At 33.9% G+C, this 72,089-nt stretch overlaps 1 protein-coding gene across 1 annotated transcript; it reads left to right on the forward strand.

Moving 5' to 3' along the window:
- Positions 1–21,382: 21,382 nt before the first annotated feature.
- On the forward strand, positions 21,383–46,379 carry LOC111045825 (protein hunchback). The gene is made up of 6 exons (XM_039439922.1): positions 21,383–21,574; positions 34,031–34,173; positions 37,469–37,917; positions 39,783–39,993; positions 41,600–42,424; positions 43,272–46,379. Exons 2-6 carry the CDS (start codon positions 34,036–34,038, stop codon positions 43,884–43,886), a joined length of 2,238 nt encoding a protein of 745 aa, XP_039295856.1. The 5' UTR covers positions 21,383–21,574; positions 34,031–34,035; the 3' UTR covers positions 43,887–46,379.
- Positions 46,380–72,089: the final 25,710 nt, after the last annotated feature.

The raw sequence follows: 72,089 nt of genomic DNA on the forward strand, positions 1-72,089 counted from the left end.
TCATTTTCTCTATACAATCAACCTACTCTCCATCCTCCTTCTCACTCTTATTCTCTATCCTCTACAATATTAATCTCTTCTTCATTCTCTCTCCCACTCTTTCCGTTTCTACCACACGACTCTCCTCTGTCCATGATGTGTGAAGGGAAAGTTTCCTTCTCTCTTCTCTCTTTTTTATCCCTCACACTGCTTTTTCTCCCTCGAAACGTGAAAGAAGGAAGCCCGTTGCTGCCGTCTTACGATGATTTCTTTCCACCCCTACGAATTTTATTCGTCTCCGCTTATAACCGGCCGTTTCCATGGCAACCGAATTTCCACCCCCAACTTTTGGTCCCCTCGTTCAAAGGGGGCAAAATACATATATTTCCCCCTCTCTTCCACTATCCTCTTTTTTCTCCTCTTTCAATCTCTCCCTGTACCTATCAGAACCCTCCACTTGATGTGGGGACAGAAGTACTGGTGATTTTTTTCATCGAGGGTCTTGTCTGTACAGAATCTGCTTTTGTTCTACTCTACAACTGTAAGAATTGTTAGAACTGTTCCGGTAGAATATTCTTCCAAAAAAAGATCATTGATTTATCCTAATATCCTGATTCACTCTTAAGATTTATTCCTTTTCCTTTATTTTTCTCAAAACATACTATTTATTGATCCTTCGTGATCAATAAATCCCCCAAAAAATACTTTTATTAAAAATAAAATATTCCCAAACCATAACGTGACAAAGGTTTGAAACAGGTGGAGAACATCAAAAAGTGGATTTAAAAAAAAAACAAAAAAATGTTTTAAATCATACTATAACGGAGGTTATAGATACAGGTGATAAAAATCACTGATTAATAGTTATGCTCGGATTAGTTCGATCAAAAACTGAGATTTTTGAACTATTTTAAACTCAACACGCTCAGCTTTCTGTCACTTTCTCCTATCAAAGTCCATTCCATTGTATAAATTACAGAACTCGTTATAAATTAAATCTAAAATCAGTCCAATACACACTCCATACATTTTCCCATCAGATCGACATTCTTCCATTTCTATTTAATTCTATATAATTCCTATAATCTTTGCTCACATTCATTATCATATACTTTGCATAGTTTTCTTCAAAAGAAGTGAGTGTGCGATTGTCTTAGTTGCACAGAGAATGAACGTGAGAGAGAGTTCGAGAAAAAGAGTTGGTGAAAGAGAGAGAGAGAGAGAGAGAGAGAGAGAGAGAGAGAGAGAGCGAGTGAGTGATTGGTATTCTTTTATTAAGGGCGGAGTTAGGACACCAGATCCTCTCTGCCACACAGCCTTGCCAACAGAGAGGGAGTGAGAGAGAGACAGTGAGAGAGAGATAGAGTGATACAGAGGGAGAGATAGAAAGATACAGAGAGAGTGATGAAGTGAGAGGGTGCGAGAATACATCACTGTGCAAGAAAGATAGTAGGAGGAAAAAACCAGCATCTAACGGGAAAAGGTTATCGAACATCATTAGCTATTGACTATTTTAGTGTCTATTTTTTGTCGTGATTGTTTCGCCCAAGGACTAAAACCATCTCCATTTCAATTTCACCATTTCTCAGAAGTCGACCTTGTGTTTAATCGATTATTGGAGATGACTGTACAGGAAAATGAATATTGTTTATGTATTTTATCTACGCATCATTCCAAAATTATTTAAACTGATTTCAAGAAACCGACCTGTCATATTGAAAGATTTGTTTGTGGATTTTGTGGATAAATCAAGGATGAATCATGGGGATGTGCAGAATGTATTGAAAATAATCCTCTAATCACTCGAATGAATTTCTTGTTTTTCAGGTTGGTTTTTACAGATTTTGCAGACTTTCCAACCGGTGAAATCAAAAGCTCCAAATCTGCAACCAAGGACTGCTTCTTGAAAGTTCCAAGGACTGTATCACTATGCAAAAGATACTACCTATTCAAGCATCACAAATTGAATTAATTATACCAATTCTCAAAAAGTTCCTCAATGCTGATATTTTTCATCTAATTTTCTTCTCCCACACCTACATTCCTTCCTTCTCTTCTGAATTACATTCCTCCCGCTTCTCCCCACTTCTACACTTTCTTTTTTCTACAGTAACCTTGGAAAGTGGCCATTGCTGCACTGATTACAGAACCCAAAGAATCACTTTTCCGCTCTAGTGCGGGAATAGTTATTTGTGCAACTAGTGCGCAAAGTGACAGTTTGCTGCACCGAAAGAAACGTTTACGCCCGAGCCGTAGGCGAGGGCTGAATGGCTTCTTGAGTGCAGCAGAGGAACTTTGTGCACGTATTCCACATTAAATTTTTCCTATAGTTACCATTGAATATGAAAAGTGGTTGATTATGGGTAAAATGATGGCTGAAATCCATCAAATGTTTGTCTGTATAATTTTGTTATTAATAACAACTTTAATTTATTTCAAACTTGAAAATGAATAATCAATAATTTATTCAAATTAAAAATTTTATTAATCAAATTAAATTGAGAATTTGAATAATTTGAGTAAATCTTAATTTATATATAAGTTTCAACCAATCAATATTTATGAATGAAAAAAATATTATTTTAAATAATGAATAATCAATAATATTCAAAATGTATAATTTAATGAGTTCTCATTTTTATTTATTTGAAAATCAGAAGAAATATAGATAGAACAAATTCGCATTCAAAATACACGCCAACAATTTCAACAGCTGGTTGGAATGGCTGCAAGATAATACACAAAGTATTAAGAGTACGCAAAGTAATACTTTGCGCACTAGAGCGGAAAAGTGATTCTTTGCGTTCTGTAATCAGTGCAGCAATGGTCACTTTTCAAGGTATCTGTAGGAAAAAATTTTTTCCGCACTCCAGATTTGCAACATGGCAACGCTAAATAGTTAGTAGGTTATATGAAGCACCAGTGCAGCAAAATCAAAATGAAGTTGGTAACAGTGACTGTGGTATAGTGAGGTCCATGTTATAATAATATCAAGGACACCGAGTTCGAGGACAGCCACCACCCACACAGCACACAGCCGCCCCGCCATTCAAACACTACTACATTATTCTATTTTTTTATTAATAATCAAATTACACAAAAAAACATTTGATGCATTTATATCGTACCGAATTTTAAATGTTCTGTCCCAAAAATTCAAACTTCAGTCATACCTCATACCTTAAAAAGTAATGATCGGAAAAAAATGTTTTCCTCAAAATACTTTTCCATTTTGATAGCTTGATGATATACAAATCAGAAAACTTAGAAAAATATCACGAGTAGAAAGTTTATTTTTAGCCTTTGCACAGCCTTAAGGGTGGAGTTAGGACTCCAGATCCTCTCCGCCACACAGCCTTGCCAACAGAGAGGGAGTGAGAGAGATGAAAGGAGAGAGAGAGACAGTATGAGAGAGAGAGAGACAGTTAGAGAGATACAGAGAGAGAGAGACAGAAATAAGGAGAGAGGGTGGGAGAATACACTACTGTGCAAGAAAGATAGTAGGAGGAAAAAACCAGCATCTAACGGGAAAAGGTTATCGAACATCATTAGCTATTGACTATTTTAGTGTCTATTTTTTGTCGTCATTGTTTCGCCCAAGGACTAAGACCATCTACATTTCAATTTCACCATTTCTCAGAAGTCGACCTTGTGTTTAATCGATTACTGGAGATGACTGTACAGGAAAATGAATATTGTTTATGTATTTTATCTACGCATCATTCCAAAATTATTTAAACGGATTTCAAGAAACCGACCTGTCATATTGAAAGATTTGTTTGTGGATAAATCAAGGATGAATCATGGGGATGTGCAGAATCTATTGAAAACAATCCTCTAATCACTCGAATGAATTTCTTGTTTTTCAGGTTGGTTTTTACGGATTTTGCAGACCTTTCAAACGGTGAAATCAAAAGCTCCAAAACTGCAACCAAGGACTGCTTCTTGAAAGCGCCAAGGACTGTATCACTATGCAAAAGATACTACCTATTCAAGCATCACAAAAATTGTATTAATTATACCAATTCTCAAAAAGTTCCTCAATGCTGATATTTTTCCTCTAATTTTCTTCTCCCACACCTACATTCCTTCCTTCTCTTCTGAATTACATTCCTCCCGCTTCTCCCCACTTCTACAATTTCTTTTCCTGTTCCACTTCTACTCCCTCTCCTCCTACTCCTCCTACTCCTCCTTCTCCTCTTACTCATTCTCCTCCTCCTCCTCCTCCTCCTCTCCTCCTCCTCCTCTTCCGTGTCCTCCTTCTCCTTCTACTCATCCTATTCTCCCAGCCGTTTATTTTTTTTTGAGAACTATCAAATTATAAATAGATCTAGTCATTATATTCTATTCCATTATCAATTAAGATAACATTCACCAATGATGTAAGCGAATCATCGAATCAATTTCAAAGTTTATCAATGCTCCTTCAGAATTATCAAATATTATCTCAAACTTAACGAATCTATCTTAAACTCACGAAATACTAAACTAAAGGCCATATGCATCATCTACTTGCTTATAACTAAACTAGGTTTACTAGAACCTAGAACCTAAACTAGGGCTATCGACGCATTTATTATAATGTATTACATTCCGGGTTTGAACGAAAATTTAATACCCGATTGAATAAATGAGTAAATAGAATAAAATAAACAAATAAACGTGGATGGTTTAGATTGCCATAAGTCCTAAATTTTTCAATGCTGTTCCTAAACGTCACGACATGTATTTGCATATACTTTTCTGTTAACTAACATGTATTTCTAAGGGCTTTTCCAATTTTTGCAATCGACCTTTTCCAAACTCGAATTTCTATCATAATCCTCGAATTTTCTGTGCTGTTCCCAAACGTCACAGCCTATATTTGCACACACTGTTTTGTAAGCTACTCGAAATTTATGACCTTTTACCCTAAAATTTAACGATAGGGGTCAATTTTCCGTGGCCGTGGGAGGGGGGTGGGTTGCACTACCCCCTACTTACCCTCCCACCGTGAAAAAAGGAAGTGATTCTCACACACAGGAAGGAAGACTCTGGCCTCTGGCCACAATTGAAACTTCGAAATGTGATTTATGGTGACCACTATATAAGGTCAGATCACAGAGTTCAGGGGGCACCAATTACAATAGGAAGGACATCTGCCCTTTGGCCCTTATGGCTATGGTGGCCCTAATATTGATAGCTGTGTTGACTCGGAAATTTTCGGGGCGGGGTGATTTTTGAGCACCAGATTGAAGAGTTGTATAGGCCAGAGGTCAAGAATTATTGAGGTTTTTGAAGTATCTGAAAATAAACGCCATGGAATAATTAATTAATTGATTAATTTTTGTTTTATTTGAGAGATTTGAAACTTTTGTAACTTTGTTACAAATAATATTCCAGATTAAAGTTGATGGTTTCTTGATCCATTCCGAGCTGCAATGTAGTAACACACTTTTTCTATGTATTTCACACGACATGCAGTTAAATAATTGTCAATTATTATTGCAGTCAAAATTATTTGACTGCATGTCGTGTGAAATACATAGAAAAAAGTGTGTTTTTCCAGATTGTTATGATTGTTCTCCATCAAATTTATATTGGAGAATACTTAATAGCGTTAATTGAATTAAATGATTAAATATCGGGGACCGAGCTTCGCTCTGGAGTACAAAAGCATAACAAATGTATTATGAAAGAAGAAATTATAATAACATTCATACAGAAATTTTCTATCTAATCACAGTAAATTGAGATTAATTCCCAGAGGAGTGCAAAAATTTCCCTCACAAAGGCCCAGTTGCACAAAAACCGGTTAAATTTTAATCCTGATTAACTAACTACACGTGAACCAAATCAGAGAAGACCATTTCAAAAAGATGGATCTACAGGAATTAATCAGGATTGAAAATAACCCGGCTTTTTTGCAACCGGCACTAAGTACCTGATTGAATGATTACAAAAGTTCAACAGCTGAGTCATATTTTGACACAGTCAGTCACACACTCTTGAACTCGCTACTCACTCCCATCACCAACAGACGACGAAATAATTATTATCAGCTGTTTTTCCAAGGATGAATAATAATTATCCTTTTAATGTCCTTCAGCGAGTTTCCCCAGGGATGAGACCTAGTGCAATCGAATCTTTATATTATGAACCTACTAAATTCTGAATTTCGTGAGAATCGTTAGAGCCGTTTTTAAGATCCGGTGAAATACAAACATATAAACATCTAAACATCTGTACATCTAAACATCCAAACATCTAAACATATAAACAGAAGTTGCTCGTTTAATAGTATAGGATTATATAGATTACTTCGAACGTTTGACATTTATTTATATATTGTCAACTACTTTTTAAAATGTGGTTTTGAAAAGTGGTTCTAATAAAAAGTGGTTGACAATATTTAAATTTGTGTTTTCATTATGGAAAAGTACCACAACACAGCTGTAAAGTTTGGCATTTGTTTATGATGTCTCAATAGAAAAGATTGCTTCTCAGATGAAAAATTTTGCGTCAAATCTCGATACGACACGCTACGTGTTTGGTCGATTATTGGCCTGATGAAATTTTACAAAATGTAGCAGTTAGAGGATATTAAGCTCAATATCATTGTCAAACCAGAGGAAATCAAGACCAATATTATTGACAAGCCAGATATCAGAAGTGGTGGAAAACCACTTTTCCAATGACAAAACACTTACCACTTTTCCTGTCAAATACACTCTCAGATTTTCTTCTCATCACGGGTTTGTCTTTGTGGAGGCTGTTGGATTTTCTTTCAAGTACCTATCACGAAATTGGAAAATGGAGGCCTTATATCACATGAGCTTCGCTAATTCTTCAATGGTTTTGCGGTATGAAAGAGGCTTCCAGTTTTGTTAATGGAAGAGTAAGAAGTGCACTTAAAGAGGTGGGACGAGTTTCATTGGATGTCAAAGAAATGCGACCATTCTGACAGCAGGAAAGCTGTGAGAAATTTGTATTGTTTCCTAAAAATACGCATTGCCAAGAGTTAGTTTCCCGATGTATTTTCTGAAGTTAGTTTCAAAACTTCATGCTTATAAATTGAGGGGATCCTTGACAAAATGTTACTCTTTTTTAAATTAATCAAATCTCAATCACGGTTCTAGATGAAGATTCATTTATAACTAGCAGCGTTATTCGAATAAGAAACATTAATGTTATTCATGAGAAACCCTGACAGTTCCTTCACTGTAACTATTTCACAACACACAAACGTACAATAAAAAAGAAACAATATACAATAAAAAAATCACTATATTAGCAAACACAGGGAAAAAATAAACTTGCTAAAATGGTGTGGTGTGCTGGGAAAAAAGGGGTAAATACCTTGTCAACTATGGTTTCCCTACATTTAGTTTAACTACACAGAGAATGAACATTCGGAACAGCGACTTACTTCTAAATATAGGTATGTTTTGATCGATAATTTTGTAACTCTAATGAGATTATAAATGCATTGAGCAAGGTGATATCCATTTTTTCTTGATATTCATTTTAATTTTTGACAATTTTAAAGAACTGTGAAAATATCAATAATCCAAAAATTATCAAACAAGTTGATATTGTGGTAATTATTCATATTGAATGAAAAAGACTAAGAAATTGTCAATAACCACAGATTTATTGATACTTAGAAAGACCGGTTTCGGTTATTTGACACCATTGTCAATCTCTGATAAACTCCAGAGATTATCAGAGAGTTTATCAGAGATTGAAAATGGTGTAATAACCGAAACCGGTCTTTCTAAGTATCCATAAATCTGTGGTTTTTGACAATTTCTTAGTCTTTTTCATTGAATAGGTATTTCTTATACCCAAGTTTCATATGAGATGATCCACAGCAGAATTTTCAGTAAATTTCTTTCAAAAGCACAAAATACACTGAGGTCCCCTTTCTGTTTATATGGGACTGATGACTCCTCTGTTTTAGATATTATCGGAATGTTCTAAAAATGGTTGATTCTTGTCTGAGAACATCCAAAGCTCCCCGACGCAGACAAAAATACAAGGAGTCTGCCTCCCAAATATAGATGAATACTTTTGTTTCTTTGAGGGTACGTTTTTGTGGGAGGAAGTATGGAGAAATACTATCATAGAATAACACTAGAGTTCTGTAAAAATATCTATTCCAGAGAAAGCGGATAAAGTTGTTTGATCTATGGCTATTCGTACACAATTAACTAAGTTAGATCCAAATTGATTGGATTCAAAAACCTGTAGCCGTATAATAGTTACTCAACTTATTAGGTGTCTTATTATGTATTTTATTAATTTGTGATTTATATAATTGAATATATGTTCAAATGTGTATGCTGACAATAGAGAAATTCTTTACATGTTGTAATTAATATTGTAAACGAATGAAAATGCAAATGAATAATTTGAATTATAGCATGTATTGTTTTCTAGTTTCCATAAAATGTTTCTCATATATCATTAATGAGTAATATTCCTGATTAATTGAATGAACAAATAAATGATTAGAATATTAATAAAGTTGAAGTGATATGAGATCGAATGAATACATCAACACCGATTTAACAACAGCCAACAGTGAACATATTTGTATTACCCAGTAAATATATGAGTAATGATAATTTATTTTGTATAAATGGGCAAATAAATGAATAAATAAATATTGGCATTCCCATGAGCGAAATAGTAATAAGTTGGTTGGAGCTACATAACCCTGTTGCTACTGCTATCTATCGACAGAATACGGAACCGACCGATTGTTGACCGACCAATCAGATGAGAGAGTGGGCGGGGCTTAGAGGTGTGACTGTGACGTGGTTTTCATTTGAACCTTGCTTGTGAATGGTCCGTCATTCTCATTCTCTTATCTCGTAATATGCCACTTCCTTCTATATTACATAGTCTTGATAATCAGAAAAGAATCGACAAGTCCTATTATTAACTTATAACCAAACTTTGTAATGACTATGAAGGAATAAATTATAGAGAGATTGACAATAATAGAAAATTCATTAATAATAAGAATACTATCATGATTTCGAATGTTTGATAAGTTGTGAATGAGTAAGAGGAATGTTCTTCCATTTTTCTGATTCTCCAATATAAAATCTATACAAACATATTATATTATATATGTATTCTATATTATACAATATAATATCTACTTGATTATCTATTGTAATTTATCCTTTCATAATAATATTATATTATAGTTTCACTCTGTTTCAATTCTATTATTATCGACGTTTCTAGCATTACTTCAGAGTAATGTGATAGTAATAATTTATCTAGCATTACATGTATAGATCAATATTTTGTTAATTCCTATCTTAATAATATATCTCTAAGAGAACACTTGCACATAGTTATCTTGAAATACTAAAAATCTACAATTCGACCAAGAGCTTGGATTTTTGTCAATGTCGTCACCTCAACACCAGAAAAAAGATCCAGTTTAAATATACAACAAATAATGAAAAAATGTAAAAGCGGGATACTGTAAATAAGTAAGAAAGTGAGAAATAGGAATACAGAGACTATTATAATATTATGCATTTCCAATAGAGTAGGATACAGAAAAACAATACAAATTTGTTTCTATTTAAGATCTATATAGAGGATTTTATGCCAAACCATTTCGGGCTCTGCTTTAAAGATGACATATAACCCGTGCTCCGCAAGGGACCAATAAAAAACTTGACAAACTGAACAACTAGACGTACTGAAGAATTCAAAATAGGCCTAAAATCATCCTCGGTAAATTAAGAATCTATATGCAAAGTTTCAAGTTAATCAGTCCAGTAGTTCAGACGTGATGATGCGTCATTCGTAAATTTCTTATCCCGTACATGTATAAGCCAGCTCTTTCCTTTAATATAATTATAGAGAAAACAATGAAAAAATATAATCTACATGCAAAGTTTCAAGTTAATCAGTCCAGTAGTTGAGACGCGATGATGCGTCATTCGTAAATTTCTTATCCCGTACATGTATAAGCCAGCTCTTTCCTCTATTATACTATAGATATAGATAAAACAATGACAAAAAACGTAATCTAGTAGTGAGTGAGTGAGTGAGTGGCGAAAAGGGATACAGAAGCTGTCTGAAGTATCGATCAGTTCTACATCACGCACTCTTTCTCTCTTTTCCTCTCTTTCTTCTTCTCCTCCTCCTCCTCCTACTATTTTTGGGGTGTCCGAACAGTTATTTCATCTCCACATACATCTCCTCTCACCCCTCCTACCACTCACACACCCTCCTTCGCACTCACACCCCCACACACAAAACAATGTCATGTGTTCTTTCTCTGTTATTCCCGATTTTTCTCTCTCTTTATCCAGAGTTACCTTTGTTGATCACGCAATGATAAGGGAGGAAGAAGGAGAAAGATGGAGTACTATAGAAGAATTGAAGAAAGGATAGGGAATAGGATAGGATAGGGAATAGGATATGATAGGAAAAGGAAAGATATAGGATAAGTGATAATATTTGAAGTGGTAGGGGAGGAAAAGGTAAGAGACTATCAAGAAGAAGAAGAAGAAGAAGAAGAAGAAGAAGAAAAAAAAAATGAGAAGAAAACGATGATGATGATGATGATGATGATGATGATGATGATGATGATGATGATGATGGAAAAGAAGAAGAAAAAAAAAAGATGAGGAAGAAGAAGAAAAAGGAGAAGAAAAAGATGATGATGATGATGGAAAAGAAGAAGAAAAAAATAAAAAGAAAAGATGAGGAAGAAGAAGAGAAGAAGAAGAAGAAGAAAAAAAAGGAGAAGAAAAAGATGATGATGATGATGATGATGATGATGATGATGATGATAATGATGATGATGATGATGATGATGATGATGATGATGATGATGATGATGAGATGATGATGATGATGATGATGGAAAAGAAGAAGAAAAAATAAAAATAAAAGATGGGGAAGAAGAAGAAGAAGAAGAAGAAGAAAAGAAGAAGGAAAAGAAAATGATAGAAGATATGACAGTAAAGAAAATAATGCATAACGATAGGAGTCGTCAGTTAGACTGTTTAGTATTTAAATTGAAGTTGGATCTTTAACCAACAATAATAAGAATAATTAGATAACTTTATTTATATGGATAACAGAACTTTCTTGTTTGATTGAAAATTAGAATAATTGAAATAGTCAGCCATTATTTTATGAAGCAATTATAAATAGGAAACTGATGAATTTCATCAGGCAATATGAATGCATGGCTATATGTATGAGATTCAATTTGATAAAGAAAGGATAACTGCACCTACTTGAATCGTTTAATTTTTAACATGATACTGTATTATGAATGTCCATCTTTGTACAGGGATGACAGAGGATATAATTTACATCAAGACACCTTCTAATAGTTTACAGCGATTTATACATAATTGAGATACATAAAAGAGATAGAGAGATAGATAAAGAGGAAAAGAACAAGAACAAGGAAAATAATTCAGCTGATTAGAAGAGGGGTGATAAGGGGGTTGAAATTCAAGGGCTAAAAATTCAATATGTGACAGCTTAAAGATGCTATCTATTTTAGACATACTGAAATGATTAAACAGTATTGAAAAAATGAGAGGAATTGGCTTGGTTGCAGAAAAGTCTGTTAAATTTTAGCCGTGAATGCCACGAGAACCAGATCAGTAAAACATTTTCTCAAAAAAGCCTTCTCCGATTGGTTCTCATAGCATTTAATCGTAATTAAAATTTGACAGGCTTTTGTGCAACCGGGTCTTGGTCTTCTCTACGAAAGATAATGATGTATCCAGCCTCTCAATAAGAAATATTTTCACAATCTCGTAAGATCTATTTCAATATTACTTGATTGCTTTTTTCTTGTCAATGTTCTTTCTATTCTTATATTATTGTTATTCTATTTCTGTTAATTTTGTTTAATAGCAACTTAACTTTTTTAACTTGTACTCTTTTGATCTTGTAATAACATAATAATACTATATAATATGTAATTACATAATAATATTATATAATTACTTTAATTGAACTCACTACTGACGCTCAAGTGTTACTTTTGCCAGTAGAGCCAAAATTTTATTATTATTAAAGTTCCCTAATTTTTATGTATGTATTTTAGTTAAATGCAGTAGCATATGTTCATTTTTTTAAAGCATTTTTGTATTTTGTTTTTGGCAAATGAATTCATTCATTCTTTCAGATTTTAATAAATTAGAATTTAAAAGTGTGCTTTTCTACTGTAATACTGTTATGCAGCTGTATGGATCTAATCAATTTGTTTCGAAAAAGAAAAGTCGAGGAAATCTCAAAAATAAATCCTAGAATTCTAAGAAAGCAGTCCACTAGTCTTTGGGGAGGCTACAAATAGTAGATTGTATAGGTGAACCCAGGGAAAGAAGGGAAAAACGTATTCCCTTACGTATCGAGTGGCAAATTCTCCCTTTTTCCTCCCTCCTCTGTAGCTCAAATCGAACGAATTTTTGTCACGGTTATACTTCGCCCTTCCCCCCTGCCTCCTTCTGTTACCAGTCGTCGTAATCCCCCTAAAAACACTTCGCTTCCCCCCGCACTTCTCCATCACAGCCAGTGTTTTACAGTTCGATCGATGTGCGGTGTTCCCCCTCTACCCGTCTCCCCATCTTTGCGCGGCGACGAAAAAGACTAAAAGAGAATCTCTCGGGAAAAAATGAGCCACGATAATAATAAAAAAGCGAACGGCCCCCTAAAATAGGGCGTGGCTAGGGCGTGAAGCTCCCTGATTGGTGGATGGTGCCTGCGATCGTTTTTTCTCTCTTTTTTCCTCTCTGGTAATCTTTTTTCGGGCCCCCCTTTGCCGCGCGGGAGATCCGCTCTTTTGATACTTACTTCCGATTTCCTTCTTCTACTTCACCTCCTCCTCCTCATACTTCCTCCTTTACTCCCTTCACCAACAACTTCGTAACGAAATTTAAGCGCGCAACCATTTTATGCTTGTCGATAAAAAAGAGAGGCATGAGATGGAGTGAAAGAGAATGAGTCAGTGTGTGTGAGGGAGTGAGAAAGCGAGTAAAAGGAGAAGGAAGCACCCATGTATGAGGAGTCTCTTCTCGAGATTTGTTCTGAGTTGTTTTTTCTACAGTGTTTCTCTCCTTTTTTATCAGCTAGTGTTCTCAAACCTTCTCTCGCTTGTGTCTGCTTGGTGTTTTACGGGCTTTATCAGGCTTTGATATCATCTATACTAAAATAAAGGAAAGAACTGGCTTATAAAAGTACGGGATATGAAAATTATGTTTGACGCATCATCACGTCTAACTTCTGGACAAATTAACTTGAAATTTTGCATATATAGATTCTTAATCAACTGAGGATGGTTCCAGGCCTGTTTCTAACTCTTCAAGATTTCATTACGTCAAGTTTTATGTTTGTCAAGTTTTAAAATAAATCCTTGCGGAGCATGGGTTACCTGCTAGTTCTCAATACATGTTGTGTTTCGGGAGTGTATGGAGAGTAGAATCTCAAATAATATATTGAGAATTCTTCAATCTCATTCTGTTCTGTTATCTATGACTTAGGAAGTATATTATCTCTGTATCTCCTATGTTGTTGATTTCAAGGATTGATTGGTGATAGCAAACTTGCATGTGAATCATTGTTCAAATATCGAAAGACTGGGCATTTGCTTGAAAGATAGAGTAGATAAAAGAATATTCTAGAATTCTAGTGCACGTTATTCTTGAATTCCCGAAACAATAAAGTCCTCTGATTTTCGATCAAGGGTTTGTTTGAATTGTAACCTCATATCTTCAAAACCATACTCAAAAATTTATTTATTTATTTCATTGACAATTATTACAAATCATAATTATAATAAATATAATATGATTGGGCGAAGACAACAGGCATAGCCCAAAACTGTCTTCTCCCAAATTTTTACAAATAAAAGTTTCAAAAAAGAGTAAGGTTAAGATTTCACTTTCACTTCAAAAAGTACAATTTCCACTTCGAAACTAATGACTAAATTAAAAATTTTGAATTTTGAAAATGAAACAGAAATCACAGTTATCTTAAAAAACCAAACTCTAAAATAAAACAAAAATCACAGTTATCTTCCAAAATGAAACAGAAAATTTATAACAATCAAATTGATCAAGAAAGGAATTGATTTCATAATATTACATCGCTTTCAACTCTCAATTTTACTTTGAAAACTCTTGACCTCTAACAAAAAGTTCCCATTTCTATACATTATATATATTCCGTTTAATTATATATTATCATTTTCATGCTTTCCGGAATGGCATGATAATCCGTCTAATAAAGAATTTTTTCATTTTTTTTAAATGAGTTATATATGAAATTAGCATTAATCTAAAATTAGGTAGAGATATTTCTCAACATGAATCATTATCAAGAATAATAGAATAAACAAATCCAATCAATGATAATTAAATTCAACACATTTATTTGCAGAGTCCAAAGTGCATGTTTGGAGATTTTTGTAAATTTCAATCTGATCGAAACAATTGTTTCACTCTATCATGTCCATGATTAGATATCTAAAGCTGCGTTCGCACCAAAGTTATTAACAAAATGTTAATAACTAAATCCTTATAGATTCTATTACATTGAACGGAACTTGACCAACACATGATTTTGTTCATCATGTGTATGATAAGTTATGTTCAATCTAATAGAATCTATAAGGATTGAGTTATTAACATTTTGTTAATAACTTTAGTGTAAACGCAGCTTAATTCAATCAAATCAATTCAATCACAGTTTGTACATGAGTTGATAAGTTACTGAAAATTTTTCAGTTTAACAAGGCTTTAGAAACATTTCTTTGGTAGTTTGGAAGCCATTTTAGAATCCAAAAACAATTTATTTCAACGAATGTTTTGAGCGTCCCTCTGTCTAACATCTAACTCCAACAGAACCCAGGGGCAGCTGATGATGGGTGTTGGCGCGGGTGGTGTGAGCGCTCTGTAGAGTGGAAACTAGATTTTTTCGACCAAAATATTCTACTTTTGACACCCCAAGTTGGGCCGACATTGTTTCTAGATTGGGGTAGGTTAATTGGCAGTGGAGGGGTGAGCGAGATGCATGCGGGATCTCATCTGGGGGATGAAACTGTTTCGAGGGAGAAGAGGAGAGAGAAGTTGAGAGAAAATCTTAATGAGTAGCAGGAGACGCGTGCCAAGACCGGAAACTGGTCCCCTCATTCCCCCGCCCCCAAAAACATCCACTCTTTCCGAGATGTTAAAAAGATCCCTTTTCACCAAATACTAGACTACTTCAAAGGTTCAGTGGAAAAGGCACGGCATGGAAATAAATATATGAAATACTTTAGCAAATACAAGAAATATTTTACAAAAAAAAATAATCATTAAAATACAATATTTTTTGGCGTGACTGGAAAAAGAATCCTTGAGCTCCAGCCACGAGTTCTAAAAAATAAGAAATACATTTTTTAATCTAATAACAGCAGTACAAATGGAACAATATTCTGTTGATGGATGATAATCTATGGATGTTGAATTTTATAAATAGTTCAAGTACTTGATGAACAAAAAATATAAATGCACAGAAAAATAATATAATAATTGTCGAGTTTTTTTTTTAATTTTTACACGAATAATAAATAATTAATGTTGCCAAAATTGATTGTAATGTATGGTGGGTTGCACTGGAAGATATATATTATATAGTATCCAATATACCATCCTTGTATTGCATCTATATGAATGCTATATTTGTAGTTATTTTAAAATTATTCTATGATTGCAAGACCCGGAGGGAGGAACCGTGATGCATTATATTTGTATATTTGGAGATATTAGAATATGATTTGAAGTTATGAGGAAATTTCACCTTTTTTCAAACTTAACAGACCAAATTAGATAAGATTAATTTTTTGTTGAAGATGGAATATGATAATACTGTTCACTTTGATATTGTATAGATATGATTGCTTGAGATTCAGTGAGAAATTCGACTTGATTAGATTTGAAGTGAAGTGATTGTGAGACTAAGGCCCGGTCGCACAACAGCCGGTTGAATTTTAACCGTGATTAATTTCACGAGAAACAATCAGAGAAGACGTTTTTGAAAAGACGGCTTTCTCTGATTGGTTTTCGTGGAATTAATCATGGTTAAGATTTAACCGGCTGTTGTGCAACCGGCACTAATGAAAAATACTATCATTGGAGGAGTTTATTTTGCTGTTGTGTTTCATTGTATGAATAAATAAATATGTAATAATAACCAGTAGTTTCACTAAACTTTGTATTTTCAGCTTTGCATCACGTAGACCTACGTAGTACCATCATAGAGAAACTATAGTTCTCTATGATGCAAAGAAACAGTTAATTATGAAATAGTCATGAAATATAGTGAGGTCCACGTTATAATGCAAGTAGCGAAAGGTGGGAAACCCCGTTGCCGATTCTCTGCCTTGCCACTGCCTTCCATAGAGGTAAATCAGTGAAGTGATTGTGAAACTAGAAGTTATGAAGAATACTATCACTAGATAATAATAATAATAATATCGAGTGACCTGGCTGGCTCAGGTCTGGTGTCAGAGTTTTCAGGTCGCAACTGATCAATTTCAGGGCCTCTGACATGACCTAACAACTGCTTTTTAGGCAGCCGGGACCGACGGCTTAACGTGTCCATCCTAGATACAAGTAGCTGATACCGGTAAATACTAAGAAATAATAGCTGTTAATTCTTGTTGAAAATGATCAATTAATTTATATTTTATTCGTCTGGAAAATATATTTTTTATCACTTTAATAATACGTTTTAAAAATTGAGAATGAATATTTTGCTAATTAATTATATTTATACATTGTTGAGAAACGATCTGGCAACATTGCAGTGGTAGAAAAGGATAGCGCTATCTGCTTTTTCGAATGAAACACAAGGTTAGCAGCACCAATGTTAATTATACTGCCATTATGATTGATATCGGGGCACCTACCTTCGCTCGTTATTTTTATTCATTGATAAATAATAGAACACAATTCTCTAAAATGATCCTGTTTATATTTCACAGCTGGCTATATGTCATCTTATGAATTTCGGGGATGCGATATTTTGATTTTTCACATACTCACTCGCTCACTCACTTTTTTACTATCCACAGCTGTTTCAGCCAAGGATGAATTATCCTTTTAATGTTGTTCAGCGAGTTTTTCCAAGGATGAGACCTACTGCACTCGATTTTTTATGTCATAAACCTACTATGTTCCAAATTTCGTGAAAATCGGTAGAGCCGTTTTCGAGATCCGTTGAACATAAATATCCAGATATGAATAAAAATATAAATAACCAGATATAAACATACAGAAATTGCTCGCTCAATATAATAGGATAACGTGGACTTCACTACACTTCTACTATAGCATCATGGTAGTACCAATAATAACGTTTTATAATAGATGTGATGTACCGTTAGAAAGAAACACAAATTCAATGAACCGTAAGTAATATGCAGGAAGAAGACTATTTAGCTTGGAAACCCCAATCGGAGATACCAAATTAGTCAATAGAAAATGTTATAATGCAAAAGAAGTTTCAGGTAAAACTGTGGGAGAGTCTATTCCATCGATATACTACGATTTATATACATATTGTAGTCTATTCAGAGAAAAAGTTTGGAACAGTTGTGGAATACTTTTCAGTTCCATTGTTCCACTTCCATAGAGACTAACCATTAGCGTGCGACTAGCTTCACTAGTGTTATAACATGTTTAACTCAACTTGGTTTGGTTCACTGTAAACTGGCAACACTAATTGTATAGGTAGCAATGATGTTATTCATGGGAGATACTGACAGAGACAGTTAAAAGTGAATAGAAAGGATTGTGGGGTTTCACACGGGAACTAAAATGGTCATGTCACAACCACAAAAACTGAATATAGTTTGGGTTTTTCCTATTGAATGAATAAATGAACTGAATGATTTTAATGAATGAACGTTAACAGCAAAACTGTGGAAGGGCTGACTATAACTGTAACTAGTAGCTACTATAACTTATAACTATAGCTAGTGAGCTGTAGCGTTGAAATTCCATTATACTATAGATAATCTGTCGTGGGTTTGACTCCCGTTACATGCGACATTTATTTGAATTATAATTACTTTCCGTAATCGTTCACGCACCGGAAATCTGTGAAGATGATAAAAACTCAGCCCCTAGAGCCTTTTTTTGCTAGAAAAATTCCCAAATACATCCTCAATTTACATTTTACTGATTGATGAATAATTATTATTAAACGAAAATCCCAATTGAATGCTGTAAATCAACCCGAAGGCTGTTGCTACTGCAAATATTGACAACAGGGTAAACAGCTATATGGAAATTCGATGAGGGCTGGGCTACTATAGGAAAATTATTTTTCAGCCACGGAATGACAAATCAAATCAGTAATTTTTGTATAGTACGCTCATCGAATTTCCATCTAGCTGTTTACCATGTTGTCAATATTTACAGTAGCAGAAGTCTTCGGGGTTATTTACAGCATTTAATTGGGATTTTTGTTTAGTAATACTGTATTTACAATCAGTTCATTTTTTCTTGATTATTCCATTAGAGAGTGTTTAAGACAGTTCAGGGACTGAAGTCATATCAATACATTATATAGTATATTCCTCATGAAATGCAATGCACCATGAAGCCTCTAACACTTTTTCACTTTGTAAGAGTGTTACAATATTGACTACTTTATTACAATCTTTGTTATAACCACTTTGTTACAACCTTTACACTTTTGTAGTCTAAGGCCTGAGAACCAATTAGTGAAGGCTTTTTTAAAACAAGTCTTCTCTTATCGATTTCCGTGGAATTTAATCACGGTTAAAATTTGACTGGATTTTGTGCAACCAACCCTTATATTTTTGTAGATTGTCGATTTCTCTTTTATAACTGTCTATAGGAAGCTTGATTTTATAACTATCATAACTACATTACTTGATTTTTTTTGAATAGAAATAAAAATTAAAATCTCAGTACCTTTTTTTAAATTATTATTGATTTTTTTTGTTTCATCTGCAGTTTTTTGTGAAAGAAAGTTAAAAAAATAGCTTATTGTACTTGGCACACTGCTATTGGAAGCTTCATAGCAAAAATTTGCTGAATAAACTGTCACAGTATTCTCCAGATTGTTCTGAAGAGCTTGGTTAAAGCTTTATTTTTATTGTATTCATCAATCTCCTATACTTGACCTAAAGACTTGAAGCAAAAAATCGTTGGAGAAGTGGATTCTATCGAAGTCCAGAACGTCCTATCACACAGAATGAGATAATTGCCGAGCTTTCAGTTTATTCTATTCGAATGGTGTCCACTTCAGGCCAGTTTTTCTAATATTTTTTGATAAATATCCCATCAAAATTTCAGAGACACACCATTGAGCATAGCCCTGTCTTCTCTCAATCTCTTTTGGTAGAGAGTTAGTGGGGAGGATATTTTTAATATTCTTTCCAAAGAATGGACATTGATATGTCCCAAAGCTCCGCCAATTTATGTAGATGCATAACAATATAATTATTATCTATAGTTATTATATTACAAATTGCTTTTTCATATCATATACAGTTCAATAATTATTTTCTTGATCTATATCATGTAAATTCATCTATAATTTTGCTGTATTGTAAGCTATTGTATATAAGTGTATAAGACAGTATATATTGTAATCTACATAAATAAAGTACTCAATCAATCAATCAATCAATCATATTATATAATGGGCTAGCGCCTGTTTTTTCTTTCAAATATTTGTAATTTTTTGATCGAGCGAAGTGAGATCTAAGATTCAAGTCGACGGTTTTGCATTTCTCTTTATATTTATATGTTTGCATGTTTATATGCTTTGCAATTACGGCGAAACGCGGCAATAGATTTCCATGAAATTTGACAGGTATGTTCCTTTTTAAATTGTGCGTCGACGTAAATACAAGGTTTTTTGAAATTTTGCATTTTAAGGATAATACAAAAGGAAAAGGAGTCTCCTTCGATCACCAACATTACCGCAAAAATCAGACAATGGAATTATTTATCATAAATCAGCTGTTGAGTGGATTATTGCAATAACGCATGCAATTAAAATCTCAATGTAACTTATTAAGAAAATCATCTGTCTTGTGGACTATTCATTGCATGCAATGACGCAAAGTGTTAATAACTGATAGTAGTTTTCTCTCGACCTTTCTCTGCTCTCAATTCGGGCTAACCTGTTGCCAATATGTCTTAGTAGATTAGCTTTTGATGTTATCATTTTTTGATACCCATCATCCCCAACAGCCATTAGCCGTTTTCACACCGATATTCGCCGACACGACCTAATTTACAGGACATGATTTACTCTGATGGACAGTATAAGAGGAGGTTGTATAGTTCATAACTGCGCGAGGTCTACTGTTCACAGAACTACTAGTTACCTAATGAATGAATTAAATGTATATTATTACGGGTTATCTTGATGTATGCATCTCTTAATTATTATATGAATGAATGAGCTGTAAAGTCATTTCACCGTGGCTCGGAACCCACCTGCAAGATTCATTCCTCATCATCCTCTTATTACCAAATACCATTTATGAGTCTAAAAATCGCTTCCCGGTGGTTCGGAATCCACCTAAAGCGGTGTAGGTCCACTCATCTCCTATCATCATCCGTCTCACCACACTTACACACGGCGTGAAAAAACAAAATAGTGTTGTTCATATTTTCTGTACCCATGTACAAGTCAGGAGTTCATGTGGGCATCACCCTCAGAAAAAAATAGCCCAGGGATTATGTTGTTGTGCATAATCCTATATAGCCCAATAATAAACAGGCTTGAATCTGTGATAGTCCACAGCAAAATATTGCACAATAAATATTATTAATAGAAAATATTGATAATAAAAATATTAGATATAAGTAGATAATAAAAATATTGCACAATCCACCTTTCTTCAGCTATTTTTTGTGTAGCTGAGAAGTTGATATTGTGGTAATTATTCATATTGAATGAAAAAGACTAAGAAATTGTCAAAAAAACCACTGATTTATTGATAATTAGAAAGACCGGTTTCGGTTATTACACCATTGTCAATCTCTGATAAACTCCGCTACTTGACTATTTCTTCAGATACTTGACTATAATCAGAGAAGACACAAATATTTCCTTACTTTATGCAATAATCACAGAATACAATACTGTATTTTGTGGCTATAATCAACCAAATAACTAGAATCGAAGATATCTTTCAATACAATCACTACCACCTTGCTTGACAAAAAGAGACAGAGACATAGAGAAAGCGTGGGAGAGGGTGTGAGAGAAAGACAGAACGAGAACACTCTGGAGGGTTGATGGTGGGAGTAGACAGTAGACTACTAGAGTGGTGGGGGTAGGGTTAGGTTAGTCTAGAGCTCTCCTCTGCTCTAGAGTCGAAGGGTGAATAGTTTCAAACGTCAGACCTCAGTTTGACTCCAGCTGTGGTGCGGGAAGGTCATAAATAGTTCAGGTGCGGTGATAGCTCTGATTTTATCACGTATAATCACGTTGTGTTCAAGTTAGCGGACGTTCTCATTCTAAAGTGTCAGGACTTCTCCATAGATATTTGGATAACGTGTACACTGGAGGAATTCAGGTTGGTGGAAATCGTTTTTCTAATCTTTTTTACTGTTTTTACACAGTTTTGTTGATGCATGTTGAAAGGGGTGAAATATTATGAAAGAAGAAACGAAGAAAGGGTGATGATGGTTATTATTACATTTTAAATGAATAAAATACTATTTCCACGGGCTTAGGTAGAGATTACTATTCAATTCAACGTAAAATAGCATAGAAAGTCACTGCGATTGCACGAAATAGGTCTTCAAAATTCCCTAGATGAGGGTGAACTAAGAATGTTAATAAAACTAGAAAAATATACGCCTTCTTCATTACTTTTTGACGTAGAATAATGGTCAAGTGTTGAATTAAATTATTATAACTTACCGGTATTGTATTAGATAGTGGACTATTATAGTTTTGATAGTTGAGAGTTTGATAGTGGCTCATGTTATTTCTTAAGTTTCTAGTAAAAATTGTTTCAATTGTTTTTGAGAAGTAGAAGAAAGGAAAGAGATGTAATGGAATAAGGGTGAAAGTTGAAGGGAAGACGATTGATAGATTATTTTAATTTTCATTATTTATTATGTTTACAAGAGATGACTGACAAGGAGAGAAACTAAGGATACTCCTTGTACTATTTCTTTCCCAAGGTTTGTTATAGATAGATTATATTCTACTTATGATGAAATAGTAGCTGGGGGTGACATTGAATCAACATTAGATATATTGCATATTTTTGTTTCATTGACAATGATCAATTCGTTTATTTATTGTATTCCGCAGTTTTCAAACTCTCCTGTTAGTTCTAGTACTCCTATAATTGTCCCCATGTAGATCTCATTAAATTTCATTTGTAAATCTTCATCCACTAATTAAATTGCTATAAGGAATGTATTCTTCCATACTATACTATGAGAACTGAATTTTTTGTTCAGAATTTATCCAGATAATATAGTAGTATAATTCCCTTCAGTTTTCTTCAATCTACAAACTAAATTTTCAAATTTCCGTAGATTCATAGCTCCTCATGTAAATTATTGCAGTGCCGGCAATTTTTTACTTCAAATGATTATCTTCAGTTATCATTCAGCACTCAATCCTTGATTGTGATTATTGATTAATTGAACTGTCTCATATTATTTTTTGGTTCATAGTTCATTGAAACAATCATATTAATACCGGTACCTCCCTAATTGATAAATACGACTCAAGCGTTGTAAATCGCAACCTACCTCAACATTGGCTACTATTGTCTATTCTATTGAATCCTTTTCTTGTATATACTGTATATATTGATGATGGTGTTTATCCTTAAAAGTTGAAACATTGATACTATTTGCTTCATATTGTAAATATAAAAACACTTTTATTTCAGCTTACTCTCTATCTCTAAATGGTATTTGTATCTATAAGTTTTCGACATGGGAATTTCGCTAAAAACTTAGATTCCAGTTTTCAAATCTATTTTTAAGACAAATTTCCATCTTTCAACAATCCACCAAAATAATTCTTCTAGTAACTTTCCTATCTCACTGGCGATTTCCTCGTTTTTTCATACACTTTTCAGAACTGAGATAACCGATTCCAAAGTCTATTAGCAAGATGGAACAGCTAATTGCTTGTTTTATCGCTCACAAATTTCTATTATAAGAACAGAAAAGTCCTATATTTTGCTATGTATATTTTATTTTTAGTTTCTAATCATTTAACTTCATTCTTTTCTACGGAAGCTGCAATCAATCAATCACTTATTCTGGAGAAAATAAGAAAAAAATTGATTTGAATGCAACTAATGAAACTTTTATGAGTCTAACTTTGTAACTTTATAATATAAAGTCATATTATGCCACATGAAACGAAAGTTGAGCGGTTAATCTTAGTTCAATAATTACCTTGGTTTAATAATTTAAACTAAATTATACCTCTACCTCTTAGTTTAATAATTTCTATCTGAGATTACTCTGCTACACTATTTAGCAATGATCAGTGTTGATTGGGGCCATGGAGATACGACAGCATATTTTCTATTTTCTTTATGCTATATTTTTGCTATTATTTGACATAGTTATCTTTGTTTTCGATAACTGATAATTCAGCGTTATTAGAGTTAGCGTGACCGGCTAATTCGATTTCACAAGCGGGGAAGTTGAAAATCCTGAATCAAAAAAGTCCCTGATGAAGTTGGGAAGAAACTTTAAGGCTAGTTACACACATTGATTTTTGTTTGTCCGATATTTTGCCGTCCTTATAAATTCTATTAAATTGAACAGACGATTTCAAACAGCTGATGTTTGTCAAGTTCCGTTTAATCTAATAGAATTCATAAAGACGGAAAAATATCGTACGAACAAAAATTGAGGTGTGTGTGCTGGGCTTAACACTCAAAATCATTTATCCAAGTGATATTTAAACATTTTCTGTGACATTCCTCACTTTCAAAGGAAAAAGATCTAGAAAATAAAGATAATTTTTGAACGGAAGTGACTTGTCTAGTCTAATACAATTGAATTTACAGATATAATTTTCCATTAGTCTTACTACATTATCTATATTCTCTATTAGTATTTCTATTTTAATACTACACTACACTTTTCTAATACGAAATGTAATAAATTACTATATTCAGTATAGTATTTGAACAGTACTGATTACAGGACAAGAAAACGTTAATATATGAATGTTTGCGGTTCCCACAAGAAAACGTTGACAAACGGTATGCAATGACTCATAACAATTAGTCAGCTACAATAACAGGATATTATTATCATGTTGGCGCCACAATTGGAAGAAAAAAAAAATTGGAATTTATTGTACGGCTATAGCATTCTTCGCATATGTCAGGAGTGACGTCTATTGATAGCCGATAAGAAGATAAAAACTGATAAGAATTCTCGAAACATTATTCAGTAAAAAAAAGTTGACAAACTTCCGGTCATATCCGTTGAAAATGAAACTTAAAAATCAATAAATAGATAAATTGTATTAAAAAAAGCATAAAAAGAAGCATTACTTGATTATTAATAAATACTCATTTATATTTCAGATTTTTATTTTCATAATTTAGTTTATCGATTTTAAATTCAGCGAATTACGCCAGGCCCTCACAAACACAGGCTTAAGCCTACATGTGAGTCTCTCATAACGTAAGGGTATATATAAATGTACTGTAACTGTACTGTATTATTTGTAAATTGTGAGAATAAATTGATTTGATTTGATTCGAATATTGAAATTCATAACTACTTTCAGAAGAAAACTTGAAATCGCTATTAAAACTCCTACTTTCAAGATTTCTTGTTTTTTCTTGTTTCATCCACTATTCAATTCCGTAACTAGAACTTGATTTTTTTTAAATTCAAATTTATTCAGAAACAAAACACACAAAATGAGATCAAAATATAAACAAAAAATATCAAACACAAATGTAAAATAACAAAATAACAGGATACATGGCAAGGTGTGATAATAAATTATTGGGTATCATGTTTAAAGATGAAAGCATCTTAGGAGGTTATTTTAACTCCTAGTTTATTAGTTGTAAACTTTTTCGACAAGAAAAGAAGCAGAAATCTTCAAATGACTCTTCAGTAGCATCCCTGAAGTGAAAAGAAGAACGAAAAAACAGAGAAGGAAGAGGAAGAACAAGATGTAGAGACTTAGTAGGAAAAATTAAGAAGAAGAAAAGGTTATGAGAAGAAATAGAAGAAGAAGAAGAAGAAGAAGAGAAGAAGAAGAAGAAGAAGAAGAAGAAGAAGAAGAAGAAGAAGAAGAAGAAGAAGAAGAAGAAGAAGAAGAAGAAGAAGAAGAAGAAGAAGAAGAAGAAGAAGAAGATGAAGACGAAGAGGGAGAAGAAGAAGAAGACGAAGAGGGAGAAGAAGAAGAAGAAGAAGAAGAAGAAGAAGAAGAAGAAGAAGAAGAAGATGAAGAAGGAGAAGAAGAAGGAGTAGGAGGAGGAGAAGAAGAAGAAGAAGAAGAAGAAGAAGAAGAAGAAGAAGAAGAAGAAGAAGAAGAAGAAGAAGAGGCAGAAGGATGTGGTGACTCATATACGCATGGGTATCTTCTGTGAGAGAATCATACTTTCATAGATCATGTTCTCATGGAGTTAAGATAATAAACAGCTATTGTTGACATAGCGGTGCTTCTAGAACATATTCATTTTCATTGAATAGTTATTTTTACTGAGAAAACTACTGACCTACCCTAACTTTTGTAAACTTTCAATCGATAAAAACTGTTATATAAACTCACTAGACGTTTCTTCTGTTCAAATATTTTCGTTAGGTATTCTACTTAAATGAACAAAACGTTCTTATAAATAAAACAATTGATTACAAATAACACAATTTCTCAAACTTTCCCATATTTTTGTTAGTGGAAATTTTTATCAGTGTTTTATACAAACATTTAACTCATGTTTGTTGAACATGTCGCTCAAATTATGATTAATTAAATAATTATTATTTTCTATTGAAATCCTGTGAAATAAATTATTTATCTTTTATTTTCAACTCTTGAAAGTTTCATTAGCCTGTATGAATATGTTTAAAAGTTGATCAGTTCATTCTCTCATTCAAGTTTGTATTTCATAATAATTACAAAAATCAAGTCAATTTTGGCAAGTCAAAAATCCAGGATCCTAACACTTCAAGTGAAACTTAGTTCCTATAGTGCGGTCCACGTTATAATGGCAGTGAAGAAATATAGCAGAGCAACATTGCCGATCCTCTGCCTTGGCAATGCCTTCTAAAGACGGTATCTGATACAGGTTTATTGATGTAATATCAACTGTTCATTCTCGTTTCAAATTATCAATTATATTTTATTAAGCAAGAAATAATATTTTTCAATAATTTCATAATGAATTTTCATAACTGAGATGAAATATTTTGTTAATCAATTATTAATTCTATATTGTTAAAAGACGATCCGGCAACAGAGCAAAGCGAGAAAGAGATAGCGATATCTGCTTTGTTGAATGATAGACAAGGATAGCAGTACCATTGCTAATCAAACACTGCCATTATAACGTGGACCTCACTATAAAGTAACTATATCAAATGCATACTCTTGGTACGTTATATTTTTAGATAAAAATGTGATATTCATTACGTAAGGTGATCAAAATTATTATACACTTACTAGTTATGTAAAAGTAAAATAACGACTGTTAACTTCTGTAAATAATAGATGACGCGTTCAAAAATAGACATAAATTTCTAAAATATTGTTCGCTATATTACAAACCATTATCCAATAGATTGCTTTGTATTACTAAAACGGAATAGGGAAAGTGCGATAATGAATGAAGAGAAAGTTGATCTCTTTCCAAGAAAATGGTCGTGAACATTCGAAATTTTTTCATCGTAAGAATTAACTGTAAATTATTGTAGAATCGGACAACCAAACAATGTTTATGTACAGTTTGTCTTCAGGGGATTGTCATGTGAAAGTTTGAACATAGTAAACAATTGGAATAATCAGATTTTGTGGCGCAGAAATTATTCAAAATTATTTTTAGATAATCAAGCTATAGTGAAAGTTTGATGAGGGAATTTTATGTAAGTTTGCATAGTTTCGATGGAAGTCGACCCGGTCAAGGGTCCCTTAGTAGTAGTCAATAATCACATAAATTAGAAAATTAAGAAAAAACCTCATTCTAATCCGGATTGTCTCCACTCCTTTTTCATCTTTCTCTCTTTTTTTGGTAGAGAGTTAGTGGGGAGGATATTTTTAATATTCTTTCCGAAGAATGGACATTGATATGTCCAAAGCTCCGCCAATTTATGTAGATGCATAACAATATGATTATTATCTATAGTTATTATATTACAAACTGCTTTTTCATATCATATACAGTTCAATAATTATTTTCTTAGTCTATATTATGTAAATTCATCTATAATTTTGCTGTATTGTAAGCTATTGTATATAAGTGTATAAGCCAGTATATACTGTAATCTACATAAATAAAGTACTCAATCAATCAATCAATCTTCTTGTTCATATTCTTCTTTCCTCTTCCATCATTTCTTCTTCCCATCCTTCCAAAATCTCGCTTTATTTCACTTACGGTACGTTTTTAATTTACGTTTTTCCCAATTATTATCCTCATCTTATTCCAATCCGCTTTTCCAACCTTTTTCCCTTCCCCGTTCCCTTCTACATCTTCATTGTCTTTTATCCATGTTTTTATCACTTTTATCTTCAATTGTTGTTTTCTCTTTAACACTGTCTTCTTCTCATCATTATTTATATTCTCACCGCTTTCCACTACTTTTTCTTTTCAAACTTCTTCTTTATCATCTTCACCCACTTCTCCTCTTTCTCTTCAAATAATTTTACTTGGGTTGCAAGTATTTTTCAACCGAATTTACAAATCTCCTCACAAGTTGGCGTCAGACTGTTCATACCCATTGTTCACGATATGTTTGTGTTATTATGAAGGCTGTTTGCGATCGCGACTTACACTGAAAGCTAAATATCGACCTGCCTGTTCTGTTCGTACCCTTTGTTATAATAGAAGTAAAGTAGTGGTAACGTCATTTGTATTTCCAAAAATCAGCACAGCTTTAGAATTTTTGCGAAATCCTTTTACAGTATTTAAAACTGGTGCCAATACTTTCTCTCCCACATTCCCTGTTATTTCTCCATTTCTTTTTCCTTTCTTCAGTTCCCTATTGTCCTTCAAACAAATGGAATACGGTATTCATAGTAAACAGCATTGTTTACAACTCTGCAATATTTCAAGACGATTTTCTTTATCTTTCTCCACTCTTAGGCTGTCAAAGAGTTGTTCTTTTTCCCATAGTTTTGGGGTGTTCTGCATGCTTTTTTCCCTCAGTAGAGAAGTGAATTTCACTAAAAGCTGTCAGCATTTGTTGTGTGGGGAAGGGATGAAAGCATTGATTGAGAATACTGACAGTTCAAAATGAATATTATTACTATAGTGAGCATTGGCTGAATGGGAAGCATTGAAAGAATTCTTGAGAAATGCTAACATTTTAAAGTGAATGTTGCTCCAGTTTACAGCGAAATACCTGGAAAGGCAAAGAATGAGGATCCGTTGTTCTGCTACAATAATAAAATATATTACGGAACATTGGGATGGAACAAAAGTTTGCTGAATGTTATGAGAATAGTTAGTTGATGAAGGGAAAGGTTGATAAAGTAGGCGAAAGAGAATAGAATACAGTAGGAAAGTGGTGGGGAGGAGGAGGATGAGGAGGAGGAGGAGAAAACGGTAGAATGACAGGGAGAGTGGTAAAAGGAGAACGAGTGTAGGAAAAGGAATGAATGGTTGGGGAATAGAGAAGGAAGATTGGAATAAGAATAAAAAAGGGAGAAGAGGTAGAAGAAGAAGGAGGAGGAGGAGGAGGAGAAGAAGAAGACAAGATGAAGATGATGAAACGGAGAAGAAGAAGAAGAAAAAGAAGGAACAGGAGAAAAAAAAGAAAAGGATGATGATGTTGATGAAAAAGAAGAAGAAGAGGAGGAGGAAGAAGAAGAAAAAGAAGGAGAAGAAGACGAAGTTGGAGAAGAAGAAGAAGATGAAGATGATGGAAAGGAAGAAGAAGAAGAAGTGGTAGTAAAAGAAGAAGTAGTAGTAGTTGAAGAAAAAGAAGAAGAAGACAAAGTTGGAGAAGAAGAATATGAAGATGATGGAAAGGAAGAAGAAGAAGTAGTAGTAAAATAAGAAGTAGTATTAGTAGTAGTAGAAGAAGAAGAAGAAGAAGAAGAAGAAGAAGAAGTAGTAGTAGTAGTAGTAGTAGAAGAAGAAGAAGAAGAAGAAGAGGATAATGATGATTATAATGATGATGAAGAGGAAGAAGAAGAAGTAGAAGAAGGAAAAGACGAAGTTGGAGAAGAAGAAGATGAAGATGATGAAAAGGAAGGAGAAGTAGTAGTAGTAGTAGAAGAAGAAGAAGAGGAAGCATCAGAACTAGTAGAAAAAGAAGAATAAGGTGGAAAAAGAAGTGAAATAAGAAAATAGAGTAGAGAAGAACATCTATGAGAGGAAGTAATGTACTTAGATTAGATTAGATTTCTTTATTTATGCATGTTACAATATTTACTGGCTTATACTAATTTACATTAAATGAGGGTAATGCTAATTATTCAATGAATTATACAAAGTATAAAAATTAATCAATGAGAATAAAGATTAAATGCAATTATAATAACAATAATATAAAATTGTAATGTAATTTCATAAATCGGCGGTGTTTCAACAAATAATTGTCGATTCTTTGAAAAGGATATAAAATAATATCCTCCCCATCAACACACGACCGGGAGAGAAACTGAGAAAGAGTGAAAGAAACTGAAGTACAAAACTGAGAAAGAAGTTGAGAGAGGAGTACCAAGAAAGAGGAGATGATGAATAAAATCAGCAATGATAAAAGAAGAAGAAGAGATGAACAAGGAGTGATTGATTTATTGAGTACTTTATTTATGTAGATTACAATATATACTGCCTTAAACACTTATATACAATAGCTTACAATACAGCAAAATTATAGATGAATTTACATAATATAGACTAAGAAAATAATTATTGAACTGTATATGATATGAAAAAGCAATTTGTAATATAATAACTATAGATAATAATTAAATTGTTATGCATCTACATTAATTGGCGGAGCTTTGGACATATCAATGTCCATTCTTCGGAAAGAATATTAAAAATATCCTCCCCACTAACTCTCTACCAAAACGTTAATTTCAGAGAGAGAAGGGGAGAGAGAGAGAAGGGGAATAACGTACAGCAAGAATACTAAATTGATAAGAGAAGTAAATAATGTAGGCTTTCAAATAGAATAGAAGTAATTAAATTTGAATTATATTTACTAATAAAAAAGGATGTTGAGGAAAGGTGAAGAAGTGCTTTAGAAAAGGGACAAAAATCAGAAGTTAAAAGCAAACATATATTTATTTATTTATTTACAATGCAAATAACACTTATGTAATAACATTGAAAGATAAAAAGTAAGGTAGTCCTTGTGCTATTTTTCTTCCAAATTTATAGATGACAAAGTTCAAGATAAGGTTAGAATTTCACATGTACAATTTTTATAAAATGTTGGTCCAAAATAAACATTAAAACTATAAATTTTTAATTTAGATGGCTTCAATTGATAAATTAATTAGAAATATTACACTGAATTGCCACTTTTAACGAATAATATTGAGTTATTTAAGATATTTGGAACTATTCAAAAAACACAAACTCGTAAACACTAAAGCTCAGCTGAGCTTATAAAACATAGAACCACAGAATATACAGAATGGAAACTTGTAATCAATCGCCTATCTAACCAATGCTTTTTACATGACGCCAATACTAAACACGTCACGTGACCTTGGGAAGTTCCAATCCAGTTGTGCGTCAAAAGGTAGAGTATTTTTACCAATAACTTATCCTGAAAGTTACAGTATTATATTTACAACAGTCTCCAACTTATTGAAGGGTTCCCGTACATATAACTCACTCTGTATAATAAGATCAGCTATTTCTTATAGCATCAGCTGAGGAAAAATGAAATGGTCGTGTTCGTGGCGCATGAGTCTGTACACACCTTAATGGCAATAAATTACAATAGCTGTTTTGGTTCCAGGAGTATTTTTTATTAAAGAATGTTAATTTTTTATTCTTTGAAGCTTCGATTATTATTTCACAGTAGTTAATAGTTTATTATTTTGTCATTGTAAAGGCGCGTACAGATAAGCTTTTTATATCTGTATCTTACCGTTTCTGTAAACATACAGATAATCAGCTGATTAAAAGTGAATTGCTCATGTTCGCGGCGCGTATATCTGTACGCACCTTATCAGTTTCGATTATTCTATAGGATAGTGGAGAAACGTTCTGCAGAATGCGAACAATATATAAAAAAAAAAATGAGGTTGGAAAAAATATAAAGTTCAGGTTTGGAGTTCTAAAAAAGAGCCAAAAAACAAACCTTTCAACTATGTAACTGGGCCGGCCACTAGGAATAATTATTATCATTGTTTCCCACCCTAGAAAACAATGTAAAAAGTCACGCTGGAAACACGAAAATAACCAAAAAAAAACTTCTTTTAGCAGGGGCACTGACTTAAATTCGTCCCACATTTCTCCAACTTTCTTTACGTTTTTTTTCTCTCCTATTCTTCGTAGATTTCATGCTTACATAATACACATACAGACGGTAGGTCAGAATTGCCCGTTTTTTCTGACCTCCCGCGGTTTTTGAATTGTTCCAAAAATTCGGTCAGTCTGCCAATTTTTTTGTCGAGATTTCGAAAACAGCTTCTTCTTTATCTCCTCCTACTTCTCCAGCCACATTGCGCATTTTTCATCCATTCTCTTCGGAGAAAGAGATTATTCTTTCTTTTCTTGGTGTCCGATCTTTTATGCCCAGGAACTTCCTGGAGCTCTGTCACCCATTAAAAAAGCGTGGGCTCTTTATATTGCGCAACAAAGACACTACTGGGACTAGAAAGTTGGAGTTTTGTCAGGGGTCGGTATTTTTTCTCTCGAAAACTCTCTCTGGTTTCATAGGCTCTTACTCTTCACTGATGTATGCTGAACTAGGGGTTTTGTATCGGTTCTCTTCATGTAGCATACGTATGAGGGAGACTGAAAATTCACCAGGTTTATAGTAGAATATTTTCTTGATATATGAAACTAAAAGTAAAATAAAACAATAATAAAAACATTTGCTTCGAAAAATATATGAAACTAAAGAATGACCAAATAATAATTTTAATTATTAAACGAAGATGAAAATACTATAAGCAATATAAAGTTTGCTATCATGTTATTATTTAGTCAGTGATGATTTAGTTCTATTAAAGAAACGTTCAATTTTAAAGAGTAGAATTTTTATTCAATTTAGAGTTTGTAAGTTCTTCACATTGGTCTATAACTTATAAACAATGTCCATCGATTACTCCATTAAACAATTGATAAAACGAATATATACAACCCAGCTCCATTCTCTAGTTAGATAAGGATTTTCTCCATCAAAATCTCTCACAAGGCTCGGTGTTATTTTTTCCTTCCCCAATTTTTTTCCAAAAAAGAACTTGAAGAATAATGGATTTGTAAAAGTGAGAATTCATAACCATTCAATATTATTTGTTTAATTCCGAAGTTCTCAATTTCTGTTCCAACTTGAATGTTCTACAAAACTCTATATTCGTTTGCATTTTCGTTTGTGCGTAAATTTCAGCAGTCGACGACGGCAAGCATTGTTGACATTCATATTGTCCAAATTTCAAGTGTGCTAAAACAGCTGGTAAAATAATTTTTAATTTTTTACGTGTTTATTATTCAAGAATAAAAACATTTCTAATAATATCAACATATTGCCATTTGAAAGTATAAACTCAAGATCCCCCATTTAAACATGATTGAACATAGTCTTTTAGGTTATTTGGACAAATTGAATCTACTCAATCTGAGATTCTCACCCTGTCGTGGTCAACGACGGCATTTACGCACAGATTTACATATACGTCTCGTCTAGTATTAACCCGATATTATAGAAATAAAAAGTATTGAACTCGATATTAACCCTATTCCTATGTTTATTCTTCAAATTAAATTTTGATTGATAGAATGGTGAATGATTCAACATTAATCAATATTTCTCTAGCTTTCTTCTACAGTTTTAGAATATTGAAGATCTACTCTTCTCTCTACTGTACATATTATCTGATTGACCGTTTTCACACTTATTTATTGTCATCCGACACTCAGAATCATTGTCATCTGATTGGCTAATTCTATCCATCAGCTGATTCTCAGCCAATCAGAGGTCAGTTCTGAGTGTCAGTCGATAAAAATTGATTGATTGAGTACTTTATTTATGTAGATTACAATATATACTGGCTTCTACACTTATATACAATAGCTTACAATACAGCAAAATTATAGATTGATAAAAATCGGAGAGTATATGAAAAATTCTAGATTTCTGATTGTGCATTGAACTATATTCTTGATGCTGTGTAAGGCTGGCCACTAACGACAGGACATGCATGATGTATTTTGTGTGTGTGCATGATAAAACACGCATGTAGACACATGTTTATCATGCATGTCCTAACGTTAGTGGCCAGTCTTTACACTACACTTTCTTAAAATTAGTAGAATTGATGGTGATGTTGTGAAATCTCTCCATAATAAGAAAACAAAGATATTGTCAAATTTCACTAAAAATTTATTAAAAACTTTAAAACAGAACCATGGTTTCACGTAGTTAACCAACGCATAGCGTATACATAGCGAGTACAGCTGATGATGCGTTGGTTAACTACGTGAAACCATGGTTCTGTTTTAAAGTTTTTAATAAATTTTTAGTGAAATTTGACAATATCTTTGTTTTCTTACTACACTTTCTGTTATGTGGTAACACTGCACACGGCCTCATAGTTTTATTTTCAGCTGAACTATTTAACAGACCTCAATTTCAACAACTATTTTCTTTGTCTATTTTTGCAGATGAAATGGTAATAGTGTCTCCATCAGACATTATAGTGCAAGAGGGAAAAGACAGCACTATGAATACCACGTGTGCAATTGGTCCCAGACATAACTTGTTTGGAGGAGGCATTGTTTCGTCTATAGACAGTTGGCATCAAATCGTAAGTTGGCACTATATTTTCCATATTATGTATTATTAAATCCACTTTAAAACTCTTTCATCATTTTCTCATATTTATTGAATCATTTTTCTTATTATATTAAGTATTATTAAATCAACTTTAAAACTCCTTCATTATTTTCACATCTTTATTGAATCATTTTTACTTTCCTTGCCCTATTACCATAGGTAAGGAAAGTATTGCTTTCCGAAAAAAATTAAGGTTTTTGGGTATTGGTCTGTATGTGTGTGTGTGTGTGTGTGTGTGTGTGTGTGTGTGTGTGTGTGTGTGTGTGTGTGTATATGAGTGTATGTGCGTCTGTGTACACGATATCTCATCTCCCAATCAACGGAATGACTTGAAATTTGGAACGTAAGCTACTTACAATATAAGGATCCGACACGAACAATTTCGATCAAATGCGATTCAATATGGCGGCTAAAATGGCGAAAATGTTGTCAAAAACAGGGTTTTTCGCGATTTTCTCATAAACGGCTCCAACGATTTTGATTAATGTTATACCTAAAATAGTCATGAATAAGCTCTATCAACTGCTACAAGTCCCATATCTGTAAAAATTTCAGGAGCTTCACCCCATCTACGCAAAGTTTGATTTTAGATTCTCAATTATTATCAGGCTTTAGGTACAATTTAAACAAAAAATTCCACTTGGAAAAGATTGAGCATGAAAATCTCTGCAATTAATCTCCAGTAACATTTTCACCTAAAATTGAAAATAAGCTTGAAATCCGAGAAAATGTGATTATAAAATTGCAAACTGTTGGCAACTGTTGGTTCTATTAAATCATTCACTAAGAAGAGATAGCAGACCTCGTGTGTTTCCAGCGTTATTGAACTATCACCAGCTGTCTCATATATTTGAATAGTAGACTTGAGATGCGCCAGTACACTAGCGTCAGGTGATCAATTTTCATAACGGCAAGGAAAGTTGTGTGAGTGCGCCACACCAGATTTTTCATATTATCAAGCCGTCAGGCTCGCTTCGCTCGCCATATCCGTCTAGCCAGGGGGCTCCGCCCTCTGGACTCCCGACTGGATCGTCCGAGAATGAAATCAGCAGGCTCGCTTCGCTTGCCTGCATTTTCCATTTGAGCATTTTTATCATATATGTTAGGACAATCCAGTCGGGGGCCAGACTACGTCTGGCTAAACGGATATGGCGAGCGAAGCGAGCCTGATGGCTAGTAATATAATATTCCCAGGATTGAAGTAGCAGTGCCCAATCAATTTTTCCGCGATAAATGCATTTAAATCTTCAACTTGGTGCCAACCTAACAAAATCAACTCAACTTAATGCCAACCTGACAAAATTATTAATTTAGTTGCCAGTTAACAACTGTTTCGAAGAGGTACTCTATCTAGATTATAGTTCTATAGTAACATATGATATGGAAATTTCAATATTATAATTAAGAGATTGGGAGAAGAAGAATATACATGCTAAAAGACGAACTTTAAACCCTTAAAAACAACCTTAGAGTTAAAATATTGCCAAAAGATTTCTTAGTGCGCCTCTAAAGGGCCAACTGAACATACCTACCAATTTGAACGTTTTTGGTCCGGTAGATTTTAGTACTGCGAGTGAGTGAGTGAGTGAGTGAGTGAGTGAGTGCCATTTCGCTTTTATATATATAGATTAGTATTATTAAATCCACTTTAAAATTCTTTCATTATTTTCTCATATTTATTGAATCATTTTTCATACTATATTAAGTATTAATAAATCCACTTTAAGATTCTTTCATTATTTTCTCATATTTATTGAATCATTTTTCATATTATATCAAGTATTATTAAATCCACTTTAAAACTCTTCCATTATTTTCTCATATTTATTGAATCATTTTTCATATTATATTAAGTATTATTAAATCCACTTTCTCTTCACAAATTCTCTTTCATTATTTTCTCATATTTATTGAATCATAGTCATCATTATCCTATAGTGAAATCCTCATATAATGGCAGTATTTGATTGACATTGGCTTTGCTATATCCTTGTCTATCGTTTGACAAAGAAGATAGCTCTTTTCTTTTTTAGCTCCGCAAGATCGTTTTAGAGCAATGTAGAAATAAAATTATCAACAAAATATGTTAACTCAATTTTGAAAATCTATTATTCAATTTAAATACACAAAGCCTCTGGGAGATAGCAATTTTTTCATATATAGAAAACCTATTTGTAACCTGTGAATTGTCGCTTGTTCAATTGCAACTTCTCCAAGTTTAATTCTTCTCAATTATTTATTCAAGGTTATTCTCTTCCAGCACCACAGATCTCAGTAGTAATAAGTTTTAAATAATCAAAAATTAATTAAAAATAATAATTTCTCTGGTTAGGGTATGACTAGAGGAGTACTATAGAGAGAGCAACTGATTTGAAGCGATAGTGGACCTTTTCATTACATAAAAATTTCATGATTTTTCACGAGATGGTATGACGGGGCCATTTTATCAAAGTATATCCAGCGCAAAACACTTGTGGAAGAGAACAACATGCGTTAGATAAAAACTGTTCTTTCCACAATATTTATACAACAAAGTCAGGGAATACAGGCTATATAAATCAGATTTCTATAATCAAACGATTCAAATTTCAACAGATGAACCTCTCTTTTGCTAAAAAAACGACGATACTGTCTCCATCAAACAAGAGTAATGTCCTAAAAGTCACGACTAGTTGGCAACCATCCCTGCTTCTTCTTTTTATTTTTTATCTTATCATTATTCTTATTTTTCTCCTCTTCATCCTTCTTCATCTCCTCCCCCTCCTTCTACTCCTCCATCCTCATTTCATCCTTATTAACTCCTTCTTAATAACTTCAACAATAAAACATTTTTCTTCGTCTCATTCTTCTTCTTCTTCCTCATCTACTTCTTCAACATTAAGCGATTGAATTCACCTCCTACTGCTCCTCCTCTCAATCTTTTCTTCTTTATTAACTCTTCAATTTTATCAACAATTTACATGAGAAATTCCTGAAACCATTTTTTCTCTTTCTTCTGTCACAGAACCGCGGCGACTCAGTCTCCATCAAACAGGAGTCGGCTTAAATTATATATTCAGGCGGTGGGACCTTCCGGCAAGGACTCCCCACCAACAAAAGCCATACGAATTTACTTTTTTTTTTCAGGAGTCGAGTCCGCACAGTCAGAACTCGTTTCTTCTTTTTCTTTTCTCCTTCTTTTTTTCTTCTCCCTCTCACTCCTCTACTTCTTCAAAATTAAGCCACCAAACTTCTTTAAACAACCCGTTCTATTTCTTCTGTCACAGAACCGCGGCGACTCAGTCTCCATCAAACAGGAGTCGAGTCCGCACAGTCAGGACTCCGAGTCCGGGGGCGGCAGTCCCTACAGCAGCGGCTACTACGCATCTTATGAAGACAAGGCGGTCGACGAGTCCAACAACAACCAGACTCCAAGTCAGCTGAGTCAGACTCCCAATCAGCTGAGCCAGACTCCCAATCAGCTGAGTCAGACTCCGAACCAGACTCAGAGTCAGGGAGTCAGGACTCCCGAGGTCGCAACAGCGGAAGATAGCGGTAGTTCGGTTGCTAAGGGACTCTGTACGGTTGCTAAGGACGCCGAACGCCAGCCATCGGGTGACGCCGAGAATCACAGTGATGCTTTGCTGAGACTGCAGCTTGCCCTTCAGAGGGCCGCGGCAGAAAGGCCCCTTCAGCAGATACAGTGTCCGTTCTGTCCTTACATCACTGCTACAAGGTGAGTTTTAAGCTATGGTCAAACGTTTGTTTCAATAATTTATTTGTTAAAAACAGATGATTGGATATGAAATGACGTCAGCTACACTGGAAATTTAGCACAAACATGCCCGTGACACCTACCGTCTTCTATATCCCGTGGTCTAAACTGTTACTGTGCAAACGGCCATCATTCAAACACAAGATGTCACCATAGGTGTTGAAACATATTTGTAACTTTTTAATAAATTCGTAATATTTTTAGACAATATTCCGGTGTTTTATAAATACGACATGTTTCGGCTACTAAAAATAGAACTAAATAGTCGAAATAGTACTTTCAATATAAATAGTACTAAGATTTATATTTTAATCTATATTAAAAGTAGCCCTAAAGAAAAAAGACAATAAAATGGCGTATCATCCAGTGTTTTATTATGGATGAATATCACTATATCTCACCAAAAATAGTAGGCTATATCCGAAGTATCTATTTACATGAACTTTATTTAATATGATCAATATTATTCTATGAATATTGAATGATAGGAAATGGGTCAACAAGCTAAGCCCAGAACTGTCACTTTCTCAAATTTTCATATAGAGAGTTCTATAGCATGGTTTATATTATGTTTTATCTCTGTATAGATTTACCGACAATGCATATAGTGCAGGAGAGTTCAGAGGTCTTTGAAAATTCATTCAAATGTCTTTAAAAATTAAGTCATTTATTCAAATGTATTTGAAAATTGAGTAATTCATTCAAATTTATTTTCTGAGACTCCACAAGAATCAGAATTAATGTTGGGTTTATATAATGTTTTATCTTTGTACAAATTTACCGACAGTAAATATAGTTCAGGAGAGCTCAAAGGTCTTTGAAAATTCATTCAAATGTCTCTAAAAATGAAGTCATTCATTCAAATGTATTTGAAAATTGAGTCATTCATCCAAATGTCTTCTTCTGAAATTCCACTAGAATGCTTTATTTATACACTTGAGTTGTGCTATAAGTACAATGAATTATTCGGGCAAAATATTCATTGAAAAATAATTGCCTTCATATTAGATGGTTAGTTGAAGTATTTCAAACATTTCTGTAGTTTAATACTTCAAACATTTCTGTAGTTTAATACAGGAGATTTATTAAAAAAAATATCACTCAAATGGTTGATGAAGTAGAGACTCTGCATTCCTTATAATTATGATCGATGAGATCCGGTGGCACAAAAGCTAGTTGAATTTTAACCGTGATTAATTTCACGAGAACCAATCAGAGAAGGCTTTCTTGAAAAGACGGCTTCTCTGATTGGTTCTCGTGGAATTAATCACGACTTATAACTGGCTTTGGTGCAACTGGCACTGTATCTACTGTTTTAAGAGCATCAAGTTATATTGCTGCGTTTACACCAAAGTTATTAGCAAAATGTTAATAACATAATCCTTATAGATTCTATTGGATTGAACATTACTTATCATACACATGATGAACATATGTGTTTGTCAAGTTCCGTTTAATCTATGAAATAAATCTATAAATCAGCTGATGCCAAGCTTTTTATATCTGTATCTTACCGTTTCTGTTAAAATACAGATATAGTCAGCTGATTAAAAGTGAATTGCTCATGTTCGCGGCGCGTATATCTGTACGCACCTCAATAGAATATACAAGGATTAAGTTATTAACATTTTGGTGTAAACGCAGCTTTGATGTTTTTAATGATTTGTTATGATTGTGTTAAGTCACTTCAATATTTTTCTAATCTAAAAAAGTTTTAAGATCTCATAATTAAGGGGAGATTCAAATGGGTCGTTATTTCTCTCCTCATAGGAAACCAATGACAGTTTGAATCCATTTTTCAACCTTGTTTTTTGTGTGACTTTCAGGCCGAACCTGGAGCTGCATGTGCAGCAATCTCACGAAGATCAGCGTTCATGCAGCTTCTGTGATTTCACAGCTGATAGCAGTGTCAAGCTGCTGGAGCATGTGAGGGAGTCACACGCTACGCATGCGCAGTTCAACATCAGCGATGGTGACGTCAGAGATGATGAGGACGAGCCTGGCTTGACTGTGCCCAAGATTAATTCGCAGGGAAAGGTCAGTTCAACAATCCTATAGAAATAGAAAATTTATTACAAAAAAAGTCAAAAAAAAGAACAAAAAACTTACAAAATAAGAGATTTACTATTGATTACGATTAAAAATTCTATACTTTTTTCATAAAACTAGGATAAAATTAATAGTTCTTCTACGTGAAACAAAAACTCTTGCAAGTATCTGTGAAACTATTTTAAAATAATAGGAGTTTGTATAATGTATTTCTGACATGAGACTCAAATTATAAAAAATCACTATAATGAGGTCCACGTTATAATGGCAGTGGAGAAAGATAGGAGAAAGACGTTGCCGAGCCTCTGTCTTGTCAATGCCTTCTATAAACGGTAGCTAATACTGGTTTATTATGTGTTCATCCTCTTTAAAATAATAAATTATATTTCTCAATAATTTCATAATGAATTTCCATAATCAAGATGAAATATTTTGCTAATTAATTATTGTTAAACGATGATTTGGCAACAGAGCAAAGCGAGAAAGAGATAGTGCTATCCGCTTTGTTGAATGATAGACACGGATAGCGATACGATTGCTAAAAACACTGCCATTATAACGTGGACCTCACTATAGTATGTTCATTATATCTTATATCAAACCAGACTATTTTCGGCGATAATAATGCCAGTATCAAGATAGTAAACATTTTTCAGTTTGATTTGCTTTACAGGAAACACTTTTATCCCTAGAATTTGATAATATTCTAGAAGCATCCGATTTCTCCTTTCTTCTAGCTGTGTTTTCAATGTTTCAAAATTTTTGTTCCACTTGCAACATTGATAAGATTTGTCAATAAACTAACATATTGGATGTTACGTAAATAATTATAACAGACTAGAAGGATGTACTGAAATAATTATCTACTATGCTGTTGTTGAATGACAAAGTTTCAAATTTATTTCCTCCTTATCTTTCCAAATCTTTTTATTCTTCCGAACACCGATCATCACTTCCTCGCATTTCCTGTTTTCCTTCTCTGTTCATCTTTTCTTTCTCCCTTAAATTCACATTCAATCTACATTCTACTACTCCTCTTCCATCCTACTCCTTCTCGTTCTCCTCTTCTTCCTCTCCTCCTCCTCTTCCACCTCCTCTTCCCTTCCCCCTCCTCGTTCTTCTCTATCTTCTCCCCAAGTTTTCTTATTTCTCCAACAAACTATCACAAGCTCTTCTAATAAACTGATCCATATCCAACATTTTTTTCAGGTGAAAACGTTTTTGTTTCAAACTCCTCCACTTCACACACTCCATCTCCTCCAACTCTTTCTCCTCCTCCTCCTCCTCTTCCACTGCCACCTCCTCTTCCTCAACCTCTTCCACCTCCTTCTCCTCTTCCACCTCCTCATCCTCGTCCTTCTCCATCTACTCCTCCTCCACCTTCTCCCTTCCCACTTTTTGTCCTCCATCTTCTCTTTCTTCTACTCTTTCCCCTTCTCCACCTTTTCCTCTTCCTCCTCCTCCTCACAACACTTCATTTTGAAAGGAACTGTTTCCCAAGCTCTTCTATCTTTCCCTCCATCACTCCATCACAATCTTCCAATGCATTGATTTTTATCAAGTTCATGTAAATCAATTTTTCCCGTGTTTCCAGGTGAAAACGTTCCGCTGCAAACAGTGTGACTTCAGCGCAGTCACCAAACTGGAGTTCTGGGACCACACCCGCGGTCACATCAAGTCGGAACGCCTGCTGACCTGTCCGAGGTGTCCGTTCGTCACCGAGTACAAGCACCACCTCGAGTACCATCTCAGAAACCATTTTGGTTCCAAACCCTTCAAGTGCGACAAATGCCAGTACAGTTGTGTCAACAAATCCATGCTAAATTCCCACCTCAAGAGCCACAGCAATATCTACCAGTTCAGTTGCGCAGACTGCAACTACGCCACAAAGTACTGCCACAGTCTCAAACTGCACCTCAGGAAATACGACCACAAACCCGCCATGGTTCTCAACCCTGATGGTTCCCCAAACCCTCTGCCCATCATCGATGTCTATGGAACCCGTCGCGGACCCAAGATGAAGAACACAAGGAACATCGACCATGACCAGAACTCCCAACCCCGAACATCCCCTCAACATACCTCCACTGAGACACAGCCCCAACAACTCCAACCCCAACAGCAACAACCCAGCCTGTTACATCCGTTTTTTGCATCTGCCTATGGTCTGCCCTACTACAATCCTCTGTTGCATCCGCTTATGTATCAAGCGGGCAATGCCGTTGCAAATCATGATACGGGACTGGTGAGCTCCGTTGCAAATCATGATACGGGACTGGTGAGCTCCCTTGCTGGAATCAGCGAGCAGCAACAACAACAACAACAGGAAAAGGCCAACTTCTACTTCAACAACAACAACATCATCAAGGATTTGGAGGCCAGGGAGGATGCCAACAGGCGGTTTTCACCAAACATGCAGGTTAGTTTTGCAATATTCAACTCAATTTCTTAGTTTACTTATTCATTAATTTACTTATCCAATACAGTTGCTTTTTAGGAAGTTATCCTACAGCTCAAAATACTATCCTCATAGTACAAAATTCAATTTCAAATTTTATATTTCTAATTGATTCTTGGATGAAATAGAATAAATCTATTTACTGTTTATTTCAAACTTATGTATTGTTTTTGTTATTTGATAACAGAATATTGGTTTATGAAGGAAAATTATCATCCTGCTTCATAAACCATTATTCTAGAGTCTATTTGTATTGAATTGTCCCACATACAAAGAATTCATTCAGTATTGAAAATTCAATAAATAAAACAAGTCTAGCAGAATGATATAAAAAATGTGAGGATGATGTCTTTGAATTATCATTGCAAATTGTCCAACAGATCAACTTCATCTAATGAATGTTTTCAATCATGGCTGATTTGTACTTGAGAAATTGATGTTTATTATCCTGATATTTTCCCAGAATATATTTTTTGTCATACAATCCTTTACAATATATTCTCCTTTGTCTCCTTTGTCTTCTCCTTTGTCTCCTTTGTCTCTCCTTTGTCTCCTTTTCTCCTTTGTCTCCTTTTTCTCCTTTTTTTCTCCTTTGTCTTCTTCATCTCCCTCTTTCCTCCTTCTTTTTCTTCTTCTTCTTCTTCTTTTCCTCCTCAAAGTGATAGACCTCAAGTGATTTTTTCTTCTTTGTCTTCTTCATCTACTTCTTTTCTTCTCCTTCCTCTTCTTCTCCTCCTCCCATAATAGTGATCTCAACTCATCATGAAACTAAGAATTAATCATGATTTTCTTTCATGTTGTTTTACAGATGACTGAAACCACCTCTGACCAGAGATCTCACATTGAGGACACATCACGTGCACTGGATCTGAGCTGCTGGGATGCCTCCCAATCCCAGGAGGATGAAGACCAGAGTACCAGCAACAGTTCCCCACCTCCCAGGATTGCCCCTCCGGTCACCCAGGAGCGCAGACGTAAGGGCAAGGCATACAAGCTGGACACACTGCGTCAAGAACGTACGCTGTCAGAGGACGACGATGACGTCATTGACTCCAGACGTCGCCGCCATTTTGATGGTCACTCCGATGACGTCATCGATTCCAAACGCCGCCATCTCGACGCAGACTCTGATGACGGAGAACTGCCGTTGAAATGTGTCCTAGTCGAAGAGGAGACCTCATCCTCCCCGGAATCATCCAACCGGATGTCGTCGAAAAAGGCGGGACTTCCGCCATCATCCACTTCCGGTCCAGAAGCGTACAACTGCAACTACTGTGACATCACCTTCAGGGATGTGGTCATGTACACCATGCACATGGGTTACCATGGTTACGGCAATCCTTACACGTGCAACATGTGTGGAGAGACCACCACTGACCGGGTCTCCTTCTTTCTGCACATTGCCAGAACTCCGCATTCGTAACCGGCTCCACGACGACCAAATATTAGCAATAACTGGAAATGGGAAATTAATTATGGTGGTGGGTTCTCTTGCATTACATAGATGTTTTATTTATACTGTTTTATCAAACATAAATGTTGAGGAGAAGTGATCTTGGTGGAAACATGAATAGAGAAGAAATGTTGTTGAATTACACAATGTTGAAGTGAAGTGATCTTGAAGGAAACATAAATGGTGAAGAATGTTCTTGAATGACAAAATATTGGCGAGAAGTTATCTTGAAGGAACATGAATAAAGAAGGAATATTGTTGAATATTGTTGAGGGGAAGTGATCTTGGAGGAGACAAATCTTGTTTTAAGAAGATTTTGCTTGTGAGAGAAATGGAAACTAACCAAGATGTTAGAAAGTGTTGTTGAAGGATGGATCCAATGTTCCAAATTTTTTATCAAATGTTGGATATAGATATGAATTTTGAGAAGTGATCTTGAGAAACCATGGTGAGAGGATATCTCTCCCGTGAGAGAAATGAATACAAATCTTAGATTTGTGTGTTCAGATGCTATCATAGCACTTTGCTACGATGAGACGCACTTTATTGAAGCGTCTCTACAGATAATGTAAGTGTTACTTAATGCAAACCAGAATCTCTGCATGTTTGTTGTCTAAATAGTATAAATCAATAGTTTTATAATACACTTCACACAATAACAATTTATTTTCATAAGCTCACAGTTCTTAACTGCAACACCAATGTCTAAAATTTATTTCTCGTAAAAAACAAAATGGAAACTCCAGAAATAGATTCTCCCCAACTTTGTAACTTCAAATCATCAACCTATTATGTTCTTATATAATTAATTTACTTTTCCGATCTTCACTATTTATAAAGTATTCAAGAAAAGTAGGTATGTATGAAAGAGGGAAAACTACGGATGAAAGAGTGAAAGAGAATTTGTAAGAATGGGCAATTTAAGAGCTCTACGTTAGTGTGCCAAAGATAAATTAATAAATTTATTGGAAAATAGATAAGGATAAATGTATTCCTGATATTCCATCTTCGAATTGAAGAGACTGAGACAGTGAATATCTTATTGAGTACTCTATATATTTTTTATTTTTATAAAATTGAACAATTTGATTTAAGAGTGATCGTTAGATTGATTAGTTTTAAGGTGTTTGACATGCTAAATTGTGGCAACTGAAAAATACACTTGGTGGTAGGACAAAATATTTTCTATAAGGAAAATCCAACACTTTATTTCCATATAAGCATGGCACAGTATTAAAATATTGTTTGTTATAATTGCAATTACTCTATTATCTTGAACAAGAATTTGAACACATAGCTGATTATGTGTATGTTATTCTGAACAAATAATGACAGTTAATTGGATTCAATCTTGTAACTTATTTACTTGTGATTGGAAGTAAATATGTTTCTTGTATACAGTGATCTCAATCGTTTGAAAGTTTGACAAATCTGAAAATGTTTGTGGTCGATAATATCAATGATATTCAGCAGCGAAATTCAATATCATCTTTTATTTTATTGATTAAAACTACAGTAGCTGTTCTATTGAAACTTTATAACGACTCGTTAAAGAGTACTGTGGATACTTTAAGAACTGAGGAACTGTTAAAAATAAGTTCAAAAGATAGAATAACCTCAGCATCTGTAAACCGTTAAGGCGTTCAACATTCAACTTAATTTAAACTTTCATTTTAACAAATTTTAACTCAGTGGAATATGCAAAAGTAATTTAGTTTTAATGATCATTAAAATTTTATTCTCAAAGAATATTTTATTTATAAACAACCACTAAATTTTAACTTATGATATATTATTAAATCTGTAAGATGATTGAAAATTTCCAGTTAATATTCAATCGCTTCAAAAAATTGACAGATTATTATAACATTTTTTAAAAAAAATTATGATTATTTGTAATATTGATAAACCCTCAATTGGTTGCAATAAAATAACTGTAGAATTCCTATGTACAAGTCTGTTGGAGAGAAAATAAATTAAACTAATGTAAATTATTCTTCCTTCTTACATGAAAAAGTGTATGTGGATTAATATGTATTCTAAAGAATCTATTTGATAATTTTGTAAGTTTCTATTTCTATATCTAATCTAATAAAAGCTAGTCTACAGCGGTGTGAAACCGTTGAAATTATTCTAAAAAATAAGTAAAAATTCTGTAAATAGACATAGTAAATTATTATCTTGTATTATTCCATTTTATTTGACAGATTTTTATAGATATCTTGAGTTTTCTATCGTTTTCACAGAACATCGTTTTCAGAGCAGAATGTATGGGAAAAGAAACTATGAATTATTTTGAATATCTAGAATATGATTGTGAGCATGTAATTCATTGAAATTATCTCTTAGCGAGGTATAAGTACTTTGTGATAAATTGAAGAAGATTTCATTATTGATTTTTTCAACTAAATGTATAAGAAAATTATCACCAGTGGCAAAAAAAATAAATGCAATGTGGTTAAATTTTTGGTGTATTTTTATCATAACACTTTCCTCGAATCTTCCAAAATCTCTGATAGTTATAAGAGTTCTTCCATGAATTTTTTCACAATCTGCTTCATATTTTTAAATACAGTAGAATACATTTCATTCCCTGTAATAGAGTTTTCAACGAATATTTCATATGAAGAAATACAGTGAAAAGTATAAACCTTCAATCATGAGTGATTTTAATACAACATTTTGGATCTCCACTCCCTTTCCACTGTAAACGGTAAAGCATATCTTGAATTGAAAAATCGAAGATACTATAAATTATTAATTTGTAGATAATATAATCATCATCTATAATGTTCTCCTTCATGAAATACTTCATTGAAAATTCTATGATAAGAAACGCCATGTAACTCACTGTATTTGAAAATGTAATTCAGAATGTGTACGAAAATACTTCAGATGAATATTCCATCGTAGTTTCAGTGAAAATTCACACCATCATGCATAAAAATGAATGTATGTTTGTGTGTTAGTTTGTTTGTTCCCTATAGACTCGAAAACTACTTGACAGAACGACATGAAACTTTGAGAATATGTTGTTTGATATTGGGTATGGTTTCTGAACAGAAATTTCAATAGGGGGGCTAATCATAATTATATATTAATCCATTTTACAGACCTATGTTTTCGAAATTGTCGGCCGAGCGGCTAACGTAAAAGGGAAGATCATCATGATTCAAGATCATGTTGTGATAATATGATTTAGCATCTAAACTTATTACCAGCTGTAATATCAGATTGAATTTATTCCAAATACAAAAAATATTTTTACAAACATAATATTCATTAAATTACAATAGTTTTTGGCGTGACTGGAAGAAGAAGCCTTGAGCTCCAGCCACGAGTTCTAAAAATAAGAAAATACATTTTTAACTAATAACAGCAGTACAAATGATACAATTTTTTTGATATATGGTAAATAATCTATGGATGTTGAATTTTATCAATAGTCAAGTACTTGATAAACAAAATATAGATACACAGAAAAATAATATAAAAATTGTCTAGTTCTAATAATTTTTACACAATTAATATTGCCAAAAATTGTTGATTTAGCCAACTCAATTCTCATTTTAAATAATAGTTCTGTTTTACCCAAGATCTTATCAATCTCAATTTGGTTTTTGTTATTTTATCCTTAATAAAGTCTTCCGGAATTTTATTTATTAGTTTATTACTCTGATATTCAAATTGGTGTTTACAAGATGTTAATGAAGTAAAGTTAATATTGAAAGCATTTACTACAGTTGGCCGTATATTATAAGGGATTGTGCGACGGGTAAATTGATGTGTATTTTTATTAATAAAAATAATTAAATTTGTCACATAAGTTTGACGTAACGTTGGTAGATCTATCTCTTCAAATATTAATCTGCTGGGATAGAGTCTGGGTCTTCCAAGCGCAGCTCTAATAATATGCTTTTGTATTATAAAAAGTTTTTTAAAATGAGTGTCATACGCTGCTCCCCATACTTCTATATTATAATGGAAAAGTGAATGAGCATAAGCGTAGTAAATCGTTCTCAAAATATTCAAGTCTTTTATTGGTTAATTCTGTAAAAAATTGTTATTAAATATTTCAGTTTGAAGCATAGATTCTGAATGTGAACGTCCCATTTAATATGCTGATCCACAGAAACACCTAAATATTTGATTGATTTGACTCTTTCTATTGTTGGACAAGTGCAGTTAACAGTGATGTTGTTATGACAGTGTATTATCAGCTCAAGCTCATCAGGAGGCTGACCACTTATGTTAGGGGAAAAAGATATGTATTTAGTTTTACTCGCATTTAGAGTTAAGATATGGCTGTTCAACCACGATTTAACTATTTCAAGACCACGATTAGCAGAGTTAAATGTTTCATTCCATGTTAAGCCTGAGAAGATTAGAGCAGTGTCAAAAAAATAAATGCAATGTGGTTAAATTTTTGGTGTATTTTTATCATAATACTTTCCTTGAATCTTCCAAAATCTCTGATAGTTATAAGAGTTCTTCCATGAATTTTTTCACAATCTGCTTCATATTTTTAAATACAGTAGAATACATTTCATTCCCTGTAATAGAGTTTTCAACGAATATTTCATCCTAAGAAATACAGTGAAAAGTATAAACCTTCCATCATGAGTGATTTTAATACAAAATTTTGGATCTCCACTCCCTTTTCACTGTAAACGGTGAAGCATATCTTGATTTAAAAGATCGAAGATATTATGAATTTGTAGTTAATATCATCATCTATAATGTTCCCCTTCATGAAATACTTATTGAAAATTCTATGATAAGGAACGCCATAACTCACTATTTGAAAATTTAATTCAGAATGTGTTAAATACGACATTACTTCAAATGAATATTCCATCGTAGTTTCAGTGAAAAATCACACCATTTGATATAAAATTCAAGTATAACTATAGTCTATAGAGGACTGCATGTATAGTGACGTCCACCTTATAATGGCAGGTTTTGATTAGCAATGGTAGGCCTATTGCTATCCTTGTTTATCATACAACAAAGCAGATGGCGCTATCTCTTTCTCTGATGCCAGATCGTCTTTTGCAATGTAGAATTAATTATTAATTAACAAAATATTTCATCTTAATTATGAAATTATTAAAAAATATAATTTCTTGCTTAATAAATAACGAGAATGAACAGATAATATTACACCAATAGACCTGTATCAAGTACCATCTAGAAGGCATTAACAAGACAGAGGATCGGCAACGTTGTTATGCTATCTTTCTCTATTGCCATTATGATATATAATGTGGACCTCACTATAGTCTTGTGTAAAGGTGCGTACATACTTATGTGCCCACCTTAATAAAATGTATTCTTTCTCAAGTGTAGCATTTTACAAAAACATGCAATTTGAAATATTTCATTCACAATGTACAATAAGTGACAAAATCATGAACAGAGTTTGTTGAACAAACTGTTCAATCAATTAATTTATATTACTGGATATCAAGTTAAAGAATTTATCAACTGTGCATTAATGATTGAACTGAGTCTGATGTACAGTTGAATTAAGCTAGACATAGATCTGATTCGTGAAGGTGTGAATTAACCACAACACATTTTAGATTTACAAGAATTTGGCCACATATATGTGTGAGGATATCCACATATGTGGCGAATATTGAAGTGGAAATTGGTGTTAGCCGAGTCAAATATGATGACAGATGACACAGCTGCTCAATCTGAAAACAATTCTAGTCGCCAACTTGCTCTCTCTCTCACACACACACACACTATCTCTTTCCATCCCCTGGTTCCATTCCCCATGGATTCAATCTTTTTCTCTCTCACTCACTCTCTCTCTCTTTTACATTCACCGTCCACGAGTCCCTCTCTACGTTCTTTCTCTTTCCCAGTATTGTCATAGTTGATTCTATTTAGGACTCGACTAATCAATAGTTGAACTACTCAATTTTTGCACCAAAAATACTTTTCTTACATAATATTGTATACTGTTTTAGTAATAAACCATTATTATATTAAAATATTACAGTTTATATTTCAATTTCTTCCATTCGATCCTTACAATCCGTAATAAAACATAATTAGACAGAATATTTCTGAATCATAAACATTGGAATTTGGTGAAATGTTTCAAAGAGAATTATATTGAAGTGGATATGGTATTAGATTTTACGGATGCTAATAGATTTGATACATTCTGATTCTTCTTCTTCTTCTTCTCTTCTTCTTCTTCTTCTTCTTCTTCTTCTTCTTCTTCTTCTTCTTCTTCTTCTTCTTCTTCTTCTGGTGCCTATCCGTTACCGAATGTTGGCAATCATTCTGGCAATTATTGTCTTGTTGACAGCCGCTCTAAAAAGTTGCGGGGTGGACACTGCAAACCATGTTCTCAAATTCTTCAACCAGGAAATTCGTCTCCTACCAACACCTCTCCTGCCAAGAACTTTACCCTGTAGTACACATTTTAACAACTGATATTTAGACAACTGACATTCTGATTATTGAACGGAAATCCAAATAAGTATTGGAAGAACAAGGAAATAGATAGATAGATATCCAGCCATTATCTTAACCTTGTCAATACCTGTGCGAAGAGAATACTTGAAAAGATGATGCAAAAATTATGCTTTAACTGTCCGGAAATACAGATTCTGTCCTGTAAAATGTACTGTAAAAATTAGAAGTCACTTTCGCTAGATCCAAACTCTGACTTCTTCACTTTCAAATCAAAAAGCACACTCAAGCCCGAAAACGTTGAATAAACATAAGAAACAATATTTCAGGGTTTTTTGCATTCAGGAGGTTCTCAAAAACATGAATAAGTATGAAAAACATAGCAGTGGACAGTTATATGAGATTACGGTTCATTTTTTGTGATTTCTTCATTGTTTTACAGCTGTTTTTCTAGTGTGCTTGAGCTTCGTTTCCTCATTTTTTCAGACAATTTCAACATTTCTTCTACCTCTCTTTCTTCTTGTTTCTCTTCCTCTTCTTCTGCCTTGGCCTCGACATCCTCTTCCTATATTGACATATACAACAGCAGGTGAAGGCAGGCTAACGTTTTACGAGTGAGAGAGAATGAGAGAGAGAGAGTGATACAACCCCTAAAAACGATTCCGAAATTGCGTAATCTAGGGATGTTTTCCGCGAACGTCGTGTGGCTGCCACATAGCCTAAAGGAGGGTCGAAAAATCCGTTTTTAGGGGTAAAACACAACCCCGACCCTCGAAAAACCCCGGAATAAAAACGGAAAGAAACTATTTTGTTTATCGAGGGTTTCCAAAATTGCGGCCTCATGTCGGAGCACGTGGCGTTTTTTCGAAAAATACGAAAAAGTGAAAGTATTGTGTTACCTGAAATGTTTTTGTAGTATTTTTTGCTAGGATTTTTTGTGTTTCTCACCACACGTGCTTTACCTTTGAATAGAATCATTTCCTATTCGGTAGTTTATAACCATAACCGTGCTTATAAACTGTGAAGATTATTCTACAATAAAACGCTTATAATTCTGATATTGCTTTCTGGTTGTTATGAAAATCACGTTGATGGGAATATGATTGACAGGTAGGTGGGGTGAGTTATAACATGATAATAAGAGTTTTAGAGTTACTGGGGATATGTAACCAGACCATTTAGCAACAACTTTAAAGCTGTTAGTTATAACTGTTTTAGCTGTTTTTACTGAAAACTCTGACACCAGAGCTGAGGCAGGCAGGTCACTCGATATAATTTTAGCTGCTAGTAACTCAGCTACTAATGAGAATTAACTGTTGGAAGTCACAGAACTATTTGGATGCTTCATGAACTCTTTTTCAACTGAGGATAATGCCCAAAAGAACTCTAGACTTGTGCAAGGATAATGTAGAAATTATGACAGAAGAATGGACAATATACAGTTTTAGTTTGTCAATTGTATATTCAGATTTGTTTGTTTGTTTAGTCCAGTTCCTGGTTTTCTCTTTTTATTCCCCTATGGTTTCAGTATTTTTCTTCAAAATCAATGAGAAAATTTAATATGTTACGAGTATTAGAGAATTCTATACAAATTAATAAAGAGATACTCATATATAATATAACAAAGGAAAGAATGGGCTTAAACACGTACGGGATGGGAAATTCACAAATGACGCATCATCACGATAACTACTGGACTGATTAACTTGAAATTTTGCATATAGATTCTAAATTTACCAAGGATGGTATAGATCTATAGGTCTATATTTATTATCTATAGACCTGCAGGCCTATTTTAAGTTCTTCAAGATTTCAGTGGGTCAATTTTTCAATAATTAGACCCTTGCGAAGCATGGGTTACCTGCTACTAAAATACTTATAGAAACCTTCAAACATCAAATTTGCTACATGTGAAATCACATCAAACCTCAAGGATTTGACACAACTATCCGCTATCAGGAGAAGCAATAAGATCCTATTTACTGGAAAATCTGAATGAATAATATTTTGTCATATTTGTAGAGAGATAGTCGATTTATTTTTTGTTTGTAAAACGGTTCTGGCATTACATTGTAAAGGAGGTTCAAACAGTACAAAGTTCATCCCACCATTGCGTTTGCATTCACTGCTTTCATGACCTTTCATAATAAACTATTTATTATTCGGCCAACGGGAAAAATAACTGAAGAAATGTCAATAGAAACGCCAGATAACCAATATTAGAAATTGTTTACAGGAACCGGCGAAATGGACTGGAATTATTTTTCTCGGAAGTTGCATTATTAGGTTGTGGTTGTGATTGATTGACGTATCAAAATGAAGGACTATCAGCACACAGTGGAATTAGTTAGATCAACTATGGAAAAATTTGTAGATCAGACAAAATGTTTGCTTTATCTTTTCAAGTGTTGCTTATTGATGAGTGCTCTTGATACTTGATGAATTCTAGAGACTTGAATGCTGATTAACACCTTAACACCGTCGTTTGATTGTTTGATCTATTGACATCTGTTGATTAATGCCTAAGAAAATGTCTTTGGAAAAAAGCTAATCTAGAATATTCTAGATTTCCAATACATTGGAAAAGAGCGTTACTTGTAGTTTTTAGTTAACTGTATATTATGACACTATATTACTGAAACTAGTGGAAATAGAAAATAGATTTTAATCTTGTAGAAGTTTGACTAGGTGTCAAATCTCCTAACGAGTAGAACATCATCTGGAAAAAAATAAAAAGGCACTCAAAATGACGATTTTGGAAATAGTTTCAAGTACCTGAATCGGCAATTTTGTTATGTTATAATAAATGATCATGTCAACAGATTGGATTCATTCGGAGAACCTGCTCTCAATTTGATAATCACAATATTCTTATTCTATTATATAAGACACTTATCAGAAGTTTATTAAAACTACTGCTCTGAAGTATGGCATCCATATCTCGCCTCTCATGAGCTGGAATTAGAAAGAATTCAAAGTAAATTTCTAAGGTTTGTATATTTCAAGCGTTTTAAAATGTTCTGTCCTTTCAATTTTCCCACAGCTAACCTGAGAGCCATATTTGATATTCAATCCCTCGAAGCATCTAGGAGCTGTAAATTGCTTTTGTTCCTATATAATATATTGAACAACCGTGTCCAATCAACCTACCTCCTTTCATTGCTGAATATATATGTGTCTTCAGTTTCACGGCGTTCCGGCTTCAGATTTCTTCCTCCCCAATGCAACTCCAATAGTCACTTCAATTCTCCAATCAACCGCATGATGAATCTTTATAATTACCATAGTTTTCACCTAGACCTTTTTCATATGAATCCCAGTCAGTTCAAGAAGGCATGTAAGCGGCTCCACCCAATGTGACACCAATTTTTCCCACGCTAGACCTCATCAACTTACGTAGAGTACCATATTTAGTAGATGACTTCCTTTCATTCTTAGCTCTGTTATCATTTATCTCATTATTGGAATGTTATTTGTATTTTCTTGATTCCCCTCTCATTATTTTCTCATATTGTAAATGGTTTCTAGTACAGTATAATAATAGTATAGTATCTAGCATTTAGTATATTAAGTTTTCAGTATATTTAGATTATCATCACATTTTTCTCTCTTCACAATTATGAAATAGTTTTCTCCTTATGTCTTTCTCTCGATTTTTAAGTTTTTTTTGTAAAGTGCTTATTGTAATTTTTTTGATTGGGGAGCAATTTTTGGGTTTTCCCGTATGCTCCCATATTGTTGTAAATAAATAAATAAATAAATAAATAAATAGGAACTGCATGAATTTCAAGAAATGTCCAGACAATTTATACGAGGGTGAATTAAGTAAATACTGTACAAAATTACTGTATAGAAATAAAACTCATTAGGTTTTACTGATCACAATATCAAAGTTAGAATCGAATAATGATGTTTCAGCAAAGAAAGGTTTCAATGTTTAGATAAGAAATCTTTAGATAAAGGTTTTAAAAACAATCAGATAAAGTTTTGAGAATCAGAATCAATGAAAATAAATCAGTCATTATTGATGTAATATGAAAAATGGGTGTAAGTGCACGTCCAGTGCCAACATACCTATTATCAAATTTTTGGTTGGGATCGATTTAGTATGTTATTTTGAGCACAAAATCACAAAAATTAAACGGCGCTCACTATTGTTTTTTAAATAAACTAAGTTCAAAGTAGCACAATTTTACATGCATTTAACCTATGAGTAGCAGCCATTTTGATTATTTAAATCATCAAATTATGATATTCCTAATCTGAGTTCTCCTAACCTAAGCTTCTCTAACATAAAGCTTTTCCCAACCTAAAGCTTTTCCTAACCTACAGCTGTTCCTAACCTTAGCTACTTATAGGTTAATGCATGTAAAGTTCTGCTACTTAGAACTTAGTTTATTTCAAAAACAATAGTGAGCGCCGTTTAATTTTTGTGATTTTGTGCTCAAAATAACATACTAAATCGATCCCAACCAAAAATTTGATGACAGGTATGTTGGCACTGGACGTGCACTTTAGCCGAAAAATGATTTTTATATGATACAATTGAATAGAATTTATTTTTTGCTTCATACAGTGTGTGCTTCAAAGTTTTTGAAAATGTTCAACAAAAATTAACAGAAACAGTTTTTCACACAACAAACTTATATAGAGTCCCATATTATTCTTTCTACTCATAATAAAAAGTCCAAGGTATCATTGCTGGCATGTCAACAGTCCATAATGATATTATTGTGATAGCACAAAAGATCGTAGTCTCAGCATTTGACACATGAAACTGAAGACGTCGTTCATTTCCGGACCATCACTTATATTTAAAATGTCGTTTAGGCAAGTAAGAGAGTATTTCCGCAGATATTTTTGTCTGAAACCACAATATAAATCACAATGTAGAAAAATTATACAATTGTATAAATATTATGTTTGCCCCGTATCAATCTACATAATATTTTTATCATCGTGCCAATCATTATTATAATCAATTTTGGATTAATAGAGGTACTAAAAATCATAGTTCTCTTTTTTTACCGTCAAAAATACTTATATTACTATTCATTGAATAGTTAAATTTGTTTATAGAGTGGTGACACATCAATCTTCCCTTCAAAAGAGGGTTCTAAATCCGAGGGCTTAATACTAAAAAAACTGATTTTTCAATTGGGGCTGACGCATGTTTATAGAGTCATGACACTCGGGTTTTTTCCATCTTCACTGAATTGCCTAATTAACATTTTAGAGGGTAACAAGACCTTACATCAGTGTCATAGCTTATAAAGTTATTCTCCAGAAAAAACCAGGAGGGTTAGTTTTTTTAGTGAGAACACGCGTATTACTAGCTTTAACAAGTTAAGAGGGGTGAGTTTTTTTCGAAAATTACTAGCAGATCATTTGCATGAGGGAAGGAAGCTAATGTTGGGAACAACCTGTAAACTGTTTTTTTTGGGAGTTGGTAATTTTTTGTAAGATCATTCAAGGGGTGAATGCCATCCAGATTCGGATTACAGCCCTTAAAAATGGTGTCGAAAAGCGGGTAGGGGATGATTAAGAATGGATAAATGAATAAGGGTTTTTTCTGTAAAACATCGCGCGTGGCATAGCTCGCGTGGCGCATAGGGGAAGATTAAAACCACTCAACTTTTTCGAAAACGGAAGAGGGCTGTTTTTTGACGCCCTTTTCAAGGGCTGTCTGTACACGATTAGTACCGCCAAGTGATGATTCAAAATGTCGGCTTTTTTTGAATCACCTGACTCGCGTGCTGAAAAGGGGTCTCCCCTTTTTTGAGAGAGAGAAAAACGAGAAAAAAATTATGAACAAGTGTAGGAATTAGGGTGAGAATGATCCACCCTTTCTAACATCGTATAAAAATGCAATAGCAAGTGGTTTTCAGAATTTAAAAATTTTTCAACAACCGGAACTATTTTGACGTTATTTTGATAACTCCTGTCAACTACAAGTCTTTTTATTCATATTCATATTTGATTTATGTATTCATGATATGAATTCAAATAAACTGATAATGATAACTTCAAATAAATTACAATAATTAGAAAGATTAAAAATTCTCAAATTCTACTCTTCATTAAGAGTGATAAACTTTTTCCACAGTACGATGAATAAATTATTATTATCATTATATTTGTGAAATGAACAACATTCATCCATCAAAGATTAATTTCCAAATTGACTTTCTTTCAAGAGAGAGAGAGAGAATCCTCAAATGACTCCAAAAACAGTATTTTATATAGGAATTTATCTATGGTCATGGTTCTGTTAAACAAACATGTTTTTCAGCATCAACACATTTTTACTGAGAACTACAGATTTGAAAGCAAACATTCCGAACAAATATAAACAGAGATTGTCAATTGTTGGTTGAGCTGAGTGTTATTTTGAATGAATGATAACATTGACAAACACAACTGAAGATCAAACAAATATAAATGTTTAATTAGTGCACTGAAATGGGAAAGTTAAAGAGATATATTGGAAACAGAGTTAGTGAGAGAAAACAAATTAATTTGATCGATTAGGATGCGAAATTTGAACATTTGAACAGTCGAGTACAGAAAGGAGACAGATTCATCTTCTTCTTCACCACAACAGAACAAATAATCCAATACCGTACCTAGATACAACACTAAGTGCCGGTTGCGCAAAAGCCGGTTAAATTTGAATTGTGATTAGTCCACGAGAACCAATCAGAGAAGCCGTCTTTTCAAAAACTGATTGGTTCTCGTGAAATTAATCACGATTGAAATTTAACCATTTTGTGCAACAGGGCCTATACACTGGCAAACAGAGAAAATAGATAAGAAATCGAATAAGAAAACATTTTTTCTGCGAGCTATGACTGTTTTAGAGGAAAAACTAAAAGAATTTTCCTTACAAGAGCAGCATGGTCCACTCCAACTTCCAACTCAAAGCACTCACCTCACACAACTCTACTTGAAACGACTAATTACAACAGAAAACGTTACAGATCCACGCAGAATAACTGAACTCAATCCATTATTATAATAAAGGAAATAACTGATATATACCACTACCTCCGTAAACAAAGCCATAGTGCATTCATGTGACGTCAGCACAGGTAGGGCTCCTTCACCAATAACAATTTGTTGATTTCAGCAGATCTATAACAGCTAGTGCTTTTATTGGTGTAGGAGCCCTACCTGTGCTGCCGTTACCATCAATCACCTGTCATGCACTATGGCTTTGTTTACGGAGGTAGTGCTTATCACACGTACGGGATGGAAAATTCACGAATGACGCATCATCATGTCTGAACTACTCAACTGATTAAACTTGCAATTTTACATATTTAAAGATTCTTAATTTGCCGAGGTTGGTCATAGGCCTATTTCCATTGTCATTAATAAATTAATTGTAATTTGATAATTAAAACAAATTTATTCAATTTGTGATTGAAAGTTTACGCAACTATAAGGGCCAACCAAACATGGCGTGCACCAAGTGACTCCGTAGCTTAGTTGATAGCATGCGCACGAATCAAAGTTTACGGGTCCGAAAAAAAGACAATTTGGTTTTTGCTTAAACAAAGGGTCACATGAATAAAAAATGAACATATGCTCATGAGCATAAGCATGGAGCATGAGGTTTTGCTCATGAGCATTAGGTAGAAGCAAAAGCATTTTCTCATTTTTATATGAATAAGCTTTACCTTATTCTCTTTCCTTATGCTCCTGAACTCTGGAGCAAATGCTCACGTATTAAAAGATTTTTCATCAGCTGATTCACCTTACTTTGTTTTTTAGTGAAAGGTTAGAATGTGCTAAATATGCACATAAATATGCAAGTATAGTCACCGCTTATATTTGGTCGTCTGCTCTGTTCACTATCTATGAATTGAGTTTTAGGTTAGTTGAGTTATGAATTTTGAAATAATAGAGTGAAAAATTTCATCTCTATAATAATCTTTAGCATAATCCTATAATCTCAATAGCTTTCTCATAATCGTAATCGTCTACACTCTCATCTTCTTAAATGCCTATTTCCTATTCTGTGATGGCTATCTTTATATCCGATAGGTATCTTTTGTAGGAATAATGGCGATATATATATATCATAGTTGTACCTAAAAAGAGTTTTATAGTTCTCAGTTATTGGTTTTGATCGTATCTGGTATAGTTTCCTCTTTCACGAATTAGTTGAGTCATTTTACTATGAGTAAAAGGTGAAAAGTTGCTCTAAACTAGACTCACATTTTTTTAAGCATTTGCTTCAAAAGTTGAGCAAATGCTCCAGTTTATTCATACAATTTTGAGTATAAGCTTTCACTTTTGAGCAAATGCTCAAACTATTTTTTTGATGAGCATGAGCAAAAGGTTTTGCTCACGTTTATTCATAGAATATGAAGCATATGCTTAATATTTTAGAAGTATAAGCAGCAAATGCTCAACTTTATTCATATGGCCCAAAGTCCTATTAAAATTATCCACGAAATTATCCATTTTTCATGTTTCCTTGACATAAGGAGAATGCAGTATTTTACAACACCAAAGCACGGGTTACCCGTGTTTAGGCCTTGTATAGGCTTACTCATTCAGCTGCGGGCAACGCTAATCAAGTCTTATTTGGCAACGTTGCATGTAGGACTACTCACATCGAACTATTTTTGTGCGCTTGACAATAATACCACACTAATAACTAATACCACACAAAAAGTACTACTATTATAATAACCTACTCATTCATAATCAGTTGCGGGCAACGTTGATCAACTCTTATTTTGCAACGTTGCATATAGGCCTACTATCATCGGACTATTTTCGAGCGTTTACAATAATATCACCACACTAATATCTAATACCACCCAAAACGTAATTCTTGCTTGGTTTAGTTCTTGTAGGCTACTTGAAGTGATGTAGTTCTTAAGCTCTTTTAGTTCAAAAACTGCAGTCCTCAAAGACTCACTCATGTGAAGAGTGAACGTCACATCACTCCTACTGGACATTCATTCACTACACTCTCAACAAACCACGTTTCTGTGGTATATATACCTCCTCAGATCCAAGCCTGGTTGTCTGTGATACCACATACCACAACAGACCACTGACCAGGGATTACGCCAACTATACTCCTGAAAAAATGCCAAAAACGTTGAAAGCCCTCAGCTCTTATGTGGGTTCCTTTTTAGGAGAGGATTAGTGAAGCATGCGTACTTCAGGCCAGGGATTATCAGTCCATCTTAAGGCGCATTATTTTGTTCTGCTCCTGTCCATTATACCTTCTCAACTTCATTCATGCTGTTTTTTGGGTTCTGTGAAACCAGATTTTTTTCTTACTATCACTTCTTAATTTTGTCTTGTTCTCTACTCTTCTCTTTTTTCGCCAATATTCTTTAATAATCATTTTCTTTATCTCCCCTGCTCTCCTTAGCTACCATGCACATTTTTGGTCCAATACATATTTTTTCAAACTTCTCATTTGTATTTCCCTGAAATTCATCTTCTCCTTCTCCTTCTTCTTCTTCTTTAAAATCTCACTCTCACACACACACATACACACTCTCTCTCTCTCTCAATCTGGTAGAGAGTTAGTGGGGAGGATATTTTTAATATTCTTTCCGAAGAATGGACATTGATATGTCCAAAGCTCCGTCAATTTATGTATATGCATAACAATATAATTATCTATAGTTATATTACAAATTACTTTTTCATATCATATACAGTTCAATAATTATTTATATAAAGTATTATATATTAAATATTTATAAATAAAGTACTCAATCAATCAATCAATCAATCAATCAATCTCTCTCTTAGCGAAAGTTCATAATTTCATGAAAGTATTCATATTGTCTTCACTTTGTTTGTAAAAATAACCTCAAGATTATGTTTACAAAATGAAGACAATTTGAATACTTTCATGAAATTATGAACTTTCGCTAAGGACACTTGGAAAAAATCTTTAAAATTGCTTTTGTTACGACAATTTTCCTTTTTATTTTTATGTTGTTGTTTTAGAAGTGGACTACTTATATTGATGTTATGTAATTGTGTTGGCCTGGTTAGGTGGTAGAGGGAACCAAATGGTTTCAACCCAGCCACGAGAAAAATAAAACAATCAATCAATCTCTCTTTTTTGGATAATTAGCAAAACTGTCATTCAATGTAAATAAGTGTTTAAGCCAGTAAATATTGTAACATACATAAATAATGAATTTTCTAATCTAATCTCTTCTCACATCTTTTTCAAATTCTCGACTTCATTTTCTACTCTCCTATCCTATCGATTCGTTGTTTCATCCTGTATTTTTCATTATAAATATACAGTATCTCCACATTTTCAATCACACTCATCAATTTCTTCATAGATCTCCGCATCTTCCAAAAATCATCACAAAATATTCTGGTCTACAACTATCTCTCCCGCTTCTCCTACCTCTTTTTTCTCCTTCTCCTACCTCTCCTTTCTTTGCTTCTCCTTGCAATCGTGCCTTATTTCTTTATTCAGTTTCTCTTTCTTCAGAAACGGACCTTCCACTTCGATTCGTTCAATAGCCACTAGTGATTCACTAGTTCAAGAAAAAAAATCTAGCCGTTTCTTTCTTTTATATGCGGATAAGGAGGAGATTCCCTCCTTTGGGTGTTTTCTTCTCCCTTCCACTTCTTAACTCCTGTTTCCTACTTCTTATCTTTCTTCTCCTTCTTCCTCATCTTCTTCTTCTTCTTCCCCGTCGTCTTCTCTTCTTTCGGCATTATAATAAGACTTAAACCGACGATAGCCATTAAGAATTATTGTGAACAACTATAAAGAACCCTGAAAGTGTCGAGAGATCCGGCTGTCTAAGAGAGAGAAAGGAAGAGGGAGTGAGAGAGAGAGAGAATGAGAGAGATCAAGAATGACGGCATATTGCGGTTATTTGATACTGAATATTGTGTTGGATAGCCTACGCTTGTCACAACTAAACTCTCCACTTAATCCCTACTAAGATGAAAAAGTATAAGATACTACTTGGAAAACGTTCATGATAGAACTGAAAATATTTGAGGAAACTTTTAGAGAACTGTTATATAGTGAGGTGCACGTTATAATGTCAGTGGAAAAGATAGGAGAACAACGTTGCTGTTTCTCTGCCTTGCCTCTCCTTTATATAGAAGATAGCTGATGATCGGTATATCTGATGTAATATTGACTGATAATTCTTTTAAAAAATTATCAATCACATATAAAAAAAAAAATATTTTTCAATGATTAATTGTACATTTTCATAATTGAGATTGGATATTTTGTCAATAAATTACAATTTTACATTGTTAAAAAACTATCTGGTAAAGTTGTGGAGCTAGAAAAGGAGATCACAATCTGCTTTATCGGATGGTAGACAAGGATATCAACACAAATGTTAATCAAATGCTGCCATTTTAACATGGACCTCACTATAGTAGCTTAATGTAAATGCTAAAATTGAGCGATTTTTATTTTCACAAAAAATGAGAAAAACCATGGATTAACCATCTTGAAACAGTAAAAAAATTCCTATCTTGTTTGAGATTGGAAGAATAATTTAATGCTATTATTAACTGTTTCTGTATATCACCCCGATGAACAAATGAGAATTCATTTCTTAGACAACCGAATAGACAACGTATTATCATAGAGAAACAATAGCGTAAGTAGATATCCCATGGTATAGGGCGTTTATGTTGCAACTTTTACTGTTATCTCAAGCGGATTACTGTCGACTATTGTCGATTTTTACTGTTTTGTTGGAGTGAGAGTGTATGAACAGCCCAATATGAGAGACTACCAGTGTCACACAGCTTCACGGGAAAGAATTACATGAACTATCGGCTTGAGATAACAGTGAAAGTTGCGACATAAACGTCCTATACCATGGGATATCTACTTACGCTATTGTTTCTGTATGGTATTATTCATCATTATGTGATTTTTCCATCAAGAATTCTGTATTTCATAGAAGCAAGAAGCAAAGTAGTCCAATAATGCTACTCGTTCACATAATTTTCAAATCTGTAGGCTAAAAAATTTCATATTAATTTCAATTATTCAAATCTTATTGTCGTGTACAGTTACTAGGATGTACCAAGTCCTGAATTCTCTAAAAATATTTGACATTGATCATTGTTCATGCTATAGAAAATAAAAAAGATGACATGTTCTTTTATCCTCTAGAACCTTTCTCTCTTGTAGAAATAAAACAAGATGTTCAGGATTACTACTGAATCCATCAACAAATCTGTAAATCTCAGACGTTTCCCGTTTTTTACAAGAGTGACAGGTGGATGTCTAACCTAATAACTCAAAAATGTTCCAAAAACTCATAAAATATCATCCGGGATCAGAGGGTGTCCGAAGATAGGGTCCAGATGCAACCAAGACTATACAGTTGTTTTGTTGCAGATTTTTCGGAAGTGTCTCTTCTGTCTACTCTCTCACCCTCTCACTCACTCTCTTTCTCTTGCCTCTTCTCTCTTATCTCTTTTCTCTCACTCACACTCACCTACACATCATCTTTTAGCTTTTACCTACTAACCATCAGAGGCTGGATTCATCCCTCAAAGAAACTGGTAGCTCTCAACGTCTACTCACTCTCTCATTCATTCTCTCTCTAACGGTCTCTTTCTCTTTCTTCACTTTAAAAAAATGACCACCGGATGCGGTTGGAAGGATACTTCAACAAGCTGCCTGCCGTCGAATAACAACAAAATAAAAAGAACAAGGATAGAAACTGTTGAATAGAGATTAGCAACATCTTGAGAGAGAAAAGTAGTAGAGTAGTTTCAGTCGGTCCTTCAGAGCGCGTTAGGAATTCTGTATTTTCGGCCAGAAAAGGAGAGGATAGAAGGAAGGAAAACAGAAAGAAGGAAAAGAAAAGGGAGGAGAAGAAGTAGGAAGAGAGGGAGAAAAGGAATAAGGAAAAGAGAAAGGGGATAATCATGTATCATGAACAACAGCATAAGATCGAGTCATATGATTTGGGTTTCATATAAAACTTAAAATCTATAGTTCAAGTTCTTCAAATAGTGGAGTATACAAAATGGGATCAACGATTTTTTTTCAAATTAACCGCTTTTTATTGTATCCTGTTATATCCTCAAAATGGACTAAGAATTGAGTCAATTTTGTTGAACAACAAAATCGTTCTGTTTAATCTTCTTATTCTTGAAACTCGTGGCTGGTGCTCAAGGCTTCATTTTCCAGTCACGCCAAAAACTATTGTATTTTGACGTGACAACGTCTTATAAATTGGTTTGCCGGGTGACACTTCAAGAAACTGCGTTACGTTCCCACGTTATGCACTCACAATGAGAGCGAGTGAGAGCGTTCGTTGTGGTTCACGGTCGTCTGGAAAGAGCACGAATAGGAGCAGTGGCGAGCAACGCCGCAGCAACCGGAAGCCATTCACCTGGAGAGAGAGTGAAACGGAGCAGTCAACCTACCCAGGCGCCGCAAGCAATCTCCTGCGACTACGCCTGCTTAGGTGAATAAGTGAATAGGTTATGTTGTTAGTTGTAGTAATCACAATGTTGTGGTTCAGTGCGAGATTCTTTGTATAAATTAATGTTTTCAATATAATTCTTTGTATAAATAAATGTTTTAAATTGTTACTATTATTTCATCCTTCTTCCTACTATACGAATGAATATTCACATTAAAATTATTTTACCACTCAAAGTCGTTGTCATGTAAAACTTTCGCCCGTATACCGACTTTACAGGCAACCATGCATTTTTAATGATTCTTTTCATTTGTGAAAATATTTTTTGTATTTGGCAATCAAATAATAAAAATAAAGAATCTATGTTGAAATTTCCAAGTTTGTTTATGAAAGAAATCGGACGTTATCGTCAAACATGCAAACAGACCCATAAACCCACGACTCGAGCCTCTGGTCAAAAGTAGGTGCTCCCGCTATAATCATCAATAAATTCGTCCATCTTTATCTAAACTGTTAAAAAAATTAAATGATATCTTAGTTTGGAATGCAGCTTTCAAATCAGCTCAATTAATACAATATGATATTGCTCTTGACTTAAATCACTCGAATCTTGAATTAAAGTTACAGTATATCCTAAATATAAATCTTTCTATTGGTGGTTTCCAAGGCTGTTTCATTCCAGACAAGAGTAATATTACTCAATCAATATCTTTCGATCGTGGAAACATTCTCAACTAGTTTATAAGACAAACTGCATGATGAAAAATGGGAATAGCTTAGTCAAGACTCAAATATTCATCATCCAAGGTGAGGAATATTGTTTATTTGAATTAATTGCAATTCATTGCATTTGTGATGTATAGTTGAAATGTTTTTACTTGTGGAAATAAATTTGAATTTGAAAAAATATAGTAAAAAAGAAATTCTTATATGATTTTATTATAAATTTAGAGCAGTTGTGATATAGAAATTAGTGTCTAAAGCACTAGACAATATTTTGAAAAATCTACCTGAGCAATCCACGTCCAGTGAAAGATAGCCTTTCACCTTTATTGATGGCCTTCTAAATTTCTGTGAAACAAACCTTGGAAGTTCGGGAACGTGTAGAAACGGATAGATCGTTTCCATTAATCTGAAGCATTTTGAATTTCTTGGAATCCTCACGACATTTAATTCACGTGGCAAATGGCCGTAGCACAATACATCCTTAAACCTTGTGAAATCCTTTTTCCTGTAGAACAATAAATCCTCAAATCCTTGTGAAATCCTTTCTCGCAGGTCCTTAAATCCCGAATCCTTCTCCCAGGATCCATAGATGCTTTTAACGGACTAATTAGTGGGACTGCTAAGTTGTATCATTTTCCTGTTTCTAGCGAACTGCTCTAAAAGTATCCAGAAATCTAAAAGCGAATAAGTGTTGCACTGTTTTCAGACGTCACTGGTTCGCTCCCCATGGGACTTGGACATCCGACAAAGATCAGGATGTTTTCTTTTCTTCAGCTTCAAGACATCCGTAACATTTCAGCAGATTCTCTCTTGAAATCTTCAAAAATGCTTATTCAGTCTCTCCTTTCACCTGTTAATACGGATAATCTTCTAAGTGACAAAATAAGTCGGAACTCTGAAGTCTTGATAATGATCGTCTTCATCCTGCTACAATCCTTTTACTCATTAAGATAGAGTTCCTTATCAGTTATGTATTTATTAATTTTATTCATTGGATAGAACAAACAATACAATAGCTGGAAAAGAAAAAACAGGCTATTTCCCAAGAATTCTTCTATTTCCTAATTTTGTCTGAAATCGTCCAAGTACTAACTTTAGTTATAGTGCAAGTTTGATAGAGCAGAGACAATCTTTTCCAGTTCACTGATTTGACCACTATTTCCAAAGCGATAACGTTGAAGTTTCAATAATCAAGTTTTGAAATTAGGTTCAAATGAAACTCATTCATGAAATTGAAAGAACAATAGCGTAACTTCAAAATAAAGTACAGTAATCAAGTTGTAAAATTTGGTTCAAATGAAACTCATTTATGAAATTGAAAGTGCAATAGCGTAACTTCAAAAGAAAATACAGTAATCAAGTTGTAAAATTTGGTTCAAATGAAACTCATTTATGAAATTGAAAGTGCAATAGCGTAACTTCAAAAGAAAATGCAGGAGTTGCGAGTTCACGAATTTGTAGAGTAACCTAGCCTACCTTCTTTTCATACATATTTTCTGGAGTAGAAGTTGTAATTTTGACTTCCAATTGGAAGATCTGTAAAAAGTACGAGAATCTTCTTCACTCGCTCTAGTCTCTAGCTCGCTCTGTGGAAAACTCTAGATTTCAAGATAATACTTTTTTTTATTTAGGCTATTCATTTAAATTTAACAATGCACGAATGAAATACATAATTAGAAAAGGACCAACAGGCCTAGCCCAAAACTGGCCCTTTTTCGAATTTCGATAGTATTAAGCCAATGACATTTTATAATATAGGTACTCTTTTAAAAATAGCTCCGATTTAAATGAAGGTTTTTTATATCATCCAGAATTTGAAGCATTCCATCCAGAAAACTACTGTATCTTTATCAATTTGTAAGGTTTTCAAGGTTTCAAGATTTTAAGTTGCAAAGCCTATCTATTCAGTTTTTCATCTTTATGATGTTTTGAAGAATTTGAGCAGTGGAAAGATTGTCTATTATCTCTGAGAAGTGTTGTAAATTTAGTAACATAAATCTAATCTGAGTTTTGATCTCATTTCGTTAAATCTTTTATGAGGAAGTAATCTAAACTTTAAAAATACATTTCCATTTTGGATAACGAGTATGAAATATGAGATTAGTTTTTCAATAAAGTTTTCATGTCTCTATTTCAATTAAGCCAGGGAAACTCGAACCCTGGTTATTTCATGCATTGAAAGATGATAAGGTAGATCTTAGAAAAGTGAGTTATGACGCACAAATCTGATATTTAATAAATCATTTACGAACACGTCATTGCTCATTCTTTCTTCCTCTCTCTCTTATATTTTTTCTTTTCTTTCTCGGTACTCGTGCTAAACACGCGCTTCCATCCACGCGCTACGCAGAGGGGTGGATAAAAATAGGAAAAAATATTTTCATCGCCCCTCCCGCGAGAGTGCGTGAAGCACCACTCTTCTTAGGGGGTGATTTTTGGATTTTTATTTGCCCATTCCACAAAAGCGTGAGCCATTCCAATATTATCTCCCTTTCTTCCATCATCTTTATTGTTTTTTGACATCTTTTACTTTAATATTTACTTATAATAAAAAAAAATCTTGTAGAGTTTAGTATCATAGTATCAATAGACTGCATATCTTCATCTCTCGTAATTCTTTGTTTCTACTAATCTTAAAGTGTCTACATTTTCTTGTTCTATCTTTCTCCTTTTTTATTCTTGAGTTTCGATCCTCTTCCCAAATTCTTTCTTCTTTCCTTCCACCCAGCTTCTTTCAATGCTTCCCTTACTCGCATCCTCCAGTTCTTAAAGTGTATTTAAATGTATTTATACGTTCTTTACATTACTTTCTACCTTTAAAACTTTTAAAATCACTATCACTAACGCTTTTCATTCCTTTTGAGGGTTTCCCTATTCTCTTTACATCACTGACCACCTCTATTTCCCGTTGTACATTTCTCTTCTTTTCACCCATTTCCTTGTTTCACATTTTTCCCTTCACTTTTCTTTATCTCTCAATCTGATTCATTCTTTCCTCTCTCGTTCTTTTTCTTTTTTCATTTGTTTCTTGTTCTGTCTATTTCTAAAAGTATTCATTTCTAATTCAGTTGTATTCTGTATTTTTATCCAATATTCCTTTCCTCTCCTCCCTTCTTTCCACTGAGGAGTATTTCGATCCCTTCTCTCTCTCTCTCTCTCTCTCTCTCTCTCTCTCTCTCTCTCTCTCTCTCTCTCTCTCTCTCTTACATGATTTGATCTACTGTGTACTTTCCCATAAGATACCCAAGCCAGAACAGAAAATTATCACTTATAGAGACTTCAAAAACTTTGATGAAGCCGCCTTCCTGACTGATGTGGCTCAGACTCCATGGCATCAAATTGAAGCATTACCCTCAGTTGATGACATGGTCAAGACTTTCGAGAATTGGACTTTGACTTTGTATGACAAACATGCACCTTATGTGACAAGGAGGATTAATAGAAAACGACGAGTACCGTGGATGACTGAAGACATACTTAAGATGATGGGACGTAGAGACAAAGCACATAGAAAATTTAAAAAGACATTTGACTTGGACAGTTTGATAGAGTATAGGAGCCTTAGAAATAGGGTTAAACAGGAATTACGGAACTCAAAGATTAGGTACTTGAATTCGTTTATGACAAACAATAGACAAGACTCTAAATCACTTTGGCAGGGAATAAAAGAATTCGGGCTTGGCAAACAGAAATCGAATCCACAAATTGACTTACCATTGAATAATATAAATGACCATTTCGTTTCACACTCTAACCAACGCGACGAAGTTGTCATTGCTAATCACATCGATGATCTTGAAGAGCAGGTTACAAACTTAGATTTATCAATCACTGATCAATTTCATTTCCATCCAATCTCAGAAGAAGACACTTTCAGAGCAATTCAACGTATTCATAGTAATGCTACGGGTGTAGACAAAATTCCTATTAAATTTATCAAGAAGATGTTATTTGCTGTTTTACCAACCATTACATACATTTTCAACAAGTCACTTGAAGAAGGCATTTTCCCTGAAAACTGGAAGTTTGCTCTGGTTCGCCCTCTAAATAAAGTTCCATCACCCAATAAAGTTGAGGATTTTAGACCAATCAGTATTTTACCTGCATTGTCCAAAGTGCTAGAAAGACTCATTCATGCTCAAGTTGTAAAATTTCTAGACAACAATAGTAAGCTTCATAACTTTCAATCAGGCTTTAGAAAATTCCATTCAACTGAGACAGCTCTGCTTCGTGTCACTGATGATATAAGGTTAGCTATGGACCAAAGAAAATGCACCATCCTCACCCTATTTGATTTTTCTAAAGCATTCGATATTGTTGATCATACAGTCCTTCTGAATAAGTTGGCTATTCTTGGTTTCAGTCACAACTCGTTAGTTTGGTTTAAATCCTATCTATTAGGTAGGAAACAATGTGTATCTGTCGGTGACAAAAAGTCAACTTGGAAAAACGTTATGCATGGAGTACCACAAGGTTCAATTTTAGGCCCTCTCCTCTTCACTTTGTATGCTAATGACATTTCTTCCATTATCAAATTCTCCAGTTTCCATACTTATGCAGACGACCTTCAAATCTATTTAAGCTGTCCCATAACAAAAATTAATGAAACAGTTGAAATAATGAATCAGGATATCAATTCGATAGTGGAATGGACAAAGAAAAATGGCCTTAAGCTTAATCCCATCAAAACACAACCCATTATAATTGGATATTCTCGTCTTATAAACAATATTGACCTTGAATCGATTCACAAAATTAGTGTAGACGGTAATGACATTCCTTACTATAGCTCAGTTAAGAATTTAGGCATTATTATGAATAATACTCTTGACTGGTCAGAACAAGTGAACAAAACTTGTAAAAAGGTATTCTCAGCCATGCATGAATTGAAGAAAATGCACGATATCCTCCCTAGAAACATTAAATTATTATTGGTTCAATCTCTCATCTTCCCACATTTAATGTATTGTAATTCTGTTCTTAACGATATGCAAGTCACTCTGAATGATAAACTACAGCGTTGCCAAAATTATTGTCTACGTTTCGTCTACTCTCTCCAACGCCATGATCATATCACCCCAGCCCACATTGCTAGTTCAACATTAAAGCTTCCCGATCAGAGGCTTTTTCGAATAGTCAAGCTTGTTAGAGATATCTTGATATACGGTAATCCGAACTATTTTAAAGATGATTTCAAATTTGTCTCTGAAGGTAGGAGGATAGATGCTTCACATACTAGAACCGGAGAAAGTACTTTAAGGATACCCAATCATCGAACTACTATTTTCACAAAATCCTTCTTAGTCAGTGCCTGTCGTGCATGGAATGCACTTCCTGTTTCTATCAGGTCCATCGAGAGCCGAGCGAGCTTCATCCTAACTTTAAAAAAACATCTTTTGGAACAAATGACTGAAACTGTCCGGCCCTAGAACGATCACATGACATCCATCCCCCACCCATCCCACAAATACAAACCTTTAAACCATGTTATAGAACGAATTGTATATATATATATATATATATATATATATATATTATATAAACTCATGTTATTTCAATTATCCACTGCATAATGCTGTTTATTACTGAAAGTCGATAACCCTGATCTACTTTCAGCCTACTTCATTTTATTTATTTTTGATCTTATCTACCTATATAATTATTTTACTCTATCAATTTTCTGTTTTTTTTCTCTTTAATATTCATATTGATTAAAACTTTTACAATATTTCCATTAATAAATAAATCCTTAGTTTAAATAACGAAATTAACGTTTTGGTAGAGAGTTAGTGGGGAGGATATTTTTAATATTCTTTCCGAAGAATGGACATTGATATGTCCAAAGCTCCGCCAATTTATGTAGATGCATAACAATATGATTATTATCTAGAGTTATTATATTACAAACTGCTTTTTCATATCATATACAGTTCAATAATTATTTTCTTAGTCTATATTATGTAAATTCATCTATAATTTTGCTGTATTGTAAGCTATTGTATATAAGTGTATAAGCCAGTATATATTGTAATCTACATAAATAAAGTACTCAATCAATCAATCAATCAATCAATCTTATTACATAATATGTAATCTATTTTTTCTGTTTTCTTATGTAAATTTGTCTTCTTTTGTAAAGGGCTGTGTGGCAGAGAGGACCAGGCGTCCTAACTCCGCCCTTAATAAAGGCATATAATCAATCAATCAATCTCTCTCTCTCTCTCTCACTCTCTTCTCACCTTCTACCTCCATCCTTGTTCCTCTCGATTTTCATCGCATTTCTCTAGTTCTCATCTTCCCAGAGTCTTTTCTAATCTCTCTCTTCACATTTCTCCTCCATACTTGATCCTTTTCTATTTTCACCATTTCTCATCTAGTTTCTCCAATTTCTATCTTCTTTCGACCTCAAATTCTCTCCCACTCCACCTCTCTTTCTTGTTTCGTCCGAATTTCATTATTTCTAATCTCATTTTTCTAATTATCATCTCCCAACTCATCAATTCTTCCCTGTATTGTACACCCTTCATGAGCCTTTCTTATCCTTCTCCGGCTTTCTATCTCAATATTCCTTTCTTCCAAACCCCTTTCTTCTCTGTCTTTTCTTACATCCTTCACTTGTCTCTCCCTCCTCCTTTCCCATAGAGTGTTACAAGTATGATTCTATTACTGTACCATGTTCTCTCCTCACCACTCTCTGATATTTTCTCTCATTATTACTACTTCCAAATGTTTCATCTCTTTGTTTTCTTTTCCTTGTCTCAATGTTTTCTTCACTCATCTAGACGGTTCAACTCTCTTGCTCCCTCTCTCTCTCTCTCTCTTTTTCTTTCCTTTTCCACTCTCTTTTTTCCACTTCTTCCTCTTCCTTTCTCTTTCGACCGAAAACCACTCTACTTCTCTTCCCTCACACTCACTCTTTCTCTCTCTTCCACTACCTCCATCTTTTCCACTATTTTTATCTCACTCTTTCTCTCTCTCTCTCCCGCTCTCTCTCTCTCTCCTGTAGACTGCAGCAGTACGCGTTATTATTATTTATAGCCAGCAGAGGAAGTAGTGACTACTACAACCGCTCTAGAGGGTCTTTACTGGCATTTTTTCCCCAAAATACGAACCGCCCCTTGGAGCTCTGAAGGGGGCTGCGGCCCCTCTTTTTGCCCGATTTTTTTTCGGTGCCAAGAGGGTGCCAGTGCGCCGACGCAATATGGAGTCGTTTTCGAAAAACGCAAAGGCGGGCAGGCGTACGGTACCTAGTTACATAGAGCGCGTGCTTGCCACGAGTTCCTTTTGCTACTTATCTATGTTTCATTTTATTTCCTGGCTTTTTATCATTATCGTTTTGCGTGGGGAAAAATTGAAATGGAGAGGGTAGGAAAGATTCTACGTTTCTACATTCCATGGGGTTTTACAACAGGGAAGAAAAATGGAGGTTGTAATAACCCCATTATTCTGTGCGTTAATTTTACTTTAAGTTATTTTCTTTAGACTATTTTCTAATGAAGACTATTTTCCTTTCTTTATTTTCTAATGAAGACTATTTTCCTTTCTTTATTTTCCCCATTATTCTGCGCGTTAATTTTACTTC

This window comes from Nilaparvata lugens, chromosome 13 (genome assembly GCF_014356525.2).
Source record: "Nilaparvata lugens isolate BPH chromosome 13, ASM1435652v1, whole genome shotgun sequence".
NCBI lineage: Eukaryota > Metazoa > Arthropoda > Insecta > Hemiptera > Delphacidae > Nilaparvata > Nilaparvata lugens.

What these genes read in the sequence shown, in the direction of transcription:
- LOC111045825 (XM_039439922.1), top strand. Translation starts at nt 34,036, where the DNA reads ATGGTAATAGTGTCTCCATCAGACATTATAGTGCAAGAGGGAAAAGAC. An exon ending in CCTTACATCACTGCTACAAG is followed by an intron (nt 37,918 to 39,782) that starts GTGAGTTTTAAG and finishes TGTGACTTTCAG; the next exon opens with GCCGAACCTGGAGCTGCATG. An exon ending in GGTTTTCACCAAACATGCAG is followed by an intron (nt 42,425 to 43,271) that starts GTTAGTTTTGCA and finishes GTTGTTTTACAG; the next exon opens with ATGACTGAAACCACCTCTGA.